The sequence below is a fragment of the Ziziphus jujuba genome, chromosome 8 (genome assembly GCF_031755915.1).
Source record: "Ziziphus jujuba cultivar Dongzao chromosome 8, ASM3175591v1".
NCBI classification, from domain to species: Eukaryota; Viridiplantae; Streptophyta; class Magnoliopsida; order Rosales; family Rhamnaceae; genus Ziziphus; species Ziziphus jujuba.
In genome coordinates, this window is record NC_083386.1 from 10,889,433 (window position 1) to 10,949,655 (window position 60,223).

General features: G+C 32.0%; 8 protein-coding genes, 1 long non-coding RNA gene, 1 other non-coding gene and 1 pseudogene across 10 annotated transcripts in view; 7 read left to right on the forward strand and 4 right to left on the reverse strand.

Annotated features, from left to right (window-relative positions):
• Positions 1-4,536: 4,536 nt before the first annotated feature.
• LOC107413362 (probable cysteine protease RD19D) lies at positions 4,537-7,293 on the forward strand. Its single transcript, XM_016021294.4, has 4 exons — positions 4,537-5,045; positions 6,044-6,163; positions 6,421-6,664; positions 6,815-7,293. Exons 1-4 carry the CDS (start codon positions 4,563-4,565, stop codon positions 7,081-7,083), a joined length of 1,116 nt encoding a protein of 371 aa, XP_015876780.3. The 5' UTR covers positions 4,537-4,562; the 3' UTR covers positions 7,084-7,293.
• Positions 7,294-12,613: 5,320 nt separating this feature from the next.
• On the forward strand, positions 12,614-15,211 carry LOC107413364 (stemmadenine O-acetyltransferase). Its single transcript, XM_025071895.3, has one exon. It carries the CDS (start codon positions 12,680-12,682, stop codon positions 14,036-14,038), a length of 1,359 nt encoding a protein of 452 aa, XP_024927663.3. The 5' UTR covers positions 12,614-12,679; the 3' UTR covers positions 14,039-15,211.
• Positions 15,212-22,011: 6,800 nt separating this feature from the next.
• On the forward strand, positions 22,012-24,654 carry LOC107413356 (stemmadenine O-acetyltransferase). Its single transcript, XM_048470736.2, has one exon. The coding sequence runs from the start codon at positions 23,042-23,044 to the stop codon at positions 24,401-24,403; it is 1,362 nt and encodes a 453-aa protein (XP_048326693.1). The 5' UTR covers positions 22,012-23,041; the 3' UTR covers positions 24,404-24,654.
• A 744-nt stretch (positions 24,655-25,398) lies between these two features.
• On the forward strand, positions 25,399-31,809 carry LOC107413370 (uncharacterized). The gene is made up of 4 exons (XM_048469440.2): positions 25,399-25,729; positions 25,955-26,057; positions 27,169-27,350; positions 31,517-31,809. The coding sequence occupies exons 1-4, from the start codon at positions 25,646-25,648 to the stop codon at positions 31,568-31,570; spliced, it is 423 nt and encodes a 140-aa protein (XP_048325397.2). The 5' UTR covers positions 25,399-25,645; the 3' UTR covers positions 31,571-31,809.
• On the reverse strand, positions 28,962-31,067 carry LOC107413365 (stemmadenine O-acetyltransferase-like; annotated as a pseudogene).
• Positions 31,810-37,453: 5,644 nt separating the features above from the next.
• On the reverse strand, positions 37,454-38,541 carry LOC132805129 (uncharacterized). The gene is made up of 2 exons (XR_009640493.1): positions 38,448-38,541; positions 37,454-37,888 (listed from the first exon to the last, which is right to left on the reverse strand). It is a non-coding gene; the product is annotated as an uncharacterized LOC132805129 (long non-coding RNA).
• Positions 38,542-39,223: 682 nt separating this feature from the next.
• On the reverse strand, positions 39,224-40,531 carry LOC107413378 (uncharacterized). Its single transcript, XM_016021321.3, has 2 exons — positions 40,178-40,531; positions 39,224-40,027 (listed from the first exon to the last, which is right to left on the reverse strand). The coding sequence occupies exons 1-2, from the start codon at positions 40,529-40,531 to the stop codon at positions 39,461-39,463; spliced, it is 921 nt and encodes a 306-aa protein (XP_015876807.1). The 3' UTR covers positions 39,224-39,460.
• Positions 40,532-45,233: 4,702 nt separating this feature from the next.
• On the reverse strand, positions 45,234-45,326 carry TRNAY-GUA (transfer RNA tyrosine (anticodon GUA)). The gene is made up of 2 exons: positions 45,290-45,326; positions 45,234-45,269 (listed from the first exon to the last, which is right to left on the reverse strand). It is a non-coding gene; the product is annotated as a tRNA-Tyr (tRNA).
• Positions 45,327-46,764: 1,438 nt separating this feature from the next.
• On the forward strand, positions 46,765-51,681 carry LOC107413369 (uncharacterized). Its single transcript, XM_016021302.4, has 5 exons — positions 46,765-46,994; positions 48,972-49,208; positions 49,602-49,689; positions 50,693-50,759; positions 51,316-51,681. Exons 2-5 carry the CDS (start codon positions 49,073-49,075, stop codon positions 51,367-51,369), a joined length of 345 nt encoding a protein of 114 aa, XP_015876788.1. The 5' UTR covers positions 46,765-46,994; positions 48,972-49,072; the 3' UTR covers positions 51,370-51,681.
• Positions 51,682-53,166: 1,485 nt separating this feature from the next.
• LOC107413201 (vacuolar protein sorting-associated protein 24 homolog 1) lies at positions 53,167-56,595 on the forward strand. Its single transcript, XM_016021090.4, has 6 exons — positions 53,167-53,539; positions 53,743-53,819; positions 54,257-54,359; positions 55,421-55,542; positions 56,036-56,230; positions 56,315-56,595. Exons 1-6 carry the CDS (start codon positions 53,428-53,430, stop codon positions 56,393-56,395), a joined length of 690 nt encoding a protein of 229 aa, XP_015876576.1. The 5' UTR covers positions 53,167-53,427; the 3' UTR covers positions 56,396-56,595.
• A 2,659-nt stretch (positions 56,596-59,254) lies between these two features.
• The window catches only part of LOC107413373 (serine carboxypeptidase-like), a 4,179-nt gene continuing 3,210 nt past the window's right edge, over positions 59,255-60,223 (forward strand). Inside the window, exon 1 of the mRNA XM_016021305.4 lies at positions 59,255-59,745. Coding sequence (XP_015876791.2) covers positions 59,354-59,745 — 392 coding nt within the window. The 5' untranslated portion in view covers positions 59,255-59,353. The remainder of the gene's footprint in view (positions 59,746-60,223) is intronic.

Below are 60,223 nucleotides of genomic sequence, written 5' to 3' on the forward strand. Positions count from 1 at the left end.
TTAATTGGAAATAGGTGATAAAACAAATTAAATTCATTTAATTTAAATGCTGTTTTAAAACTTTAAGATTTGAAATTTATATCTGAAAAATAATACTTGATGCATCACACTATATACCAGTGATGCCTTACGATATCCAGCGTCCCGAGCACCGTCCGACGGGAGGTTAAAGAGAGAAACTTGCATACGATCGCTTCGACATCCGACAGCATCGCTGCTTAAACCGTTAACCCGGCCATGGAGGGGGGCGGCTTATGTGCACTATATAAAACTTGCCTGCCCTCGGTCCGATGGCAACTCACAGGAGACATTATAACTTGCGCGTTCATCCACATATACAGTATGGAACACCAGTACTGTATGAATGCGTCTAAAACAAATAATCAAATTTATTATTAAAATACGCAATTTTTTTTTCCCAAAATTCACCGTGGGAATTATACTATTTTTCAAACTCACATTCCCACATTTTTCTTTAATCTCCATCATAAATCCATCACTTTAAAATCCATCAAGTTCAAATCCATCAATTTGAATATACAAATTTTTCATTGGCATAAAGTCAAGCCATTAATATTTCAATGCATAAATATTTTTAAACATAATAATTTAAATCCATATTTTTCTCAAATTCTCAAAAATCAATTTAAATCAATAATATAAAAACCATATATAATTAATTCATATAATTGTGCACAATAATTGAATAATAACCATAGCAATAATTAAAATAAATCAAAATCACAATTTTTTTAAATTCCCAAATATATTCTTTTGGCACCAAAACATATATTAAAAACATTATAAATTGGCAATACAATTCTAGATAGAAATTCTCATAATATTGAACACATAAACATATTTTTGAAATATTCCATTATGAAATATTCCAACAATGAAATTTGATAATAATTACCAAAATCTCAAATTCCTTAAAACCAAAATATTTTATAATGTACAAATATTTAATTCCATTCAATTTTGGTATCAAAATTTCAAATATAAATTTACTAAATATTCAACACATCAAACATATTTTTCAAATAACCAATTAACACAATATATATATATTTTAACATCCCAAAATAATTTTGAAGGTGGGTCACTCACCTTGAGTACGTAATCCAACCAAGATCTTCCATAGGATCAATTCTACGGCTCATACGTGCTCCTAAAACAACAATATTACACAGGATCAAATAAATTAATATTTTATTCGGATAAATAATATCCGGTACCCGGGGGCTAACACAAATGACAACCAAAATTTACGAGTAATATACTGAATCGAAGCTTGTGAAACGAGGATTACGAATCTGGTCTTACTTCCCAGAGATCGGACCCGAGGTGGCCGGAATCTCGCCGAAAAGCTCTCGGATTTCAAGTCCTTAATTCTCTCAATCTGTCGCGAATTGGAGGAAAACGACCTTGGATTTGGGTTTAGGGAGGTCAAATTAGTGGGGAAGGATAGGTGGGGTGATCGGAAACTCACCGGAATTGGATTTTCCGGTGAGCCGCCATGATCACCGAAATCCGCCACCGTCGGCAGTGCGTCTGGTGGCCACTAGTCGTGATTTTTGGTGGGAAGGTAGATCGGGGAATGAGTGACTCAACGGGACCGACGGTAAGGCAAACGGAGGTCGAAATAGAGATAAATCTGGATTTGAAGTAATCGGCGCCGTCGCCGGAAAAAGTCTCGATCCAAGTGCATCGGTAGTCATTTGGCTGTGATTTTTGCCTGACCGGCTTGTTTTCAGGTGGGTGTCAAGGTGGGGTGGCCCGTGTACTGTTATGGTGGCCGGAAATGGGTGAACGGCGGTTGGCCGGTTGGGTTTCTCTCTCTAGCTCTCTCTCTTTCCTCCCCCAGCTCACGTGTTTTGGCCAAAATAAAAGCCACCCGTGGGTGACACTGTTCACTCACGGGATTGGCTGAAAATACGACATGTGGCATACAGTGTTCACTTAAGTCAAAATATATTAAAATAATACTGTATTTGAAAAATTTTACAGGTCCATAACTTTCAAACCACATGTCCAAATCGGACGTGTCGCTAGTCTATAAACTCGTATCGATGAGTACTTTACAAATATGCATGAGTCAAAGCTCAACTTTGCATAAACAAAAAGTGAACTCCGGTATCCCTTGGACAGTTTGGACCTTAACTTGCTTTGCTCATAACTTTCAAACCGTAGCTTCGTTTTTGACGTGCTACTAGTCTATGAACTCGTGCCAATGTGGACTTTTTAACGGTACCTTGGTCAATATGAAATTCCATCAGGATCAAAAAGTCAACATTTGACCCCTTATCGGTCAATGACGGTCAAATCCGGCCAACCTTGATCAGATTTTAGAAATTTTCAATGTATTTCGAGACGGGGTGTTACAGGTTTGGACACACTCTAACCACTAGTATAAATGATAATAATAATAATAATAAAAATGATCAATTGCACAACATTGCATGTCCAACCAAAAACACTATATTGACTTGACGAATCGTCTCAAAAACATTTCATGGTGGTTTTTTAGTTGGTGGATACATTTCATGCTGGTTATTTTACACGATTTGGTACTCTTTTATTTATTTTATTTTATATTAAAAATATGTGGATTTGAATTTGGAATCATTATTCCAAAAATATTAATTTTTTCCCCAAAAAAAAAAAAAGGAAATTGAGTACTTTTTTTTTATCATTTGTAATAATTTTCTCTCTATCATCCCTGTGTTTCGAACTCACTTCTCCGTCATAAATTTTATTGACTTATAAACTAAATCAACCTTATTTGATAAAAAAATTGAATATGTTAAAGGTGCAAATACTGCTTGCACCAAAAAAATAAAAAAAAATAAAGTAGGTTTTTTTTTTTTGGGGGAGGGAGGGTGAAATCAATTAGTTTAGTATTTTTAAAACAAAAAAATAAATTTAATATTTTTTTTATAATTAATTTATGACCTTTTAACCGTAAATATAAATAATTTATAAATTAAATCAACCTCAATTAATAAAACAAATTAAGCATTGATTTTGTACATCAACAATGATATTGCTGACGCTGAAAAAGCAGAAAAAGAATAAAGTAGGTTTGGTTTTTTGGCTGGAATCGGTTAGTTTAGTATCAATAAGTCAAATGAGTGTACCTGGATCATCATTATTTTTGAAGTGATACAAGAATGTAGGATTACTTTTTTTTTTTGGTTTTGCTTAGTGGTAACAATGGGGGAAAGTCAAAGCCCAAAAAAGTATGAATGTTGGTTTGATTAGTGAAGATTTATATGACTTCATGATTATTAATTGTGAAGGTGAAATAATTGACAAATGCAAAATAATAAAATATACTACAAACAATCAATTTAAGCTATTAATATATGATTATAATATTTATAAATAAACAAAAAAATTTGTTTTTTTGATTCACTTTGGCAGAATGTTAAAAGGAAAAAAAGTCAATTAGGATTAGTAAATTATTAACACTATAACTTACCCTTGTGATAATTCATATGTAACTTACCCTTGTCACAATTCATGCATGTATAAATGAAATGATTTGAAATATTTCTTTAGTAGGGCTTGGCAGGTCTCCCATAGACCCTTCCAACAAAAATATATGCATTCGAATCTTACATAAGAAAATTTGTTCCCTATACTTTAAAGCATGCTTTTCTAAACTTTTTACCGACAACATATATATTTGGACAAAGTTTGGACTCTATATCCAACCCAGCCCAACCCAATTAGATTCTTAAATTTCGGATCCAAATTTTAATTTCAAACTAGCATAAAAAGAGGTTAAATGAGATTTGTTTAATAATAAGTTTCTTACATCCATATCATGATATTGTAGATTGAAACATTCATCTTTTCTTTTACAGTAGAATTATTGTAACTTGATTTAAAAATAATCATAATAAGCACAAAAGAGATAGGGAAGCTAGACTACGCCTAAGATCAATTATGCTCAATAACAATTTGAATCATACTGAATTGTTCGAAATTCTCGACTAATCAATTTCATTATTAGACATTCCGTTCAAGTTAATAAGACACATATTATTTTGAAAACAATTGTATAAATTAAAAACATTTATTTGGTCTTCAAAAAGGTGTTTGGAGTTCTCTTGCCTAATTTGTTCAGCTTGATGATATATTTTGACATCATTGTTCAAATTTTATTGCGTTTTATTACCCAAAAAAATAATTATTGCACTTATAAAAAAAAGAAAATAATTGTAATGAAGAAAACAAAAAACTGAAAAAAAAAAAAAGAAAAAAAGAAAAAAAAGAAATTGGGATTGTGCAAACCAATAAATGCTGGTACACGAATACACAAGATCAGTTCCACAGCTCGACATATAACATCCACGTGTCCAACACTAGGCGCACAAATCTCTGCATGCATGCAACAACCGTTTCTCCTTCACTCCAATTTACAATCATACCCCTTTGTCAGTTGGGATAAATTTTCTCATGGAGGGTAAAACCGTAATTCCATAACAAACATCCTGTATAAAGAGATGCCGGAGAACTAGGGGGAAAAATCAACACCACCTGAAGAGGAGAAGATGGGCAGACCATTTGTTGTATCAACTCTATCTTGTGCGGTGAGTGTGGCAGTGTTAACCTGCGCACTAACTCTCTCTGTAACGGCTATCCATGGTTCCTACCCGGAAGACCCGATAATCCACCAAGTCACCGACTCGGGAAATGAGCTCGTGGGAACCGAGAGAAGGTTCAGGAGCTTCATGGAGAAGTACGGTAAAACGTACGGTAGCAGAGAGGAGTACGTCCACCGCCTCGGGATTTTCGCCAAGAACATGATCAGGGCGGCCGAGCACCAGTTGCTGGATCCGACGGCCGTCCACGGTGTTACCCCGTTCTCCGATCTATCAGAGGAGGAGTTCGAAAGTATGTATACCGGGTTTCATGGTGGTGGTTTGGGGTTTGGCAATGGGGTTTCGGAGACTGCACCGCCTTTGGAGGTTGGTGATTTGCCGGAGAATTTTGATTGGAGAGAAAAAGGAGCTGTAACTGAGGTCAAGATGCAGGTGATCGCTACCCCTCCCTCACTTTCTCATTTTCCTTTTACTTATTTGTTTTTTCATAATTAGTAGTTTTTTAAATAATTTAAAAAAATTTGATGCAGTCTAAAAACAGTATATACTACATATTTTATACATAGTTGAGTTAAATAATAGTTATGATGTAATATTTCATTATGACATGGATAAAGTGTTGAAGTTAATTAAAAATATAATCAATTATTAGAGTAAATGTAAGACCCAGGTATCAAATTAAGGTCTCTGTACAATTTTTTTTTTTTTTTTTGGGGATATTCTTGTTTATCTACTTGTTATGTTATATGGTTTATGATTAATAACACATATACTTCTATAATTAGAACCAGAGAGCATTGTAAGCAAGCAAGCCTATATAACATAAGCTTCCCAAATAAAATATGGCATATCTAATAGATCCACAGACTCTCCAAGTTTTAGTGATGGTCATAATTTTAGTGATATGTAATTCCAGCGAGTCTAGACTGGAAAGAAGTAGATCAGGGAAACAATTCTTGGAAGGTAATTTGATTCGGACCGGACCAAAACAAATACGAAATTGGGTTGTACGAGCAACAAATATTTGTTTTTGGAGTGTATGTCGGGGAATTAAAATGATATATATATATATATATATATATTTTTTTTTTTTTGTGAATAAATAAATAAATAAAGGATTTATGCAGTATAACTTTTATGCTTGTATATACATAATTTCAAACTTACTATAGGAATCCCGTAATTAAAGTCTCTAAATATTGGGTTCCGATTTCCATGTATTGGGTATTGATTCATAGTGATCTGTTTTGAAACTTTACAGTAAAGGAAAACTTAATGAACTACATAAGAAAGATACAAGGATGTGTTTTAATTTGTCGGAACATCATATTTTTATATTTTTGAAGTAACTTTAATATAATCCTACAAATCCTGCTTAAATTATTTGTGCAGCTTAAATAGATGGTTGATTCTTCTTAATATTTATGCAGGGTATATGTGGAGCATGCTGGGCCTTTAGCACAACAGGAGCTCTTGAAGGAGCTAACTTTATAGCGACAGGGAAGCTTCTCAGTCTCAGTGAACAACAGCTTGTAGATTGTGATAACATGGTTAATTATTAGATCCTCCATCCTTTTGTTTATGGAAACAAATTAATCTTCTCTTTTTCCTATTAATACTAAACTACTCTTGGAGAAGGATTAAATATTTAATACAAGCAAACCCCTTAAATCTTAATGAAATTAGATTCACATATTCAAGTACTTCTCAGTGAGAGTACTTTCTTCAAAATTTGAGCGCATATTTTAAAATTGTGTAAATTTTTTTATTTTTATTTATATATATATTTTTTAATCTTTTTGCACAGTGCGATGCACACGAGAAAGATGCATGCGACAATGGCTGCAAAGGCGGCCTCATGACAAATGCCTACAAGTATTTGATTCAATCAGGAGGGCTGCAGGAGGAAAGTTCATATCCTTATACCGGGAAAAAAGGTGAATGCAAATTCCAACCGGAGAAAGTGGCCGTAAGAATTGCCAATTTTACCAACGTTCCGCTCGATGAGAACCAAATAGCTGCAAATCTAGTCCACCGGGGTCCTCTTGCAGGTAACTACGTTATGATATTATAACATGATCCCGCTACAAGATTTTAGTGAGGCTAAATTGTGATTTTTGTAGTTAATCAATAATGCCCTATACTAATGAGAGTCTGATGTACATATATATATATGTATATATCTGAAATGATCAATGCAGTGGGGTTGAATGCTGTGTTCATGCAAACTTACATTGGTGGAGTGTCATGTCCATTAATTTGTTTCAAGAAAATGCTGAACCACGGTGTGTTACTGGTGGGTTATGGTGCAAAGGGATTTTCTATTCTTAGACTCAGCGACAAGCCGTACTGGATAATCAAAAATTCTTGGGGCAAGCATTGGGGAGAACATGGATACTACCGTCTTTGCCGAGGCCATGGGATATGCGGTATCAACACAATGGTCTCTGCAGTTGTAACTCAAAATTAAATCTCAGTGCCTCACCCTCAATTACTATTAGAAATATGTTTTCTTACCTGGTTTTTCTTCTCCTCCAACGGTGGCATTAGTATTATATATGGTTATTATGCATGTGTTTCTTTCTTGTTCTTTACTTGAGACACTTGTGTTATGCATATGTACTATTCAGATATATGTGATACACATGTACCTTCAACAATGAGACAGCTGTTTTTTTTTTTTTTGGGTTCTTAGGGAAAGATATATACCTAATAAACTTACATTCCAACAGTTTCAATTTTAGCTTAAGCGGTTGATATTAATGGTTATTTAATATGGTATTGGAATTCAAAATCTTAGAAATTTATGTTTAAATTCTGCTCTCATTGCATTATCATTCATTTACATTCATTTAAAAAAATTAACATTTGTAAGGATCAAATAGTGAAGGGATTGTACATATCCTAGCAGTTTAAACTTTAGCTTAGTATTAGTTGGAATTCCGATATTTGCTTCTTGGTAATGTTCCCCAACTGCATTGAATGGAATCGTTACTAGAAATTGACTAGAAATTGAAGAGCGGGCTTTTCTTTTTAAATTAAATCAATAAACGCAACCGCGGCAATTATGATTAATCAATAATCACTTAATACTGATTGAGACCGCTGCAATAATGATTAATGAATAATCACATGATACTGACTCTGACCCTGCTTGCCATTTCTTGAAAAGTGGTGAGGGTAAATTGCACTCTGGTATTTAAACTTTAGAATGCGTAATTTTGTTAGGGAGAATTAAACTTTAAAATTTTACTGTAAATTGATTTAATTTCTAAAAAGTAATATTGGCAATTTTATTTCGGTAATTTAACATTAAAATTTTAAAGTCGTTGCAAGCTAATTCAATTTTCAAAAGTGGTGTTAAAATTGATGGTGTTAATACAAACAAGATGTTTTACTGATGTCATAATTAATTTTCAAAAATAAAAAATATAATTTAAAATTTTTTGAAGAAAATAAATTTGTAATTTTTTTTTCATTTTATATTTATATTTATATAAATTGTATCTATTTTTTATTGAAATTAAATATCTATAATCATAATTAAATATTTTTGGATCTAATTAGATAAAAAAAATTAAAAAGGAATTCTTGTTCTAATAAAAATAATTTTATTAGATAAAAAATTAATTAAAAAAATTTTTATGCCCAAAAAAAGACCAAAATTTTAAAAATAAATTAAAAATGTTTTTTTGGTCTAGCTAATTTTTACAATAGTTCAATTTTGAAAAATAAAAAATAATTTTAAAAAAATGGAGAAAAAAATATTTTTTATTTTTTCATTTTATCAAAAAAGAAAAAGACCAAAATTGCCTAATTTTTCCATTTTTGAAAAAATTTTCCAATTGACCTAATGAATAAGAAACCAAAATACCAATATGAAAATAAATTATAATCTATTTTTCCATTTTAAAATTTCTTTTTTCCATTTGAACCAAAAAATAAATCATGCAAAATGGGAAAAAGAAATTAGACAAAAAAAAATGGAGTCTATTTTTCCCTTCTTTTCTTTTCTCTCTCTCTTTTTTTTTTTTTTTCATTTTTGACCTCCATTTTGGTTTATAAAATGATCTAATTTTTTTTTCAAATTTTCTTTAAAAAAATTATTTTTGTAAAAAAAAATATTTTTATTTTTAAATTTTTGATCTAATTTTTATTTTGGTATTTTGGTTTAATTATGTTTAATCTTTGCTCTAATAAAATTAATTCTATTAGACCAAAAAAATCCAATTTAATTTTAATTTTAATTTTCAATCTAATTTTAGGTCAAACAATTTTTAACTATAATTGTGGGTAATTTAATTTAAATAAAAAGGAAAAGGATATAATTTTTCAGACAAAAAACCATAAATATAAAATAGAAAAGTGACTAATGTATTTTTTTCAATTTTTTAAATAGCTTTATTAATTTTTAAAAAAATTAGTTTTAGTTTTCAATTTTCATCTAATTTTTATTTTGGCGTTTTGGTCTTCTTCTTCTTCTTCCTTTTTTTTTTTTTTTTTTAATGGTTTGGGGATAAAAATTATTTTTAATTTTTGGTATAATAAAATTATTTTATAGACCAAAAATACTAATTTTACTTTTCTTTTGTCTAATTTTAGGTCCAAAAATATTTAATTATGATGTGGGCATTTTAATTTAAATAAAGGAAGGAATGAATACAATTTTTCAAATATAAAGCTATAAATTTAAAATAAAAAATAACAACTGTATTTTTTTAATTATTAAATATATATATATATATATATTTATTTTTGAAAAATAATTATGATGTTAGTATGATGTCATACTAATATCAGTACCATCAATTTGAACATTAACATTAGAAATTTGACCAATTTGTAATAATTTTAAAATCTTAAAATTTAATTCGTCCAAATTAAAAATTCAAAGCTGAAATTCCATAACCTAAAACTTTATGATACCAAAATAGAATTTACCCTATTAGAGTACAAATTTTGCTTTTGGTAGCAACAACTTTGAGTGTTAAAGCCATTGTTTGTGCATTTCTCAAACACTGCTCCTTATTTGAATTTCCAATCTCGATAAAAAATTATATAAAAAACATTACATATATACAAGCACAACCAAATTTCATATATACATACATACATATATAGATATATAGGGCGTTATTATGGTGCGATCCGTTCGCATGCGATATTTTTTTTTTTTAAAGTCAATGTTTTTTTTTTGTAAAACATCGACTTTGGTGCGGATTCGCATGAAGACAAACTGCACCGTAGATATGCCTTTTATATATATATATATATATATATATATATATAAACCTATAGGAAAGGAGCTTAGAAAGACATCTCCTTATCCATATCGACAAGGCCAGAAAGCCTAGGTTTCATAGCTAAAATTACCTTCTTTATTATTATTCTATATTTCTTAGCCTTGTTCTATGCAGAGTTAACTGTTATTTCATGCAGGGAAAGAATGTTTATGCTGATTCTAAGACCAACAATTGCATCATATACTATAAGAAGGGCCAATGGTCACACTGAAGCGTTATATTCACTGAAAAAGGGTGTTGGAGACATTTGCAAACATTATATGTATATTTAATTACTAATAATGGATAGGATACATTAAAGATACTAGTTAGGGAATATAGTAGCAGATTCTTTCAATCCATATGAAAATATCTTGTAGATATATAGTTTGCCGACTTGATAGAATGTAAGCTTCACTCCAGGCCAGCCACAAACCTTCTCCAAATCTAGGAACCATTCATAAAAACAGCATCATCTCCGTTAGATTTCCATAAAACTTCTTCAGCTCTCCCTCAACTAGACATGTTTCTTACCTGCTTGTGCCACTTGTGTTATATCTATGTAGTTTTGAGTTTTGAGATATATGTAATATATAATATCTTCTATGATGAGACTTCTCAGTCTTTTTTAATTTTTGGGAAAAATACATTGTATTATTGATGTTTTTCAGTTAAGAAGTGTTTATTATATTAGTAAATGTTTTAGTATTAGTTGGGAATTCTGATATTGCTTGTTTTTTGATAACAAGGAAATATTATTAAAAGAAAACACGAAAAACCTCCAGAGAGGAAGGTTACAAGTCTAGACAAGAACTAAGCATATCTGAAGCTAAACATCTAAAATTTCCTTAGGAAGGGAAGCAAAACAATGGTCCTCCAGATCAACAAAAACCTTTCCACTTAAAGCTAACTTAGCTGTTCGGTCTGCTAACATATTAGAATCCCTTCAGTTCCGGTTCAAAACCCGGTTATAGTTTGAGAACAAAGATCCAAGAAGGATGAAATCATATCTAAAATCCCTTCCAGAGGGATCTTCTGAGCTTGTAATATTCTCCACCACTACGGCAGAATCAGAAGACCATTCAAGCCTGTCCCATTTTCGGTTTGCTGCTTCTCTTGTAATATTCTCTTGCTGCAATAATGATATTGCTTGTTGGTAAGAATAAGATTCTCTAATTGCATTAACTGGAATCATGATGGGTAATTTGAAGAAATTGAAGTAGCAGCTTGCCTTCTTCAAAATCAATGAAACTGCAATAATGAATGGCCATGATGCTGATTGTCACCCTGCTTGCCATTTCTTGACAATTCATGGTTCATAATAAGTAATACATTTTAGGATCATATGGTTCCTGCACAAATAGTAGCTTCTGTTTTATAAAAAGAATGATCTATTACTGTTGTCAGTATTCTAAAATAAAATAATGATCTGTCACTGTTTTTCCGAACAATAATCTAACAATGTTCATCTTTACAAACTTATTTTCCAAACAATGATCTAACAATGTTCATCTTTACAGACTTATCAAAGGTCTAAAGGATCATCATCAGATTATTATATGCATCTCCATGTATTTGTCAAGAACAGCAAAAATATATGGTTTTAAAATTTTCAAGCAAAACGAAAAAAAATATATTAATTTTATTTCTGAGATTGGATGTTTGTTTTTGAATGATTGAGGTTGAGTTAAAAGTACCTAGAGATCCACGTGAAAAAGATGCAAAAGATTCAAATATTTCGTCTGAAATCACCAATAGATTGATCAGTTTGTACGCAAATAGAATGCACTTCTGTTCGCTTGATTGCGCTCTTTCATCAATCACTTTGACTACATTCCATTTAAGGCAAGTATGGGTGGCCGTGACTGGCCAAGAGATCAGTCTCTTTACGCTTCAACTACCTTTTCAAATATGTTTAATTTACCTTCTCATATTGTCTTCATCACAGATTTAATGTAAAAAGAAGATTAATTTTTAAATATAAAGACTATGAAATGAAGTACGAAGATATTAATTGATAAATATAACAATTTTGTTAATATAAATATGAAACTCATAATATTTTAGAAGAGGGAAAGACAAAAAATGTATATATAAATATATATATATATATATATATATATATATATATATATATATATATATATATATATATATATATATATATATATATATATATATATATATATATATATATATATCTATATATATATTTTTTTAATTAGAATAGGCCTACATTTCCCAGCTTCACATTTTGATGTAACAAAGGTACCTCCTAGTCTTTATCATATCTTAAAATCACTCTCTTAGAGGACTTTTTTTTTCTTTTTTTTTGTTTTGTTTTGTTTTGTTTTTGTTTATGGGACATATGATAAATTAAGGAATGAGATTCATTTATTTATTTATTTTAAACCTCTAAACCTCATTGAATTTGAATTCAAAACACGTTAAAACTAACATTAGTGATCATTGTTATGCGAATTTTTTCTTAAGAAATTCCTCGTTTGAGATTGAGCGGAAGGAAATTAGGAGAGATGTCAAAGTCCTATCATCTGTCTACTACCTACTCATATCTATTTTTATCTATATATAGTGGTCAATTTATTGTTATTGGGAGAACCAATTTTACCACTTTACTGATATGAACCCTAAGAGAGGTGTGGCTTTGCTTGCTCAATAAACTACTAATTATTTTTCTTCCACAAAAACTTGTATATAAAAGCTCTACCCTCTTCTACATCATTCTAACTCAAAAAGACCAAAAACCTGTTCGTCTAAGCTAAAATGGTGAACATGGAGGTCACTATCATCTCAAAGCAATTTATAAAACCATCTTCACCATCTCTTAACCATCACAAACCTTACAAACTCTGCCTCTTCGACCAGCTCACTCCTGTCACTTATCCTTCATTGGTTTTCTTCTATCCCATTACTGATCCAAACTTCAACCTCCCCAAAACCTTAACCCATCTCAAAAACTCACTTTCTGAGACCCTCACACTGTTCTATCCATTCTCTGGGAGGACCAAAAACAATGTTCTCGTCGATGATTTCCATGTGGGTGTTCTATTTTTGGAAGCCAAAGTTAACTGCAAAATGTCAGAGTATTTCAAGCTCAAAGACACAGAGTCTCTCCACAATTTCGTTCCTCTGCATCCCTTTTGCAAGGAAAATGAAACCACCTTGGTTAATCTTCCCCAGATTGCATTCCAAGTGAGCATCTTTGCTTGTGGTGGAATAGCGCTTGGAGTTTCCTTGTGCCACAAGATAGCTGATGGAACCACTGTCAGTTCTCTTCTCAAATCCTGGGCTGCGATATTTTCAGGGTACCCGAACAAAGTGATACATCCCGATCTTTCTCGATCATCATCATTGTTTCCACCAAGAGATTTGCCTCAGAACTACATAGATTTGATGGATCATTTGTGGTTCAAAGAAAGCAATTACATCACAAGACGGTTCGTGTTTGATGCGAAATCCATAACTAATTTGAAGTCCAAGGCAAAAAGCGAAAGTGTCCCAAAACCATCAAGGATTGAGACATTGACTTGTTTCATTTGGAAGCACGCAATGGCTGCTTCTTGGTCGATGTCAGGATCGCCAAGGACTTCAGTTTTGGCACACGCGGTGAACCTGAGGCCCAGGGTGAAGCCGCCACAGTCGTTGGATGCTTCCACAGGGAATCTGTTCTGGTGGGGAACAGTGGCTGCTAACCCTTCTTCAGAAACAGACTTGGAGCTGAACAAGTTGGTGGGGCTTTTCAAAGAAGCACTGGGTTTGTTCGACGACGAGTTCTTGGAGAGTTTACAGGGTGAAGATGGGTTTTCAATCATGTCGGAGTTCTTGAACCAGCTAGAAGCAATGCTTTCTTTAGAATCTGAAAAGCCAGACATTTTTGCGTTCACTAGCTGGAGTAATAGTTTCTTTAACGAGCTTGATTTCGGATGGGGAAAGCCATTTTGGCTTGGTGTTATGGGGAAAGTGGGAGCTGCTTTTAGGAACCTGGTTATATTTGTTGACACACAGTGGGGCAATGGGATTGAAGCTTGGGTGACCTTGGAGGAGAAATTGATGGTTGTGTTGGAGAATGATCCTAATTTTCTTGCATTTGCTTCCCCAAATCCAGGCATTTCAAGTCTCTGAATCAATAGTGATCAATATGTTTATATAGGATTCCGTTTTTCTTTAAGTAGTACTAGATATTTGTCAGTTTGTCTATGTTTGGGAACAAAGAGTTTTAGTTAGTTTAGTATGCATGAGCAAAACAAGAGGATCACTATAGTGCTCAATCACTTGTCGTTTAAGAAAAAGAAAAAAAGAAAAAAAGAAAAAAATCTAGTGTTCATTTTTATTGTTGTGTTTAATGCATGCTTTATGTGGTATATACATATATTGTCAAATATGATGGAGAGGTTGTTGAGGTTATCGTGCATTACTCTCTGGGATTGTTTGGTATTAGGTCTGAAATTTCAGTATAAATCATCTATGTTTCTATGTTTATATATTTTATGGAAAAGAAAAAAAAAAAAAGAAGAAGAAGAAGAAGAAGAAGAAGAAGAAGAAGAAGAAGAAGAAGAAGAAGAAGAAGAAGAAGAAGAAGAAGAAGAAGAAGAAGAAGAAGAAATGATGACAAAGATACAAATACAAGTGTTGAGCAAGTTTCTCTCCATGAAATAATTTTTTAATCACTTTATTATTATTCTTCGATTGAACGTATTACTTTTCTTTTTGACTTGAATATAGCTGTTTTTAACGGAATATATATATATATATATATATATCACAGGCATATGCTCCTCTGGTTACCATTTCGCGGCAATATGCGCATATCTTTATATGTCATTAACTTTGTTTCCTTATACTACATGCTGATTGATTCAAGAGAAAAAGGAGGGACTCTATGTATTAGGACAGCAAATCAAGAAAAAACTGAGGCAGCTCAGGAAGCTGAGGTTTGACCATTATGCTCTGCACTATTTTTTATCCTCAACTGGTTGATGCATGCAGGAAACACTCTCATGGTATAAAATCTTTTGGCTGAGGTAATCAGAAAAATACCAGGTCAAGATTCCGGGAAAGAAGAAAAGGGAAGAAAAAATTAAAGAAGCAGAGAGGGATGAAATTTTTCAGGTTCATTAAAAAGTTAAATAAGTAGTTTCTTTATTATTCTCTTTGCCAGATTTCTTGGCATTGTTTTGATGCAGAGTTAAAACCGTTATTTCATGCAAGGAAAGAATGCTAATTCTAATGTCTGTTTAACACTTACATCAAATACTAATTTCTTTCATTTTTTTTATTTTTTATTTTTGCCAGATTATTTCTAAAAGAAGTTGTTTGTAGAACAAACTGTCTATGTGTCTGGTAAATAAAAGATTAGTTTGTTGGCCTAACTGATGCTTACCATGTTGAAAATTATGCATACCTGGATCTAGCCAAATTGAATAGCTTACTGATATGACTTACTACCACTAAATTTTATTATTATATTATTATTAATTTTTTTTTTGGTGAATTACTACCACTAAATTGTTAAGGATACGAAAGGCATCGTGATTTAGTCAGATTCGATGGTGCTTACTGTTTGTTTATTTTTTGTTCTTATTATTATAATTTTGTACCATATTCATTGAATGTTTTATTATGACCTTGAATGATGATAGATTTACTTGTTTCATTGAAACCAATATTTGCCAAATTATGCATATATATATATATATATTATTAATTGCTAACAATATTGGATACATTAATTAAATATTCCAATTCATCCCAATCCTCTCTCTTTGGTGGTAGTGGGTTTCCATTCTGGAGCCTGTAAGGCGCTGGATTGAGTTACAGGGGATTACTTGCATAGACGTATATTCATGAATCTGAAATATTTGATATTTTTATTAGCATAAAAAATGTTAAGCAATAATTTGTTCATGGGGAAGACACGTTAAGCAGAAATAGTTCCTCATCAATTAGCTTTTCTGGAGTTTGGGAGTTCCAAATTTGGCTGAAAGAAAAGAAAACCATAAACTTCTTAGCAAATCACAAACAAATGAACTAGGCCAAGTTGCTAATCCACAACATGCAAGGAACATAAAACCCCAAGCCCCTCATTGTAAATTGCCATTCAAATATATTCTCCTTGAAATAAAAAAAAAAAATGAGCAAAGAGAACCAAACAAAGAAATGCAATGTAAAATAGGATCAGGGATAACAAATAAATCAATAAAGGCGCATCATTATAAACTCTTTTCGGTTTTGATAGTTTTTCAACCAATTTGGCACCAATCACAGGCAGATCTGTTTCACCCACCCAAAAAAAAAAAAAAAAAAAAGAAGGCAGAAAATATCATTATAGAAATAAATTAAATATCTGCTATTAAGCTTTTTAATTTTAATTTTTAAAATAACTATCTGCCATCAACTTGAAAAAAGCGTTTTTGTGCTCTTAATTTTTTGGTTCAATCAAATATGAATTTCATTCTTAAAAGAAAATTCCTGTGCTATCTATGGACCCAAAAATCTAAAGGTTTTGAGAAATTGAAAAGATAAAATTTAAATATTACGTTGCCCAAACGATAAATTTGCAATAACTAAATTAGCTTGCCCGAAAGATAAAATTTAAACATTTTTTTAATTAAGAAAGGAAAAAAAATGAAACTCGATTGAAATCGTGAATCCCCTTTGGGCAGTCGGAAATATTAGGCTATGCTTATGGTGTGGAATTAGAATGTGATAGGACAATATGGACCCTGTTTCATTTCCTTTCTTGACAACTTCTTTCTTTTTTGTTTTTTCTAAATTATATGTAATTTGATTAATCCAGTGATTTGTTAACGTTAGCCGATGATAGCTAGATATCTTCATTTCTAAACACAAAATAAAATACAATTTAAAATTGTATTGTTTTTATTTTTTTTTAAATATTTATAGTTAATTGATATATATAATAAATTTTAATTATTATCAACTATATCAGTAATAAACTATTAAAGTACATAAACTATAAACAATTTAAAAATAAAAAAATAAAAAATGAAATTGTTATTGAGCGAAGTCTAATTGAATAGAAAAATAATCAATTTTTTTTCAATTTTTAAATTTTTTAAAGCAATTTAGTAATTGGATTAGTTTAAACAAATTGCAAATTAAAAGTTTAATTTACCATTTAAATTTGAAGGTGCAGTGTGCAATTCGGCAAAAATTCAAGATATTAAACTTCAATTAATCTAATTTCTTTTTTTTTTTTAATTTAGTAGTGGTCATAATCTTAGTGATATTTAAGTGGATCAGGAAAAGCATGGAAGGTAATTAGATTCAGACAGGAACAAAACAATTATGAAATTTGGTTGTATACGTAACGAATATTGGTTTTCGAGTGTATGTCAGGGAATAAAAATGATTTTTACAGTAATTATGCTAGTGTATCTATAATTTCAAACTTAATTACTACAGTAGTTCCATAATTAAATTCTTTAAATTTTGGGTTCTGGTTTCCCATGAATTGGGTATTGATTCTTAGTCTGTTTTGAAAAACCTAACAGTAAAAACTTAAAAAATACATAAGAAAGATAGAGGCTATGTTTTAATTTGTTGGAACACCATTTTGATGTTTTTTAAAGTAACCTAAATACAATCCTAGAACTCCTGCTTATATTGCCAGTGCAGTCTAAATAGATGGTTGATTTTTTAATAATTGATGCAGGGTAAATGTGGAGCATGCTGGGCCTTTAGCACTGATTATCGACTAGTTTGAATATCCAATTCCTTTATATATATTAAATATATATACACAACCTTCTGCCACTCCCCAACCACAGCAAAATATCAGCAAATACTTCCAAATATTTTTCATAACCGAGAACTCTGCTATTATAACCATAACTGAGAACTCAAACCATGTGTTTCTGACATGATTCAATAAATGCTTTCCAAATAAATAATAAATAATGTCTCCGAGTATCGGCAAATTCCGAATATTTTGCAGTAAGCGAGAATTCCACCATTATGTCTATGCGTTTTCTGAAATATGACCCGAATAAGTACTTAGCAAAAAAAGCAAACAAATTAATATTTACAAACAAATAATATTAGATTCTCTTTCAAGCTTAATGTCCCTTTCAACCTTTGTCACTAGCGCTCTGTCTCTCTCTCTCTCTCTGTTTCTCTCTCTCTCTCTCTCTATCCGTAAGGTTTTACCAATATCTGCTTTTCTTACTCATTGATATATGCCATATGTAATCTAGAAATTATTGCATTTTAATTTATTTTTTTTTCATAATTTTGTGGTTTAGATCTTTGAATTTTAAAAGTTGCCATTTAACCCTCCAATTTACAATTTTTTATAATTTAGATTATGTTTGACTTTAAGTATTAATGACTATCTCACGTGAATGCATATGAACACAAAGTGCAATTTTTTCAAAAAATGTAAGATATTAAAGTGTAATTTTAAAGAGTACTAAAATGCATTTGGTTATGTTAACTTTTAGCTAACAAGAGTCTTAACGACTATCTTATATGAATTATATGTGGGGTATCAAAATGCAATTTTTTTGAAAATAAAGAGCATTAAAAGTGCAACGATTTTAAAACCAGGTATTAAAATACATTTGGTTTTAATTTGAAATTTAATTTAGTTTAATGTCAGTCACTTACCTGCATGTGATGCAACTGTTAAACTCCATTAATTAAGAGTCAAATATAATCCAAAATACAATAAATAATAAATCAAGAATTTTAAAGTTGAAAGTTTAAATCACAAAATTACAAAATTTAAAAATATAAAAAAAAATAAACATTTTAATATAATAATATTCATATTTACAAACATATCAAAGGTCCAAATGATCACTCAGTTCAAGGTCCAAAGGATTATGATTATATGTATGTCGATGGCTGGTGTCTATATGAGAAATAAATATAATTGCTAAGAACAGTTAAAATTAATTTGAATCCCTTCATGCAAAAAAAGAAAAAATTTAATTTTAATTCTGGGATTAGAGTTTTGTGTTGGATGTTTGTGTATGAATGTTGAGTTGATTTAAGAGTACCCAGTAATGGATTTGATTGAGATCCACTTGAAAAATCTTCAAAAGATCATTCGAACTTCTTGTCTGAAAGAACAAATAGAATATAGATAGCTCAATGTGCATGCGCAAAATAGAATGCAATCTGTTCGCTTTATTTGCATTCCTTCATCGATCACTTTGATTACATTTAGGTGATTGTCCAATTTAATGATTTTACATTTTACTATTGTAATACCAAAATATAGTAAAAATATATTTTTTGTGCTTTTCAGTGGTGCATTGCATAAAATACCAATAGTATTTTTGGTATAAAATTTGATTGGCATTAAAAATGCAATTAACATTTTTTGATACTAAACTCTATTATAATAATATTTATGGAATTCACACTATTAAATAATATAATTTTAATTTTTAATTATTTAAATTTAAAGAAACTAAGACCCAACCCAACATTGTTTCACTTGGCAGTCCATTCCACCATTTTTTTTTTCCTATTTCATACGCTTTCCGCGGTTTTTTTTTTTCTTTAAAAAAAAAAAAACTGAAAAGCCACTTAAGTCAAACTGTAAAAAGAAGAAATAGTATAGATTATGATAGTACGGAGAAAATAATATAATAGTAAATAAAATTTTGGTAGAATAAAAAAAAAGGTGGTAGATGAAAAAATAATAATAATAATGTTGGTAGATGAAATAAAATATGGTAGTAAATAATAAAATTTCATATATAAAGAAAAGTAAATAAGCTTTAATAGATGGGGAAAAAAAAGTGATAGACAAAAGATATGATGTATAATTGTGATAAACGTTTAAAATAATAATGTGATTAAATAAATATTTATTTGCTAATGCTATTTTTTGATATATGTCATTAGAGAGGTGATGCCAAAAAATTTGATATTGGCATTTACCATTGGAGAGGGGATGCCAATACTAAAATTTTAAAAAATCAACATTATAGCATTTATCGTTGAAGGTATTCTGAAATATTAGTCTTGATCACATATTATCTTTTATCACCAAATTCAAGTTAAAAAAAAAAAAGATTAATTTCAAAATTAAGACTATGAAGTATGAAGATATAATTAACAAATACAGCAATTTTGTTAATTTAAATATGAAACTCATAAATTTTAGAAGAGGAAACACAAATACCAATTCTTTTAGTAGAAAACGATGACAAAATTTAATACCAAAAAGGAATGTGCCTACAATTTCCCAGCTTCACAATATGATTCAATAAAAACTTATTTGGTATACTAGATTGTATTTAGATTGTAATAGCCTGTATTGTATAATCTGTGTTATATTAACTTATATTGCATAAATATTGTACAGTATTTAGTGCACAATTATATTACATTATAATTTTTGGTAAGAAAATTATTTTTATTAAAATAAAATGATTTTATTATTCGTATAATTTGGTATAAATAATTACATTATCCAAAATAGACAAAATAAATTTCTTATTATTAGTCATATAAATTTTTTTATAAATTTAAAATAGATAAATTGATTTTTTTATTATTACTCATATAGTTTTAAAAAATTAATTAAACTAGTCATATTATATTTAATAGAGTTTGGATTATTATTCATCATAATAGTCACAATATCAAAAACTATATATATTAAAAGAATTAAGCAAATGATTTAACATTAAAAAATAATTAAAATTAATAATATGAATTTTCTATTATAATTAATAAAAATTAAATTGTTATTATTCTTTTAATAACATAATCAATTTTCTTTAATAATTATATTATCTTTAATATTATTATTATTATCATCATCATCATCATCATCATCATCTAAAATTAAAAAAATCATGAATGATTTTTTTTTTTTTAATAATAAAAAGCAAGAGTTGCGTTAAAAAAGTAAATAAATAAAAAAAAGGTCGAAAAGTCCAAATTTCCAATACACCAATAACCCAACTCCCTTATGGTTTTATATCCTCAAAAAAAAAAAAAAAAAAAAAAAGCCTCTAGTATTCGGGAGTACTAAATGGGTAGCTACTCCTGCATATAGTTTGATGCCATGTGGAGAATTTTTTCCACATCAGAAAATGCAAAATGACAACATGGAAACTCTTCTTCCTGGACTGCACGGCTCTTTCTTCCTTCCATTTTCACCTTCTCTTGTTAGCAAAACTTGATCTAATCAAACAAAGACACTCTTTTTCGTTATTACAAAATATACAAAATAGAATTAATTTACAATATTTAAATTTGACTAGCTAAACAAATGTCCAAATCTTTATAAATACAAAGATTTTTCAAGCACCTGCATTTCAGCAATTTAATTTGAGTCGATTTCATGCTTTGAACCTTCAACCTTGCAAAGAATCTAAGAATCTCTTTTTTAAAGAGAAAATGATTTCTTTATCAGAAAGAGAATCATCAAATTTTTCTTTTTATAATTTTGCAATATAATATTTATCGACGGTGGCATGAATCTACACGCAGGAGTAGTAGCCACTCACTCACTACTCCGGGAGTATTAGAGACTTAAGAGTTTCTTCTGGTTTGTATCACACGGGGCAGCCAGCCAGTATTAAATGATGGTGTCCACTCGTTTTGATAATCCTATGTAAACACGCCATTACTTTCATTTGTTACCAAACACACTACCGTCTAGTCTCTATCATCTCGAAAACAAAACAAAACAAAAGTCAGAGAATCCCTCATATGAGATTGATGATTGAAAGGAAAAATCAGGAGACATACACCCAAGGGGTGGGGCAAGTTGTAGGAGCTGGCTCTCCATCATACCTGCGTGTTGGATTTGAGTCCCAGCAGCTCCAGTAAGCATTTTGGTGTGGATCCCATATGCCATCTTACACTGTAGGGAGGGAGATTGGGGCAACCATATGATGGTGGGTTGGATAATATATGGACTCTTTCTGGGGTTGTTTAAGCTATGGCTACCCATGATCTATAGTTCTCAAACTTTTGCTCGATGATACCCACTAGAAAACTCATTTTTTTATTCATAAAAAAAAATAAAAAAAAAAATAGGAGACATGTGAAAGTCTTAAATATCTCTGTATCTCATATCAGTCTGTCTATGTAGAATGGTCAATTTATTGTCAGACGGAGCACCAATCCATTTCCTTACTACATTAACGATATAAACTCTAAGAGATAGGAGAAAACCCTCTATGACACCCTGGTACCACTCTATTTAATTTATTGTCATCTGTTGAAATATTTGGGATGTATCTTTGTCACATTAAATTATCCAGCTCACCATTTTTTTTGAAAAAAATTTTGAGAAAGAAAAACTTTAAAAAATTTACTTGCACAAACTTTCCTTCTTCGTCTTTGACGTTCTCGCTTCCAAATCCTTCTCTTCCATGTCTTCTTCCATTGTTACTTAGATCTAGAGAAAAAAAGTATCTCTTCTTCCATAGTCATCTCGCAAAGGTGGTCTTAGAACTTAGGCCTGTATTCTCTTATTCTTCCACAGACCCACCACAAACAACTTTTCTCTTCCTCCAGTTGTCTCCATATGAGGTCGATTAGCTTGATATTGTATCAACCCACAAGCAAAACTCTTCTTTGCTTTTGGTTTTGGTATCCCTAATTAAAAATCTTCCATGTCTATTTTCATTAATTCTTATTATTTTGATAAATAGTCTTCCATGTTTGTTATTGTTTGAAAATTAAAATTGTTTGTTAAAAAAATAATAATAATAAATAAGGATAATAGAATAAAAATGATAAGTCCGCTACCAGTAAGGTTTTCATTGCAGCGCGGAAGAAAATTTCTTCTTCATAAAGAACATTGGTGAGGTGGATAATGTAAAATGACATGGCAATTATTTTAAAATATGAAATAAATTTTAACAAATGGTGATAAACTAGTTGGAATGGTACCATTACCACAATGTCATAGAAGATTTTCTCCTACGAGAGGTGTCTGCAATGGTGGTACTCAAGAAATAAATTTGTTTCATATTTGTTTCCTAAAATAACTACTAGGTCTTCTTCTCAAAAAAGAAAAAAAAAAAAAAAAAAAAAAAAAACCCTCGTATATAAAACCTCTACTCTCTTCTCTTCTTGATCATTCTAGCCCAAAAAGACCAAAACCCACTTCGTTTAAGGCAAAAAATGGTGAACAACATGGAGGTCACCATCATTTCCAAGCAAACTGTAAAACCATCTTCCCAATCTCTTCACCATCTCAAACCTTACAATCTCTGCCTCTTCGACCAGCTCACTCCTGTCACTTATCCTTCAATGGTCTTCTTCTACCCCATTACTGATCCAAACTTCAACCTCCCCAAAACCTTAACCCATCTCAGAAACTCACTCTCTGAGACCCTCACTCTGTTCTACCCATTCTCCGGGAGGACCAAAAACAATGTTGTCATCGATGATTTCCATGTGGGTGTTCTATTTTTGGAAGCCAAAGTTAACTGCAAAATGTCCGAGTATTTCAAGCTCAAAGACACAGAGTCTCTCAACAATTTCGTTCCTCTGCATCCCTTTTGCAAGGAAAATGAAACCACCTTGGTTAATCTTCCCCAGATTGCATTTCAAGTGAGCATCTTTGCTTGTGGTGGAATAGCGCTTGGAGTTTCCTTGTGCCACAAGATGGCTGATGGAACCACTATCAGTTCTCTTCTCAAATCCTGGGCTGCTATATTTTCAGGGTACCCAAACAAAGTGATACATCCCGATCTTTCACGATCATCATCGTTGTTTCCACCAAGAGATTTGCCTAAGAACTACATAGATTTGATGGATCATTTGTGGTTCAAAGAAAGCAATTACATCACAAGAAGGTTCGTGTTTGATGCGAAATCCATAACTAATTTGAAGTCCAAGGCAAAAAGCGAAAGTGTCCCAAAACCATCAAGGATTGAGACATTGACTTGTTTCATTTGGAAGCACGCAATGGCTGCTTCTTGGTCGATATCAGGATCGCCAAGGACTTCAGTTTTGGCACACGCGGTGAACCTGAGGCCGAGAGTGAAGCCGCCGCAGTCGTTGGATGCTTCCACAGGGAATCTGTTCTGGTGGGGAACAGTGGCTGCTAACCCTTCTTCAGAAACAGAGTTGGAGCTAAACAAGTTGGTGGGGCTTTTCAAAGAAGCACTGGGTTTGTTCGACGACGAGTTCTTGGAGAGTTTACAGGGTGAAGATGGGTTTTCAATCATGTTGGAGTTCTTGAACCAGCTAGAAGCAATGCTTTCTTTAGAATCTGAAAAGCCAGACATTTTTGCGTTTACTAGCTGGAGTAAAAGTTTCTTTAACGAGCTCGATTTCGGATGGGGAAAGCCATTTTGGCTTGGTGTTATGGGGAAAGTTGGAGCTGCTTTTAGGAACCTGGTTATATTTGTTGACACACAGTGGGGCAATGGGATTGAAGCTTGGGTGACCTTGGAAGAGAAATTAATGGTTGTGTTGGAGAATGATCCTAATTTTCTTGCATTTGCTGCCCCAAATCCAGGCATTTCAAGTCTCTGAATCATAGTGATCAATATATTTACATGGGGTTCTGTTCTTCAAGTGGTACTAGATATTAGTCAGTTTATCCATGTTTAGGGAACAGAAGAGTTTTAGTTAGTCTATAGTAGTGTGCGTGAGCAAATTAGCAAAACCCTATGACTATTTCAGTAAGAGGATCACTACAGTGCTCAACCATTATCCTTAAAAGAAAATAATAATAATTATAATAATAATAATAAAAGAATAAAACTTTAGCATTTATTTATTTATTTATTTATTTTTATGAATAACATTTTGTGTTTATGTTTAATTTATAGTTTTGAATGAATGCTTTTATGTGGTATACCTATAATCAATTATGATTTGAGGTTGTAGAGGTTATGGTGCATTACTCATTTACTTTGGCTTTTATTGAGGTTGTTGACGTTATGCTTTCTCATGATGGGTGAAGATTATCCATGGAACTTTTATATTATGACAATTTGAATAGGTAATATTAAATGGTTCATTTTTAAAAATTTAACATAAAAAATAATAAAATTAAAATTTTTAATTAAAATTTGTTATTTGATGATTGTTATGAGCCATGACAAATAACAAAACTCTATTTGTTATAAGTTTAAAATTTCTTTATAATTTTTTAATAGCTCTCCTTTTATATATATATTTTTTTTATAAAAAAACAAAAAAGAAAAAGGAAAAAGAAATAAATGAAGCGAGCGTTGAGCAAGTTTGTTTTTAAAAAACTACCCATTAAATAATTTTCACTTTTATTACTTTGATTGTTGTTTTTGATTCAAATACATATATATATATATATATATATATATATATATATATATATATATATATTTATATATATATTTTACTCAAAGCATGTATATATATTTGCATTTGGTTTCTATAAAATTATCATTATTAACATTTTCTAAATTACAAACAAAAAAAAAAATTTTAAAAACTCGATGTTAAATTATAGATCGAAGCCCAATGAATCCAAACTTGACTGGGTTGTCAAAATTAGCCCAATAATTTCAAAACCCAACACACAAAAACCCTTTTCCCTCTTCTCTCTCACATGGATATATGGTCGCTACCCGCCTTCCGTCACAAGTCGCAGCTCCATTAACCGCCGCAAGGTCGAACTGTGCCAAATTCTTGAAGGGTTTCACTCTTGGCGTTAATGCATTCGTAACCCAGTTGCGTATTTTCTGTAAATTTGGTAAAAACTTTACGAAAATTTCCTAGTGTTTCTTCTAAATGGATGAGGAGGTAGAAGCGATTTTGGGAAATAACAGGCTTGAAGACCTGAGTTGGTTATGTTCCCTTTCTGAGTCCGAGCTTGTAAGCATTCAACTTTGCTCCTTCCTTTTGCTTATTGATTTCTTGATTTATAGAATATAAACTATGATAATTTGTGGGTTTGCTTAATTAATCCGGAATTAAGCTAATTGAAAAACTGGTTTTGGTTTTTGTTGTGGTTGTGGTTAGCTTCCTATATAGGTGTGTGTGTGTGTGTGTGTGGTCGTCGAAATTCAATGAACTGACTTCAGAACAACATTGTGACAGGATATGTTGATTAGCTTGAAACTGCTAGTCCTTCAACGTGCAAAGATTATTGGGAATGAAGAATTAGCCCAAAAATTTGACTTGAAGATGCTTCGAGCTCTTGGTATATCTATTTTCTCATAGTTTAACTTCTTTATTTGCCTTTAGTTTCCTTTAATTACATGTCTACTAACTTTGAGAAATTAATTTTATTCTTGAATTGTAGCATTATATGTTATGATATATGGGTTCATTTTGTTTGTGCATTCTTGTTTGGATGCTGTTATATATTTCAAATATATGCTTTGGTTGCACAAGTTTTAAGATCATTGTAATGTCTAATCTATCGTTGCTCTGGCATATGCGAACAAGCAGAGTGATGGTATGAATAATAATTCTACTCTAAGCTTCTTTCTTATCACCTTTTTTTATTATTGACCTTAATGGCATGATATGATTTGGATCTTGCGGCTGTAATCAGCGAATGCTATTTTATTTTTTCCCTAGCTTCTTGATTAATGTTATTGCTGGTCAACATATGAGACTTAAGTTGAATTTTTTTAAAAGAATTTTTTTGTCAAAGACATTAACTGAAAAACATCACACATGAATCAAGTCTACCATGTGGTACGTAGGTTATGCTGTAGCATTATGTACAACCTTACACAATTAGAAAGATGAGACAGAAGTCGAAAAACTTTAATGATAAACCCATAAAATTTGAGAAGGAGAAAATGTGAAAATGAGTTAACTTTCTGGAGTGTTTATTCTATACTGACAACTTTTAGTATTGTGCTTGAACTCATTAACAATATCATAAAGCAAAAGTTTCACCTTTTCCTTGCATTGCAATCTATTGAATGCTTACGAGGATGAATTTATGTAAAATATGTTTTCAGAAAGCTTGCAAAGTAAATAAAAAGCAGTCTATAGGCTAAGTATAAGAAAAGTATAGGGAAGCCTAGCCTCTGTAAACAAACATAAAAAGTGATAAATAACAAAAACAAAAGGCTCTCTGCTCTGGCGAACAGAGAAAAATGAATCCTGTGTTAACATCCCCTTCCATGTCTCAGAAGAGGATGGTAACCAGTGAGGACCACATGCATATCTTCAGGCCATTCTCCAATTTAAAATTGCTTAAATTATTTTTAACCTCTTGGGGAATGCATATTCAATTTTCTATGTTATTGTAGCTTAGATTTTTCTGACTTGTAGTCTCTTGATGGGTTGTGCAGTGCTCGTTTTGATGGAATATGCCAAAGAGAAGGTTGAGTCACTTTGTCCAGGCTTGGCCAATTCTACTGCATTTATGGATTGTTGTAATTTGTTAAAGGTTGATGTTGAAGATATTTTGAGTATTGAAGAGTTAAAGGCATGTATGGGCTATGATTTGAAGAAGAGACATGGCAAAAGGAAGGTTAGGCCAGCTTAATATTATTTTCTTTATTTGAGGCTTACTGATTCTGAAAGAGATGCTGTCTGTGTCCATGCAATGTCTCAAACACAACAGATAGAGAAACTGAGTGATACAGCATTATTTTTTGAAATCCATGTGTGGTATATGTATGGTACATTGTTTCTAGGTAGAAGTGGTTTTAAATTTTAACAATACATTTAGAGTCCATTTGAGAATGATTCCTTAGGAATTACTTCTTTTGTAGTAAGTGATTTCTGCAGTTTAGGTTGTGATATTTGAGGAGTACTGATTCTAAAGGAGATTCTATCATTGTGTACATGTTTTTCCAAACAGAATGAATAGAAAAGTGGATGAGAAAGCATTATTTCTAGTCTCTATTTGTGGTTTGTTTACATGGTATACCATTTCTAAGGTAGAAGTGGTTTTTACATTTCATTTAATGAATGGTTAGTAGCTCAGCATCGTATGTTTGTCAAAGCGTTTATCATACTCTAAGGCGGAAATGCGGGCTGTAGGATTTGATGTTCTTTCAATAATCAATTGATATTCTTCTAGCTGCATGAAGAAATTGAATGCCAAATTAGTTGCTCGTATTGGTAACCTTTATGTTTTCGGTTTGTGTTGAAAAATAAAATTAATTTATCTTTAAAGCATAATAAAATAATAACAACTTATTATTATTATTATTATTATTATTAGTCTTTATGATATGGATGGAGACAAAAAAAACGTATTTTATGTAATGGATACATGGTCATGTGGTGTCTATCCTTCCATTTAGTTCGCGATATGTGGGACAAATTCACTTTTTCTTATAGGTTTTTACTATTAATAGACCACATCTTAATAGATAATTTTCTTTTGGTGAATCATGTAAGTAAACTAATTGGAGTATGAGGAGTGTGAGACACCACATGACAATGTATTGTTTGATGGAGATGATATAGGAGATAAAAAGATAGGGAAAAGAGAAACGAAAACAATCAGTGGCAATATAGAAACTAAAGAGTTACCTAATGTGGTCCAAATTTTGTTTTCCAACTTATTTGGCAGCTTGAGGTAAAATTGGCATCTCATTGCTGCGTCAGTTAGTTGATTAATTATTTAAAAAAAAAAAAAGTCATATTTTAAAATTCATGATTTTATTTTATTATTTAGTTGAAATCTCAAAAGCTGTACAAGAGCATCACTTCCATACTACTTGCACAGCCATGCTAATTGGAAAGGGATAAATCTAAGCATTTGTCACATAACCTTGACTTTCAACATAAGCTGAAAAATAAAATTTCTAAGATCATAAGCTAGAAGATACAAGGTGGGAAACCCCCTATACTGGTGTGACGTATTCTTGAAAGTTAATGGATTAGAAAATTTTCATATATATATATATATATATATAGATATATACACATATATATATATATATATTTCTATATCGGCATTATAAAATTTATTCTATATATATATATATATATATATATATATATATATAGAGAGAGAGAGAGAGAGAGAGAGAGAGAGAGAGTTTTGATGAGTGATGCTACTAGCACGACAGTTGGCAAGCAGCAGCCTGGCCTACCTTCAACATCAGCCATATCCACAATCAAAACCTTTATAGCACCAAAGATGTTTAATAATATATACCAAATGTAAACTATATAAGCATTCAATACTGAAGTAAGTATTATAATTGCTTCTCGTTATCCATATGCTGAAATGTTAATTGCTTTTCAAGGAATTCTGGTGATATAAACAATTTTAAACTAACCAAATCTTACTCTTTTATTAAGCAGAGACAAACTGACAAAGAGTACATAATTATTAAACAAGGAAGAAAAACTCATACATCTCCTACTAATTTTACTTATATTGAATTCACTAACGATTCACAGGCTGGAAATTCCTGGATCTGGGGAAGCAAGTGCTAGAAACTTAGGATCATGTTCCAATACACCCATTAGTTTCTCTTCCAAAGTCACCCAAGCTTCAATCCCATTACCATATTGTGTCTCAACAAAAATAACCAGGTTCCTAAACGCAGGTCCAAATTTTGCCACCATTCCAAGCCAAAATGGCCTTCCCTATCCAAAATCAATATCATTAAAGAAACCATTACTCCAGCTTGTGAATGTGAAAATGTCTGATCTGAGTCTAATGAAAGCATTGCTTCTAGCTGGTTCATGAACTCGGACACGGATGAAAAACCAGCTTCTCCTTTCAAATTTTCCAAGAAATCCTCGTCATCATTCATAGCCAATGCTTCATCCAAAAGCTCAACCAGTCCCTGCAACTCTATCCCTTGCACAGCAGGATCAACAGCCACAGCTCCCTACCAGAACAAATTCCCTGTGCAATTATCCAACGATTTGCGTGCTTCATTCTTTGCCTTAGGGTTCACTGCATGAGCCAAAACAGAAGTTCTTCGGGTTCCCGATATAGCCAAAGAAGCAGCCATGGCATGCTTCCATATGAAACACGTTAATGGCTCAATTTGTGAAGGCTTTGGAACCCCTTGGCTCTTTGCTTTCTCCCTCAGGTTTGCTATGGATTTGCTACTGAATAAGAATCTCCTTGTGATGTAATTGCTTTCTTTGAACCATTGCTCATCCATTAGATCTACATAGTTCTGAGGCAAATGATCTCTTGGTGAAAACAACAACGATGATCGAGATAGATCGGGGTGTATCACTTTGTTTGGACAGCCAGAAAACAGAGCAGCCAAGGATTTGAAGAAAGAGCTTACTGTGGTTGCATCCATTAACTTGTGACACAGGAAACTTCAAGTGCTATTCCTCCACAAGCAAAGAGATTGACTTGGAATGCAATCTGAGGAGCCAAGCTGGTTTCTTTTGCTTTGTGAAAGGGTTCAATGGGAACAAAGTGGTTGAGTAACTTGGTGTTTTTGAGCTTGAAATATTCAGACGTTCAAGAGTTAACTTTGGCTTCCAAAAATGGAACACCGGCATGGAAATCATTGTTGAGGTTGTTTTTGGACATTCCAGAGAATGGATAGAACAAAGTGAGTGTCTTGGAGAGGGAATTCTTGAGGTGGATTAAGGTTGTGGGAAGATTGAAGTTGGGATCAGAAATGGGGTAGAAGAAGACCAATGAGTGATAAGTCATCGGAGTGAGAGCCGGTCAAAGAGGGAGAGTTTGTAGGATTTGAGATTATGAAGAGATTGGGAAGATGGTTTCACTGTTTGTTTTGAAATAATGGTGACCTCCACGTTAACCATTTTTGCCAAATATTCTTGCTTGGCTAGGATTTATGTGCTGCTTTACTAGCCTTCTTTGAGGACCAAAAAGAGAGCGCACATACATATAGCTTATATAAGGTTTTGTGGAGAAAAAGAATAAGTATGCTAGTTAATTGAATGGATAAAATAATAAAATAATAAAATAATAATAATATTACACATATATCATTTCTCTTTTTGGTAGGGGGATCTGAATTCAGACATTTTTATGGGTACCAACTCTTAGATATAAATCTCCTAACATTATTTTATTATCTAGCTAGGTTGTATTGAGTTACATAATAAATACAATATTGCTCTCTTAATGAATTATATGTCCTTAAACCATCTTCCACATAATCGAAAATTACCTGTTGGTTCCGATTTATTGTAAGATAGTAATAGAAGACTCAATTGGTGTATTTAATTCAAAACTACAAAGAATCAATAGTTCTATACTGCTTAAAACCCCTTCTTTTTTTTTTTTCTTTTTTTTTTCTTTTTTTTTTTTTTAAATACAAAATGGTGGGGGCCATGGGGCAAAATCCCGATTTTAACCCCAGTAGAATCTGAACCTCATAAATATCTTTCTCTTGAATATAACTTAGCTGGAAGTTCTGTTAGCCAAATTCGGTGGTCCCAAAAAAATGTTATAAAGGATCATAAATGATACACCATTCATTTGAGTAAATCTAAAAATTATTTCTTTCATTTTAGCACTTTCTATTGAGTTGATATAATACTTTGTATAGACCATAACTTAGACGTTAACATCTTGATTTGTGATGTGTTTGGTCAATATGTCTGAAATCTGCAGAAAGAGGGATCGCATAACACAATTGAACACAAAAATTTTAAATAACTAAGCATAAACTATTTTTTGTATAATCTCAAGTTTCAATCTTACATTATCTGTTTTTTGTTGGACAGGTTAGACGTCTAAACCATTTTGTTTGTGGAAGCCAAACGCCAAAAAATCATTAAGCAGTTTTATGTGAATTGTATTCCCGACTAGTAACCACTGACTGTATTATTAAATTGGGATGGTTTTTTATCATCTTTGTGGACATAATATTTGTGGGTTTGTTGACATTACCTGTGATTTGTGAACTAGGGTGGTGGCAGTTAGAAACTATACAAGATTCTGTGGACTACAATCCAAATGTAGTTTAATTACACATCTGCTATATGAATTATATAGAAACACACCAAATTTTGCTTTTCATGTGGCTACCATCCCTTTGCCTCTCTTACAAGCTTCTTTTTTGTTTTTATTCTTTTGTTTAATTTTTTTCCACAAAATTTATAGTTTTAATGGTTGAGCATTTCTATACACTCATACTTATAAAAGCATAGATTCAAATCATAGAGGATATAAGGGTTTGGGTAAATTTGTAATATTCAAAAAAACCAAAAAAAAATGGTATTCCAACAAAATTACAAATTATACCTTTACACAATCGACCAAAACTATATGACAGTCTCATCAATATGTTCAAATTAATACGGAATAAGATTTCTATTTTTATAAAAAAAAACCTTGTCTATTGTGCCAAATATTAATCCATTCATAAAACTCTCTTCAAATAAAGATAAAAATTAATGTAACTACATCAAAATAGTCTTGTACGTTCAACCAACCATAGATAAACAGATCAAATTAACGGAAGAAGTTTAAACCAATTGACGTTTATATAAATAGTTTTTGGGGCCTACATACTCAAGATACAATAGGTGTCCAATCGCTGTTAGGTAATATTAGCACCACACTATGAAATTCTAAATCTTATAAATAATAATAATAATAATGTGACTAGAAATTTTGATCGTGTAAAAGAAGCTCACTAGCCTCAACTTTAAAGATAAAAATGTAAAATGCAATTTGGTGAAGATATGGCTTAAAAATGAGTTCAAGATATGATTTGTGAAACTAGATCAAACATCGGCAATGGCCGCAAGGCTACAATCAAAAGAATTTCACTAGCTATTTTTAAGTTTTGAAAAATAAATCAAAAAATTTTAATCTTTATGCTAGATGGTTAGACAAGACTGATAAAGAAAATTAGACAGAACAATTTATCTGTCAATAATTTATTTATTTATTTCGCATATATCCGTAATTTAATTAACTTGGTAAGCAATTTAGCTTTAAAAAGAAAATTTCTAGTTCAGATATATAATGTCTATACATTTGTAAGCTAATTAACTGAATACAAGGTTATGATCAATTAATTATTAATTGATGATAAAAATAAAAATAAAAAGTTTGATTTTATAGTTTCTAATTAATGTTCCTTAACTGTAATAATTAATTTAATTAATATAGAGAGGCTAGTATTTTTCTTACAAGTAAACTGGTAAATATAAGAATACCAGATAAAGTATTTTAATTTATAGTCCATCGTGAGTTAAATCCGGCCCTGTAAATATTTGTGTATATGGTAAATTAAACTCATCTCTTTACAGCAAAATAAAAACTGTGATAGGTTGACGATCGACACTTGATTATGCATCAAAGCGATAATTCAACTTACCAAATAAGCATTAAAAAATTAAACCAAATCAGAGATCCTCATGGTAAGAGACTACTCTCTCTCTCTCTCTCTCTCTCTCTATATATATATATATATATATATATATATGTATATATAGACACGAGTGTTACAGTAGAGAAGTCGCCATTGATTAGTGGGCGAAACACATCTCGCAATATGTTGTGAAATGTGCAACAAACAATTATATATCTCACAATATACACGATGTGTTTTATCCACCATTCAGTGGAGGATTTCTTCCGCAATAACACTTTTATATATGTATACATATTTATCATGTATTTACGTATCTACCAAAAATCAACTAATAAGTTTTATAGATTTAATGATATAATTACATATATGTATCATGTTTATTTCATTCATATATAATAATCGATAGCTAAATTTTTTATATCAATTTAAAATATATAATTAAACTGGATTAGACTGGACTATTTTAAATACGACTAGCCACCACTATGAAAAGCTTGAAATGACTGGATCTGTAGAAGCAAATGCCAGAAATTGAATATCATTTTCCAAGATAAACATTAGTTTTCTCATCAAAAGTTAATCCATGCCTCAATCTCATCACCCCATTGTGTATCACAACCAATGTAACAACGTTCCTAGATGCAGGACCTCCTCCATCACTTCAACCCAAAATGGCTTTCCAAATCCAAAATCAATTTGGTTGAAAAAACAACAACTGCATCTTGTAAAAGCAAAAGTCTCTGCTTTTTGATCTGATGATTCCAAGGCTATCATCATTAATGTTAATATCTTGCTTCTCCATTTCTCTACTAAACCATTCCTTTCCTTGCAAATTCTCCAAAGAAAATCCTCGTTTGTCGAATAACGAAACTGCTTCTCTGAATAGTCCAACCATTTCATGCAATTTATGATCATCAGGATTATCTACTTCTTCTGCTGTGTTCAGCGTCTTCATTCTCGGCCTCAAGTTCACTGCTTGACACAGAACTGAAGACTTTTATGAAGAAGATTCTGTTCTTGCCATCACTGCATGAGTGCTTCCAAATGAAAACATGTGATTGCCTCCACACGACACGCGTGGGGTTTGGAACTCGTTCAGTAGATTGGCTATTGGATTTCACATCGAACACGAATCTCCTCGTGGCGTGATTAGTTTCTTTGCACCATACTTTATCCATGAAATGTGTATTACTTGTGAGGCTAGTCATGTCTTTGGTGGAAGCAAAAGACGACGTAATAGAGATCATCAGCTGACATAATGTATATATGCTACCTATACACGTGTCGAGTATATTTTCTTATCCATTAATTATGTTTCGGTCTTGTGCTTTCCCTCTACATTTCTCCATCAAATTTTCTTTTAGCTTCTTTCTTCATTTTAAAACTCCTTGGAAGAGTTGCTAGCTAGTGGTGAAAATTGAGAAGAAGAGCTAATGCAACGGATGGGAAGTCAAAAGGTAGCCGTCGTATTAGATCATTTTCTGTTGTATATATCCTTGTCCATACCATATATTCCAAAGAGAAGGGAGAAGGACTCTCCAGAATCTCTGATTCTGCGATGCAATTTCTTAGTTTTTTGGTCTTCCATTCATATTTGACCATGGTGCTAGACGCTATGAACGAAGATTCAAATATAATTGGAAAAAATAAAGAACAAAAAATCATAATTCATGCATGGTGGAAGATTGAGCTACTGTTAATATCATCTATTAGCAACAAGTCTATACAAAAAAGTTGATTCTGTTTTTTTGTTGCTAATAGATGATATTAACAGTAGCTCAATATGAAAACTATTTTGCTAATATGATTGTTGCTAATAGATGATATTAACAGTAGCTCAATCTTCCACCATGCATGAATTATGATTTTTTGTTCTTTATTTTTTCCAATTATATTTGAATCTTCGTTCATAGCGTCTAGCACCATGGTCAAATATGAATGGAAGACCAAAAAACTAAGAAATTGCATCGCAGAATCAGAGATTCTGGAGAGTCCTTCTCCCTTCTCTTTGGAATATATGGAATGGAGGGATGACAATGATGCGGCCTCCATTGTATGTTGAGGTGATTTCAAAAGTTGAACATGTATGTAGAAATGTTCATCAAACAGCATTTGCTTCGGATAGTGGGAGTAATCTTCATTCTTTTTCTTGTCCTCCAATTGGCGGTCGTCTACCACAAGCTTCCGGTACTGAACCAATTCAGGCTACATCTCAGGAAATTATGGTTCAAGAAACTCAGTTTAGAGATCAAGTTGATGTTCGTGGGGGGGCCTGGACATCATTTAACATTCACGAAGGAGTTGATGTTGGAGGTGACTATGCTGAACGGTTTCCTAACGACGAGGAGTATGAGCAGTTGCATCATATTGATCATGATGAGAATTACAATGCAGCAGGGGATGATGTTGGTCATAATGATGTAGATTTTGATCATGAGTTGCCGGATAATGATAATGATATGCATCCTGAAATGAACAATGAAGGAGTTGATGATGTTAGGGTTCATCGTGCTACAAGTGACCACATATCATCGAGCAACAGAAGTGGTTCTATGGCCATATTTTCGTCAAAGTTCACTGGCTGTGAGAGCATAGTAGTTGGACAATTATTTCGCAACAAACGTGACCTACAGAATATATCCTTTGGCTTTCGGCATTGGAGATGGAGAGAACGAGCAAGCATATACATGGTTTTTCCAAAACCTGAAGGATGCCATCGGAGATTTTCCAGATTTGGTGTTTGTGAGTGATAGACACCCCGCTATTGAAAGGGCATTACGCAAAGTTTTTCCCAATGCATACCATGCGTTGTGCACGTACCATATAAGCAGAAATATTAAAGCAAATGGACATGCGAAAGATGAATCAATAATACAATGTTTCATGCTCGCAGCTAGTGCATATTTGGTTGAAGATTTTGAGTTTTATATGGGGCAAATTGAGGCAAAAAACAGTAGAGCTGCCCAGTACATTCGATCATGTGACCCTACAAGGTGGGCACGTTCTCTTTGTCCATGTAAAAGGTACACTATCATGACCACCAATATTGCAGAAAGCTTGAATGGCATTCTGCTAGATGCTAGAGAGATGCCAATAGTAGCATTAATAGAGCACATACGGGATTTACTGCAAAGGTGGTTTTATGAGCGACGTACTGCAGGTGCAAAATTGACAAAGCCTGTGACTGACCATATGGAAGAGCAACTCAAACTACGAAATTTGGAGTCCATCGGACTACGTGTGAAAGCCATTAATATGCATGAATTTCTTGTGGAAGGTGGGAGTTTGAGGGGTACAGTTAATCTCCAATCAAAAACATGCTCATGCAAAGTCTTCGATCTTGATCAATATCCTTGTGATCATTGTATTGCCGCTTGCAGAGATCGAAAAATTGCTCCTTATGGCATGTGTTCTCATTATTACACCACGGATGCATATCGTGCAGCTTATGCTGAGTCCATTTATCCTTTGTTAGATGAAAAACAGTGGCATGTCCCGGATGACGTGGCAAGTCGCATTGTTCTTCCACCAAGATGGACACGTAGGCGAGCCGGTAGACCAAGGATGCAACGCATACCATCCGAAGGTGAAGATGTTATTGGACGTAGATGTAGCCGATGCGGTGGTGTTGGACATTATAGGCAGAGATGTACGAATCCATTGTCTTATGCTTCGAATTAGAAAGTTTTAATTTAGTGTTATGGTTTAATATGTTTTGATAATTATTTCATATCTTTTTTTTTTTTTTTGAATTTAATCCTAAATGAAAAGATGCTTTCTGGAATTGATTTTCAATCTTTAGTTTACATATCATTTTATGAAATGTCCAAATGATTTTGAAAATAAAAACAAACATATATCAATTTTATTTTTATTTAAAATGGTTATTGATTTTAAATGTCACTACATTTTTTGTTAATTCCATCTTCATCTTATATAATATTTGTCTCCACTCCCAATTTTTTTTACCCTACTATTAACTTATATAATCTATTAGAAATTGATTTTCCAAGTGGAGGAAATTAGTTTCTAATAGGAGTAAAAATTATTCAACGATTTCCGCTTGGAGGAAATGTTTTCCAACAGGAGGAAAACTATTTCCGCTTGGAGGAAAATTTTTCCACCTGGCGGAAATTTATCAAGACGCTTCAATTTTTCTTCATATGGGATTTCCGACTGGAGGAACGTTTTTCCTCCATTTTTCCTCCAGTAGGAAAATTTTTCGGCCTATAGGAAATATTTCCGACAAGCGGAAAATTTTTTAAAATTTGCAATTGAGCTCTTAAGGCGTTTGTGCATAACGGAATTCTAATAAATAAACATGGCACATTCCCTATAAGGTCAATTACTTATCATTACATCAATACCACATTGTTATCTTTGTTAAATGAACATTATAAGCCACCATTATATTTACAATTAAAAGTCAAATATAATAAATAATATGCATCTATAAACATGAAAAAAGGAAAGAAAAAAGCATCACCACGCAGCTCATATGCTAAGTTCTTTGTTGTAAACCTCATATGCATACTTCTTCCTAAAGAACTCCATGTTATCTTGTGTGAATGTCAATGGTAATCTAGCATGTAAGAATTCGATGGTCTTGAGTGTAAATATGCCACAGTCCTCTAACTCTGATTTTGTGCATCTCTTGCCGACGGAAACCATTACATTTTTACCATTTCGATATTCCCAATCACCACTATCATTTTGTACCAATGTTCCATTGTATAAAACCGCAATTACAATGTCATCATCTTCCATTTGACTACAAAATTAAATGAATAACGTTAAACTAAATCAATAAATATATAAAATTTTGAATAATATTAAACAAACATATTAACTGTATTAAAAAAGTTGATTCTGTTTTTTTTTTCGGGCCAAATATAGCTTTTTCCTACTGGCGGAAAACTGGCGGAAAATTGGCGGAAAAGTGGCGGAAAACTGATGGAAAACTGGCGAAAAATTGGTGGAAAACTGGCGGAAAATTGGCGGAAAATTGGCGGAAATTTGCGAAAACTGACAAACTGGAGGAAATTGGCGGAAATTCATCTTTTTCGCCAAATTTCCTCCGTTTTTACTGTTTTTCGCGATTTTTCAGTTTTACACAAAATTTCTCCCATTTTCAAACCATATGCCACCTAAAGTATCTTTAAAATCACATAGAACATCTCATAAATCAATTTCTTGCATACCCATATCAAATAAAAAGCTTAAAAAACCCTAAACTAATAAAACTTACAAGAAAAAATAGAAAGAGAAAAAACAAAAAAAATACATATTTCCTTACTTTCATCTAATAAGAAAAAAGATAAAATTTTTACCTGATTTTAGTTTGAGATCTGAGAAAATACAAAAAAATGAGAGTGAGAGGCGACGAGATGCAAAGAGTTTAGAGAAACCCCACGAACAGTTTTGTATAAACCCCACCCCCACGAACGAACGGCTGTGTAGAAGAAAGGAAAGCTTTTATAGATAAGGGTACTTTAGTCCAAACGGGTAAAATATTGGTTAGTTTTTAAAAAAATAAAAAAATTTGCTATTTTTCTAAAATACAATTGTAAAATGGCTAGTTATCGAAAAAACCCCAAAATAAATTTTGTCATAGTTTGTAGTGTTCTTACAATATGAAAACTACGAATAGCCTTTAATTTTTATTTGCTTACTTTGTCTTACAAGGTGGGAAAGAGAAAAAAAATAAAAAATAAATAAAATAAAATAAAATAAAATAAATCAACAAACCAATGGAGTATTTCGCCCAACCAACATTCAACAATTTCATTCAGCCAATAATAATACTAATAATAATAACATTCAACTATTTTTGCTGGGAGACAGCCCTCTTCCCTCTGAATATTTATTTGGTTTTGGTACCTTCTTTTTCCAGCGGGAAAGCATAGTCTTGGGCTACCATAGCCCACAGACAAAAACTGTCCAAAATTAATAAACAAATGAACGTCCTAGGAATCACTTCCAAGTAATGTGTAAAACCAACTACAACACTGCGAATTCACAGGAGGTAAGAATTATACCAGCTACTTTCTAGTTTAGAAAACAAACAAGGTCAAAAAAGATTAAGAAAAAGAAAACGAAAAAAGACAATACAAACTGCTAGCTTAGCTTCATTTTTAACAAGGCAGCAAAGAGGCTGGAAAAATGTCTCCAGAGTAATGGATGCTAGCATTTATACTGATCCTGAGAACATCCGAAACGTATACATACACCCTTCCAAACATCAGCCAAAGATTGTATATAATGTGTTAAAACATCCTCCAAACAAAGATTCCCATAATTTCAAAACATATTTACGAAAGAGTCCCAAAATTGGGTGTGACAGTCACTTCCACCACCAGAACTGTCGAAACAAATATGTCCTCCTCATTCGAGTATTGTATGTCAAGAATGCTCGGGCCTTGACTGGGTCGGCATTTAAATACTCAAATGCATACATCTGTTTAGCCTCTTCCAAGCCATCAATCTCCATTACAGCCCTTAAGAGTTCAGAGGCATCAACAGAGCATTTGCTTCGCTCCATTGCATCAGCCAATCGCCTTATGCTTGATGCAACTGCTAACATTGCATCCTGAAGAGCCTCTGAACTACGTAGGCGTTTTGGAAGCTGCCTAAGTGGATGGACCAGAGGAGGTTCTTGACTACCATCTGGCATCTGGGGATACTCTGGTGGTCCAGTATATGACTCTGTTCCATCTGTCTCACTTAGGTCTTCCGAACTTGGAGAAACAAATGATGCAGAATCATCTTCATAATTCTTCATCTCATTTGCAATGTTTCCGTCTTTCAACTTGGCCCAACGACTAGGAGCTTGGTAATTTCCACAGACAATTTTTAGTTCATCGTACATCTCAATTTGTTTTCCTCGAAATCCTCTTGCATCAGGGTGTGCCTAATGAAATAAAATGAGAATCACATATTATTTCAGCAAACAGATCCATAAAATAATAAAGGAGAAAAAGAGAAAAAGAAGGAAGTAAAAAAAATTTTTAAAAAAAAAACAAAAAAAAGGAAAAAATAACAAAGAATAACTTCAACTCACCGCAATGTATCTCTTCCAAAGATCTTCATTATCACACTCAATCATCTTTGTATTTGGATTCCACCAGAAACCATCTTGACTTAGCATATCCTTCATGATCTTATACCTCTTCTTTATAGTCTTAAGACGATTAACAACTTTTTGATTATTCAAGTTCAGGTTAAAACGAGAGTTCACAGCGATACAGGCAGCAGTATATGCATTTTCATTAAAGCATTTGTCAATTTTATTTCCATTTTTAGCTTGAACAGCAAGGGCTTCAATTAAACACTTGTCCATTGCAATTGACCACACAACATTCCTTCCTTTGTGCTTCATATCCCTCCTCTGTCCATGCAGGTCATAATGATCCATTCCTAAATCTGTAAAGGATAATTATGTTAAGTGAAATAAAATCGGCAGGATGCCAAAAAATATATATACATATATATTTTTTTGTTATCTGATTTATTGTAGAACGTCAGAATTGTGCATTCAACAAACTAGACGATAGATGACTACAGAATTATCCAAGTGGACAGTACATATTCTCTAGTCTGGAAGGGGTTTAACATCATTCACATAAGTCATGGATGCCATGGAACATAAGCAACCCAGCATAATCATCTTTTCAAGTTTTGGTGATCATGCCAACTTTAGGGCTTAGATAGGTTGGGGTTGAGAGCATCTCTACAAAAAATTAACATTTTGTTTTAGTCGGTTCCAAATTTGGTGTACCCATTTCCAACCCACAAATTGTTATTTCAAATAAACAAGGTGACAAAAATGAACATTTTGAACCTTTTTTTCTTTTCTGGTCACAACCCTCGTAAATGTTCGCTTCGACTTGATTGATAAAAAAGAATGCTAGCAGGCTTCTAAAGTGAAAAGTCACACATGGCCATTATACCTATAATAAGAATATAAATAAAATTTCTTATACAATCATGTACTTCAAACGCTATGAAAATAGTGCGTCTACTTACAAAACTATCTCTGTCAGATTTAAATGGGAATAGTTTATACATAAACAGGTACAAATTAAGAATGCAGCCAGCTTTACCGCCAAATCCAGTATCAAGTACTAGTCTACTTTCACCTTAACAATGAGAGCATGAGAGCAATCATTTTTAGGGAAAAACCTACTAGTACTCAATAGATTGCTTTGTGTTAGTTAGTTCAACAGGTTGAGCTCATGTCTAATCTGGCTCTACTGCTTTATGCAGCCTTCTTCCTCTATGCCATTCTGCCTTAGAAGGTTTAACTGTTCTTCTAGTGCTGTTTTATGTTTTCACTTCACTACATCATAATTTTCCATTTTGTTTACTTGATGTGCAAAGCAGGCTGCTTTAAATAGATCCAAGTTCTGGTACATGGCCAGCAAGCTTCAGCTGCCTGTCTAATCCAGCCACCAACAAGTAAATTTCACCAGAAGCTGGGTGAGACTTGTCAGAGGCTGCAAACTGACAGATCGTCCTTTCCATTTCAACCAACTGGCCCAGGACATCTCTTTTCTACTCCAAGTTCCTTTGTAGTAGCCCGCATCCTCACAACCTCTTCTCATTGATTCACTTCAGCATACATGTTAACTAAAAGGTTGTATACCCACTGTTGTCCATGAAATTATATCCCAGGTAGGCATCTGAGGGAACAACAGCTCCACAGACTCCAGATTCCCTAGTCACACATACCCATCAATCATAGTGTTCCAAGAGCTAAAAATAATATCCTTGCACAACTCATATGACCAGCTCAGACATAAGCTGAAATCGTCATGGCCATAGCAAATGCATCTCTTTCAGGCATTTCATCGAATAACCTTCTGGATTCACTGATTCTACATAAATTTGAATAAGATTGAATCAGAGCAGTCTGTACAAACACATGAGAATCAAGCCCATACTTCCAAATGTGGCCATGTACAGCTTCTTCAAACCCAATTGAAGATGGTGATCTGCCGCCATTAATTACAGCCGAAAAGGTATACCTCGTAGGCTAAACCTTAACGCTCAAAATATTTACATAGTATTCTAGAGCTTGAATGGGGTAACCAAAACGAACAAGGCCACCAGTCATTGCATCATACACAAAAACATTAGGATTTTCCATTTGGATAAAGGCTAAAACTGCATAATCGATTCAGGAACAGGTGGAACAAGCCAAGATAAATTGGTCCACCAAGTAAGAGTTTGTGGTCTGCATTGGTCTTGGTCAAGGAGACACATACATATTCCAATTCCGTCAAACTCAAAGCATTTCAGAAACTTGCTTTGTCGAAGAATGTTTGTTCTTGCAAGATATCTGCAGCACTATCTCCACCCTTGCGCATATAAAGCAACTTTCGGGTAATTAAGTGAGGTGAGATTGTATCTCAGACTCCTGATCACCAGTAAAAGTCCAACAAACCACCGACCTAAATGTCCGACAACTTTAAAAAAACAACCACTGTCCGCATAAAATGTTAAGGCGAAAAACCAAATTCATTCTGCACTTCTCCTTCAAGTGTTTGCTCTCACGCTCTCATTGTTAAGTTAGAAGTGGACTAGAACTTCAATAGTGGATATAGCCAGTAAAGCTGGCTGCATTCTTAATTTGTAACTGTTAATCCATAAACTATTCCCATTTAAATCTAACAGAGACAGAGTTGTAAGTAGATGTGCTATCTTCATAGTGTTTAAACTACACGATTGTATATGTAAGGAATCTTTTTTAAATGTATAACAGCCATGACCAAGTTTTCATTTCAGAAGCCCGCTTAGCATTCTGGTTACAACAAGAAAAAGCAAAAAAGGTTGAAGATGTTCATTTTCGATTTTCAGTTTACTCAGGTTTGATAGTCTAAATACATTAAATCACCAAGCAAGGAGGTTAAAGAAACAGAGGGAAAAACAAAAACTAAAACAGAAAATAACTCATGCAGAACAATCTGAAAGCACCATCCACAGATCTTGAAAACAAATATAAAAATAAGTATATATAATAATTTGATAACAATTTACAGTACATTGTGCATGAACATGTAATCGATTTTGGTAAGCACAAACAAAAGGGCAACTAATCATAACAACCAAACAAATTACAGACTATCCTAATACCAAATCAAAACCCATAACCCAAACAAAATAATAATAGAAATCAAAATCAAAACTACGTCGAATTACCAGATTTTTTTTTTTTTTTTCTCAGCAAACCAAGCTTTCTCTTTTCTTTACTTGAAGTTCCCCTTTTCTATTCCCAACCACTACTCTTTTTGGAGCTTCATTCTTCAATCCCAATATCGAATTTGAAAGAGATTTAGGGAAAAATAGTACCCCTTGTGAAATTTGAAAAAGAAAAACAGAATTAGGTCAAAAGAAGATGGGGAGAAAAGGAAAGCAGCTAGAGAGTTGGGGTTGAAATGGTACGGAATATAGGTAGAAGAAATTTTGTGTGAGGGTGGGAGCTTAGGAAATCGGCCATGGAGGAGGATATAGAGAGAGAAAAAGTGAGAGAAGAGAGAAAGCAATGGCTCGGCAGTGACGGAATAAAAAAAAAAAAAAAAAAAAGGCGGTGGGGTCACTGAGGCCGGCGGTTAGTCGCTGAAGTGTGTAAAAAGGAGAGAGAGAGAGAGAGAGAGAGAGGCCAACAGGGGATTTCTGGAGAAAGATGCTTGAGAGAGGTTTTGGTTCTATTTGGTCGTTTTCCTATGTGTGCTGGCTTACCATTGTTGACCTTTTTTGGCCAATAAACTAATACCACGTGTGCACATCTTTTTAATTACATTTTTTTTAAAACTTTTTCGGAAGGGTAATTCACACTTGAACTCATTAAACTATTAACCATTTGATGCTAAGGGGTTTTTAATTAAAAACTGTTTTTTTTTTTTTTCTATTAACTTATTAAAGATAGGAAATTCTAAGACATGAACGTTTTTATGTTTGATGAATAAATAAAAAAAATATTAGAAAGTTATAAATTTTTATATCCTACAATCTAAGTAGTATGTGAATGTGCATCAAATGAAAAATAATATTTTAATATAATTGAGTTTCCGATCTAAATGATGATAAAATTTAAACGATACTCTTTTTATTGGAATTCAAATTCTTTAACAATCTGAATGTTAGTATATAAATCCAAGCCACATGTGGTTAAACATATATATGCAGATCTAGTTGAATTTGAAACCAAAAAAATAAATGAGTTAATATCCAATCAATAATAAAATGGCAACGCCATTAATAAATTCTAGTATTAATATGAGCTCTCCATATAAATTTTAACCTCGCATTTCAAAATGGATGTTAAAATGTTAATGTCAAATTTTCACATGTTTATTATATTGTTATTGAACTTTAATGGATACAATTGTTAAATTTTAACAGTATCATTTTTCTGATGTTTTATTTAATACAAAAAATGAAAATACCAGACTATAGTATCATTTATTAAATATGAAAAAGGTTGCTTCAATATTGCATTGCATACGGTTGTAAATAAATTTTAGGAAGAGATTAATAAAATCTTTTTAAATTATGTATTTTGGAAGAATAACAGTTAGCAGACTTTCTTGAGCAAACTATAGTTTAGATTGTAGTTTTGGAGTTCATGGTTTTTCATTTTTTTTTTTTTTTTTTTAAAAGGTTCATGTTAAATGTTAAAATCTTTATGTTTGTCGGTTGGTATAAAGGTTTGTTTCCCTTTAAAAGGTTAATGAGCAAATGCTATTTTACTTTGGGCCATGACCACCGTTTAAAAATATTTATATATAAAAAATATAAAAATAAAATAAAAAAAAAAATAAAATTTTTAAAAAAAAAAAAAAAACAACACGTTACACTCTAATAGGAGGATGTTTAGTAAAGATGCAAAAGGTAATGCAAAATATAGTATCATTTACAAAAATGTTAATCTTTACAAAACTAATAGGAGGTAAACCTAAAATTCCAATCTTTAAAAAACCAATAGAAGGATGTTTCATTTATTTGACAAGCGCACACTAACTTTTAAGTATTCTCTAAGTTATCTAATTTCATTTTAACCTAAAAAATTGACCTTTTAGGAAGATTGCAAAAGAAAGGCACAAATAAAAAAATGATCCGACCTGCCGGATTCGAACCAGCGACCTAAGGATACCCGTCAGGTTTTAACCCACTACAGTCCTCCGCTCTACCAACTGAGCTAAGGTCGGTTTGTGGTTTGTGTTTGGGAAAATATTTTCTGAATAATTTCTAAACCTTCTCTTTTAGAAATTATATATTCTTTGCCATTGTTAATTGATGATATAGATATTTGCATGCTCTTTTATTTGAAATTGCATTTTTACGAAATGATATTTGAAGTTTGTGCTTCTTGAAGGCTTACATGAAAACAATTTTGTTACCATTTTGGTACATAAATGTCAAGTTAGATACTCAATAGCGAATGACTAATAAATAATTTTACCGTGATTGGTAAATGGCTACTTCTATTTGAAATTACATTTTTACGAAATGAAATTTGAAGTTCGTGCTTCTTGAAACCTTACACGAAAACAATTTTCTTAACATTTTGGTACATAAAAGTCAAGTTAAATATTTAACAGCAAATGATTAGTAGATAATTTTATCACGATTAGTAAATGACCAACAATTTTAAGAATATGTTTTTCCTTTTAATAGTGGGATACATAGGATTTGTTTTTATTATCAAAATAGTGGGATAGAATGGAGACCAAAAAAAAAAAAAAGAAAAAAAGAAAAAAAAAGTGGGATAGAATTGCACTCCCATATAGATTGTTTTTTCTCTTTGGTGAATACTCCCATATTGATTCATTGAACAACACAGATACATTCAATCAAATTAATTAATATACTCTTAGTCCATTATGTGCCTCAAACAAAAAATATGTTAGCTAACAATGATATACATTTAAATAAAAATAAAAATTTTATGAATGGATGACAAAACTTAAGTACATGTTTCTCTTTTCCGAATTTTAATCTAATAAATTATTTCATTAAGTAATTAAAAAAAATCATTAAGAACATATCTTTAAGTAAATTAAAGTTTTTAAAATAAGGCAAACTTTTAATTTTAATCAATTTATTAAAAGTAAGGATATCTTAGGAATTTAAGAAAATTAATAGATTGCTCTGAAGGAAATTTATTTTTATAATGAACTTCACAATTTTATTTTATTTATTTACTTTATAAGTCATATAATTATAAAACTTTAAAGAAGTTCCATGTAAAACTTGTTTTAAGAAAATTTGCAAGGAAGAATCAAACCCAACTTTATATCTTTTATTTCAGAAAGCTAATATTAGGCATTTCACCAAAAAGAAAAGAAATGAAACCTAATTAGGCAGAATTACCTTTTATGAAGAGAGAGAGGAGAATAAAAATGGTGATCCAAGTTGTTTTTTTTATTTTTATTTTATTTGGGTAATAAATGGTGATCCAAGTTGCAAGCTCTAACTCTGAAGCATACCCAGCTGAATCATGGAAGTTTTATAACAATAAAATGACCAAAAAACCCAAGTCTATCAAATTTAATATGCATTCTATTGGGTAGGTGGATGGTATTATCGTCATTTAGGACATCTAAAACTGTGGTCTATCTATCCTATCTGAATCACATCCACGTCAGGAAAGACAGAAACAGAGAAAGTGACTCCCGGAAAAGTGTGGAAACATAGAAAAAAAAAAAAAAAAACTGGATGCAAAAACAGCTAGAAAATCATATCAAAAAGATAAGGAAAAGATAAAAAATGACATTTTGGATTGCATTGTTGCTCCCCATTTTCAACCCAAACTCGCATATTGGAACTTGAAGTTTTGTAAACCCATATGCTTCCAGAGTTTTAAGCGCAACAAGGTACGGACTTATCTTCTATGTATTTATGTTGGTTTCTATTTTTTTTTTTTTTAAAATTTTTTTTGGGAACTTTGCTTGAGAATGTCAAATGGGTTTGTTTTCTTTTTGGATTTAGGTTGAAATGCATTGCAAAAAATTGGAATTTAATTAGGAGTTTTGTCGGCTTTGATTTCTTATGGTGGATCTGTTCTATTTTATAGACGATATGCTGCTTTTATTTGATTTTATTAGGAAGCAAGAGCAATGAAATATTAATTCTCAAGGAGATTAGCAAGCTTTATTGGGTATTAAATGAAGATTAATGGATGGTTCATGTTTAATTTGGAAGCAATAGATGGATTATTGAATCATGATGTGCTGCTTAATTTCAAAATTGTTTGGTTAGAAATGATTGATATGGGTTTAGGTTGGAGTTTGATTGTGAAGATTTTAGCGAAGCTTTTGTTTGAATTAGGGAGATGAAATATAGACTTTGTAATTTTTGGGTCAGCTTCCTTGTTGATATCTTGGCTCATATGTCAAAGTAGGAGATGCTGTTTTACATTTGTTATTTTGGTTCTGTGTGTAAATAGTTGATACTTCTGCTCGGTTGTCAAAGTGGGAACTCTTTTCAGACACTTAAGGAGAGTTATGTAGAAGATGACCATGAAATGGGTGTTTGCTTTGGAGGTCAGACAAAAATTCAATTGTATATGACTACTTTTGGAGGTTGGAGAATTCTGTTCTTCACAAACAAATGATACTGAATGAAGTACAACATAGTGTGCTCATGTAGAAAATGGAAATGCTATAGACATTTCTGTGGGGGAATATAATTTCCCATCCTCAGTTTTATATGTCAAAGAATATGGATTGAATGCAAAGCAGCTAGAGAATTTTTTATTTTTATTTTTTTTTTGGAAAAAAAAGAAGAGGAAAAGAGACTTAGATTAGTTTAGAGACTATGAAATTCAAACAAGAGCAGTTATACTTCCATATGAAACTTGTTTTTGTTTTTTGTTTTGGAAAAATTCCATAAAACTTGAGAAAGTATATATTGGGTAAAATTATAACCTATGGAAGTTGAGAAAATAAAGATTTAGTATAATTCATGTTTGACTTAATTATTATTGAAATATAGATGTATTCAGATGGAGCAGAATGTTAATACATTTCCCAAGAAGAGAATTTTGAGATGTCTCATATTTTGGTAGGCAATCATACTCATTTTTTCCGGTTTTGCATGTGTCCATTTTTTGAAGCCTAAGATTCTAGTTTCATTTGGAATTTGGATGGAAATTTGGTTAAATGCAATTATGGTATGGTGGAAGTTTAAGTGTATTGCTAAACAACTATAGATATAAATTAGTAAAGTACATGAAGACAAGGAAGTTAAAAAGGAAATATTGTAATTATCTTATACATATGTTTTCAATGTTCATCTATTTTTCAAAAATAATTAGACCAAGAAAAGTATTTCTGCTTTCAGAAAAAGCTGTCAGAGATGGTGGAGGCACCACTTTCCTTGTTCTTTTCCTTTTCTTATGCAAGTAGTGGAGTCATTTTTTTCTGATGAATTCTAAATAAATTTAAGTCTCAGAAGGTGCTATTAGTTTTCCTTTTTGGACATAAGACAAATTGAAGATGCTATCAGTTTGAACATTGCAATTGCTTGCCCATAGTTGCTGTTAAACCTGCTCTCAATTCAGGTATCCTGCAAAAACTTATAAAAGTTGGGAAATTTTAAATAAGCCAAAACTAATACATGCCGAATAGAGCAGTTGATATTTTAAGCTGGATCTAAGGATGTCAATTGCATTTTCCTATCTTGGACATTATATGAAAAATTTGAGAAGATGTGGTTTTTTTCCTATCTATGTATTGTATGAATGCTGAAATTACTGATGCTTTTTCTTCCTGGTTTCTGTCTTTTCTATCTGTTTGTGGAACAGAGCTATTTATGCTAACACTGTTCTTTGGGACCTTGCTGTATTCCAGGGGCTATATCTGTTACTGTTAGTCAAAGTTTTGGGAGGTATATCGGAAAGGAAACACTAGTTGACAATTATTATGTGATTGTGGAAGGAGAATGATCATCCATGCTGGAGATAATGGAGGTGAATACTAGAAATTCCCATTCCAAGGAAAAGCGACCTTTGGATCAATCTAAATCAAACAATCAAGGAAAAAAGACTGCAGGAAAAGAAGTAAATACTTCTGTATTTGTCAATTATGGTATGTTTATACAACACTGATGTTAGAGATGTAATACTAATGGGGTGGAGATAATTCAATAACTGTATAAGCTTACGATCAATTAGTTAAAACCTAAACCTGTTAACTATTGCAACTCTAGTTTTACAAATTTTTGGCTGCATTATGACTTTTTTCACTGGTTTTGATGTGTGTTTTATACATATAAGCAATCTTTTCTTGTTACTATTGGAAGGCTGCTGAGATATTTACGAGCCTATCGGCCAAGCACTATCTTTTTAATCATTTTGGCCTACTAGCAGCATTGTGTGACCCAAAAGAAAGTCCTTTGTTTTTGTTCTTTTGTCAACATGTAATGAATGGGTAATCCAAATTTAGTTCTTTAAAGCATAATCTAGATTTTTTGTCATGTAGCTGCTATTGATTGGCATGAGCGTAGAAGGAAGTGGGTTGGCGATCAATCTCAACGAGGTCAAAGAATGGCAAAGGATCCAATCATAAGGTATATCCTCTGCATAAAATTCTTTATCTTTGAAAGAGATTACTCGTTATAGTCATGGTTGAAGATTTTATACCATTTATGTGTGCTTTGAAATGATGGATTCATATTATTTAATGCAAATGGCACCCCATGAAAATGCTCTAATTACTGGTGAAGCTAGAAGATTTTAGGTTACATTAAAATAAACATTTGTTAATCTGTATATCTAAATTTTGCCAACAATGTTATTTTATATAAATGACATATTTTTATAATATTATTGGAGAAAATAGTGCTGTAGTTGGAGTTCCAAGTCCTTTTTGTTTATGCATTTTGATTCAAAGGCTAAAAGGAAACATAGCACCAATGTTTTCAATGTCTGGTAACTTGCTTAGAAGATAGGTTTGTTGTTGGCTGCTGATGAATTGATGAATGGTGTGCTATGCATCTGTTCTGTGAATAAAGATTAATATGTTACATTGAGGTTCCACCCAACAAGGGGTTGTGCAATCAATCAATAAATATGCATCCATTTTAAGTTAAAAGTATTTGCTTGCTCTTCTTCTTAAAGCCTAAGTAAATGGTTATCCAGTAGCATGCAATGAGGCAATTTTCACAATGATAAAATGGGTTACTTGCAACATTTTGTCTTCTAATTCCTAAAACTATAGCACAGTTTTCACTTTGCCCCTTAAACTACAAATACCTTCCCATTACGCTCTAAACAATGTTAACTGCCTAATTATTCTAAGCATATACTTTCATTCAACAATTTTATGAAAGTTACGAAGGCGCACCTCAATAGAGGAACTTTCACATTTCGTTCTTAGGTGATCTCATGGCTAATTTATCATTGAAAAGTTCAGATCGTTTATTGAGTTAATAATATCGCTAACATAAGTTTGTATACCTTCAATTATCTTTTGCACTAAAATGTCCAATAAAATTAGAGTCTCTATCCATTTATTTCTGTTTACTTACTCATATAAGATTTGGAAGATAATGCAAAATTTATGTTTTGCAGCTGGACAACTGCATACGAAGATTTGCTCTCGACTAATGAGCCTTTTTCCGAGCCAATCCCTTTACCTGTAAGCTTCTCATATTAGAATTGTTTCTCTTTCAGACTATTATTGATTAAAAAAGCTTTGTAGTTTATGAAAAGAGAATTCAACTGCAGTCTAATTATATGTCTGGAGGTCCAGATATTGTTATGATCAAAATGAAAATTGGAGTTTGATGAATCTATAGGTTAATACTGAAAGACTTGATGTATGAAAATGAAATGATTTATTGTAGTCTTTAAAACCCGTAAAGTTAAAAATTATAATTTTTCCCACTTGGGCAATACTGATTATAACAATTTCAAATTTTAAGAAAAGTTTTTGCTATCGAATCTTTTGTTTGGATTGTAACAATGTCACTAAATGCTTTATTGAGATCAATTTCAACAAGTAGAGAGAAAGAGAGGGAGAAAAATGTAATTGTCACTTCTGTTATGTGCATTTCAATACAATTTTTTCTTTTTAGGGTAATAATTTCAATAGAATCCTTTGTAGTTTCATACAGGATCAACATTTGATGATTTCTTTGTTTCAAACATTTTCTCAGTTTTACAAGTTGAATTGATTGGTGTTTTATGTGCAGGAAATGGTGGATTTTTTAGTTGATATTTGGCACGATGAGGGACTTTTTGATTAGATAGCTGGTCTTAGTGGTCAATTGGTAGAGAGATGACTAATCAAAGGTGGAGAATTCTTAAAAACCTTTTAGGATCCATAATCATTGGCTGATTCTTCAATTAACTTATCACATGAGATAGAAAAATTCAGCACTCGAAAATTTACTACAAAAAAACCAACCTTTATCATTGTTATTATTATTACTATTTCTATTACTATTATTATTATTAAAGAATTCCTTGGATCTTTTTCAGTTGTAGAAACTTTCATGTCAAAACAACAAAACTTTAATTTGTAGAATATATTTATATATTATATTTATATTAATGCATCCCATGATGTGTCAAATTATCATTGTAGTATTCTAATTATAGTATCTTTTTTTTTTTTGTGTGTGTGTGTGTGTTTGTATTTATTTATTCATGGTTCTATGGAAGAACATGCAGATTTACAATGGAAAAAAAATGTCTCGAGTGTTTTATGTCATTTTTACTGGTTGTCTTTAACTTTATTCAACATCATACCTAGTTACAGAAGGTAAACTTGGGTGCTAAATGGTATATTTGGAACATATAACTGGATAAGAAAATGAGGAGGAATAAGTAGAGGAGGTTTCATTTTTCATTGTTTCTTAGATATGGACCATTTTCATTTTCCTCTTTATTTTCTTTTGGACAACTAGAAGATATTAGATGTATGATAGCATTAGAGTTTCTTTCGGCTGTGACAATGAAAATAAAAAAAAAAAAAGGGTAAAAACAGGAATATCGTATGGCAATTCACCTGCTATAGAATAAAATTGATTTAAAAAATGAACAAAATATTGTTTTGCTTTTTATCAAATTTTATTCCCGAGGAATATTAAAGTGCAAGTTTATCTTGAGCCTTCGCCTTGCCAAATGGGGTCTAGGCATCACACATTTTTATGTCTTTTTTACGCTTAATAAAGGAAAGAAAAATGCATTGTCTCATTTTATATCATCATATAACTATTGTCAATTGACGATTAAAGAAGTTTTCTTTAGACATATATTAAATTTGGAGAGGATGAATTTTTTTTATTTTTTATTTTTTAAAATAAAACTAGCTATAAGATTAAACAAAAGACCAAAAAATGTAAAAATAAAAAAGCTATAAAATTAAAGAATGGAAATACAAAAAAAAAAAGTTCAAAATGTTGATAAACGTTTTTCTTTTTTCTTTTTTCCATTATAGATGCTATCACAGTACTCATTTATATTATACATGTGTACATTATATTTGAAAAAATAAAAAATCAGAAAACATAAACAATAATGGATTGAACCTAGATTTAAAATGGAAAAAAAAGGATTAAAGTACAAATTTGCTGGAAAAAAGTTTCAATTTAAAAAAAAATAAAGATAAATTTTATTTACATCTTTTTTCAGTTTTATTATTATCTTATTTAAATTGCACATTTTTTTAAAAAATCATTATTAATTTCACTTTAGTTTTCTATGCATGTCAAAACAGACTTTTGTTATTTTTTATCAATTTTGGTTAAAAGACTCCCAAAAAAAAAAATCTATATTTTATAATTAAATAACATTATAAAAATATCATTTTAATTTTTAATTATTAAGATTAATTGAACTAATAAAAATCAACACAAACAGTCAGATTATCTTTTTTAATAGTTTTATAAAATTAAAAAGAAGTAAGTGATGATTTTTACAAATAATTGTATAAATAAAATAATGACTGAATTCAAAAAATAAAAATGAAAATTTTCTAAAAATAAAAATAATCATAATAATAATAAAGGAATAATTTGAAGTTAAAAATTGAACTAAAAATTGACATAGAAATGTCACCGTTGACTGATAGCCACCACCCGCGGATTGCCGCTTTCCCTTTTTCCCTCTCCTCCGGTTGAAACAATAAGAAAAGTTGGTCTCTGCAAAACAATTACGCGCTTACATCCTAAGCACTTGGTTTTCCTTTTCCATATTCTCTCACCCTTTCTTTTCTTTTTTACTCATTTATCTTCTTCTTTTTTGTTTGTTTGTTTCTTGGGAATTTTTTCCATTGGAAATTGAAAGAGGAGGGGGGGGAAATGGACAAATTTAAGAGCATGTTAAAACCCAAGCCCGCTCCACAGGAGCAATTGAGGGATTGGCAAAGACGGCTACGCCAAGAGTGCCGCAACATCGAACGCCAAATCAGAGGCAATGCTCTTTTTCTTCTTATTCTTCTCATTCTTCATTTTTCCATGATAATTTTTTTTTTTTTTGGTGTAAATTTTTTGCTTCTGGGTTTCTTTCAGTTGGTTGAAAATTGTAAATTTTTTCATTTATTTATTTATTTATTTTTTGGGTGACATGGGTTTTGTCTGATTATACTTAACAAAGATCTGGTTTTTGTTTCTTAGATGTTCAGAGAGAGGAAAAGGGTGTACAGAAGGCCATTAGGGAAGCTGCCAAGAGAAATGACATGGGCTCAGCAAAGGTATCACAGAATTCTCTATCTAAAACTATGCAATTAGTTCTGGATTGCTAGAATGTCATTGTTTTCTTTTTTAAAATAGTGGTTATAGAAGTTCATTGATGCAAAAAAGGGACTTAAAGATTACTTATGGATTTTTAGGGAATGAGTTTTTTTTTTTTTTTTTTTAGACTTCTCTTCGTAGGATTAATTTTTAGGAAATGAGTTTTTTTTAGACTTCTCTTTGTAGGATTAATAACTATGTCTATATAGTTTTCTTTTCCTTTTTATCTACTTTATGGTTGTGACCTTGTGGCTTTTAGTAAATTAAAGATGTACATCTTACTTTGCAACTTGTTGGATAGAAAACTTATAGCCTTCTTGCGGGAGTAAGTTAAATGTAATCTTACTTTTAGTGGTTTGGCTATTTGATTTAGCCTGTTTTTGTGAATTAAATTCAGGCACTTGCCAAGGAAATTGTGATGTCAAGAAAAGCTGTAAATCGTCTTCATGAAAATAAGGCCCAACTTAATTCAATATCCATGCACCTTGGAGAAAGTGTTGGTATGGCACTTCACACATCTGATATCTAAATTTTATGCAAACATATATATGATTACATTTCTGACATTGTTAAACCAATGTAATAATTTCTGTATTTTGTAGTTACTAGTTTCTCCTAAAATAGATAGATTTTAGTATTTTCGGATCTTAAAGGAAATGGTAACATAGGAAAAGTAGAGATATTAATTAGCATGTCACAGCAATTCATGTTATTCATGCAAGAGAAATATAGGCCTTTCCAGGTTTAATTTTGTTTTAATTTGGTACTTTAAGAATGTGTACTGTCTCTTTGGTTAGACTTACTGATATTCTTTTGTTAGACTTACTGATATTATTCAAATTAGTTTAGGATCATATGCATTGTTTCTACTACTGGCAAGTTGATGCAGGGAACTTTTCATTTTAGTTCTTAGCAATTGGCAAGAATGTAGATTTCAACCAAAAAGTGTGGGGCACTGAAGTTACAAATAAGATTAATTTTCTATAGAAATTATTTACTTTAGTGATTTGCAAAAGTTGATTATATTTTCTTTGTTTCCCTCCAATTCAGAAGAGAATTTAGAAACAAATGATGAAGTAAAAAGGAGGAAAGAAAAAAGGAAAATTGTTTTTATCAGAAAACTTGATAATCATATCAGACAAAAAATTAGACAGTAAACTACCAGAGGGGGTAAGGGAAGGCAATTATGGATTAACTATGAGAAAAGAGAACCCAGTTTGCATGTTTTCATGTATTTCTTTGGGTTGGTTGTGGATAAATTGATGGGAAATTGGAGATCACGTAATTAATGATGCTTTAAAGTTTTATTGTATCCCAGAAAAAGTCTTGAGGAGTGAAGACCTTTGAGTGTTTACTTAAGCAATTTCAGAAACTACAAATAAAGTATAAACTTTGTTTGGATCTATTATTAACAAGGTGCTGGAAAGGAAAATTCATGGCCATTTTGTGCATTATGATTTATGGGCATGGTCTTTTCCGTTGTTGGTATTAAAAAAAAAGCTATTAACTTCTCCTTCCATAAGGTGGTGCTTAATATTGTAATGTTGGCATGGGAGTGCAGCTATTGCCCGTACTGTTGGTCATCTCTCAAAGAGTGCAGAGGTCATGAAACTTGTCAATAACCTTATGAAAGCTCCAGAAATGGCTGTCACAATGCAAGAGTTTAGCAAAGAAATGACCAAGGTAATATTATTTCTTGGTGATTCCCATTTCATCTATAATTTTCCCCTATTCTTTTCTTCCCAATCCTCTCCCACCTTTATTGTGGATTCTGTGACTGAACATGACATCTATGGAGTTGATGTTTGGAAATAGTAGATCCTTACCGGTAGAAGCTCAGCTGTGTTTGTACTGCAAAATGTTGATTGTTTTCAACTTCTTTAAGCAATCACAACTTCTTTATGCATCGAATATTGTTCATATTCTTTCAAATATGTAGCCAAAATGAATCTCCCTATTTTTAGACCATTCTTGATTTTCTTTTAGTTGAAGACAAAATACCGCTGTTAAAGATCCTTAGCTTCAGGTTATTCATTATGCTGCGTCTTAGATTCTTTACCAATACATAGCATTTTATATTCTTTGTGATCTTTTGATTTGTGTCTTAGATTCTTTACTAATACATAGCTTTTTAATATTCTTTGTGATCTTTTGATTTGATACTTTTCTTTTACAGGCAGGAGTGATTGAAGAAGTTGTAAATGATGCTGTTGATACAGCATTGGATGCAGAAGATATTGAAGAGGAAACTGAAGAAGAAGTTGATAAGGTCCTGACTGAAATAGCTGGTGAGACAGCTGCACAACTTCCAGAAGCTGTCAGGAAAGAGAGGACAAAGTTACCTGCTCAGACAGCTAGTACTTCAAGAGAAGTGCGTAACATGACTTCTTTTCGAACTTCTTGGCATGAATTTTGAAAGAAGCAAGGAACTAAGTTTAGTTATTTGTTTTTACAGGAAGAAGCTATAGCGGAGGGTGTAGACGATGAGGAAGAAATGGAAGAGTTAAGGGCAAGACTTGCTAACGTAAGATCGTAGATTTTTCCCTATATGTATGTTGCTTATTTCCTTGGTATGGAGTAGAATGAGTTTGTTTATGATGATTATAACCAATAGATCTGTTAGAGATTGCAGACACAAAAAGAAGGAAAATAAGTCAAATGTATCGAATGCCATATTTATATTCTTATAATATCCTTACCATGCAATTGGCAACTCTCCAATTGAATATTCTATTATTTAGCAAACGAGAATATTGTTACAGGGTTTGGAGGAGAATAAAGAAATCATTTAGAACATAGGGGTAAAATGGGAGTATGGTAGGAGGGGGGGTGACTATGGCAGGGGTTGTCTTCTTATGTATGGAAACTTGTGATTTCTTTCTAAAGCATCAAATTGTGCCATAATGATGACACATATTAAAGTGTGAATTAGGAGAAAAACTTACATAGAACAATTATACTATAGTGATTTGTACAATGGTCCAGGTCAGTAATCATGGGTAACGTAAATCCCATTATCTATGGTTACGTACAATATCAAAATGAAGCATGTAGGTGTTAGTGTTCGATTATAATGGTATGTTGCACCAGATATAATAGTTGTATATAAAATTTTTATTTTTCTAGCGTTAAGCATTGCATTCTAAAGAATCGCGACAAATATCAGAGTTAGAACTTGTTTGGAGGTAGAGTGTGCATAATTTCATTTGATAACTTTGGTGGTTGAACTTAGAAAGCCTGTCTTTGGTCAAGGTAATGAAGATAGTGAAGATATATGCTTAATTTAGTGTAATTATTTGGTGCAATAGGAGGCAAAAGAGCATCTCCAATTCATTGTCCATATGTCATATATCCTCTCTACTTTAGGAGTTCGAATTTTTTTGGGTCCTTTTTTTTACTATCAATCCCTCCATAAAGTGCAAATTGTTTTTACTGTTTTTTTGGTGAATGCAAGTTCTTTCTTCCTGTTTGGTAAATGGAGAGAAAATATATATTTTCAGTTTCCATTTCAATACTTGTAATAAGTTTCTACGCATCAACAGCAATGTCGGTTTGGATAATTTGGATTTGAAGCTGCTAGAGATGTTGAGGTGCCATTGAGTATTTTATTTGGAATTGGATTTGTTTGTCAAAGGCCAAATGATTGATGTTTTTAGGGGGGAAAAAGGAATATGATTGGAAAAAATATGACACCATTTCTTTCTTAAATATTTCAATACGGCAAGGTTCCAATGGACATATTAATTATCACAAGTTTAAGAAAATTAGTGTGTGGTACAATATATATATATATATGTGTGTGTGTGTGTGTGACTAAAATTAAAGATCTTTTTATTATTATTTTGTGTGTGTGTGTGTGTGTGTGACTAAAATTAAAGATCTTTTTATTATTATTTTTTGTAAGGAAAAGAAATAGATATGTATATTTGTTCTCCCTTGCAAGGAGGGTGGGAAGCTACAATGTTTGCACGTGTTGTTTTGCTATCAACTTGTTATTGTTTCGTTTTCTGCTCAACCAATATTTATCTTCTTTCACTTAAATGCACATATATATATATATATATATATATATATATTTTTTTTTTTTTCCTGTAAAAAAAAAAAAAAAAAAAACAACTTTTATCTGAAGGGAAAATAAAGGCACCTTAACAAAAATCTCAATGGTAATCACGTTCACAACGCATCGCCTTCATCATTAATAATAGGAGAAGTGTCCATACTACCCAAAAAAAAAAAAAAAAAAATTGGAAAAGTGTCTATGCTTAGATTTTCTCTAGCAAAGAATCCAGTATACTTATTTTTGATATATATATATAAGAGATATATTTTGGATACCGGTTATAATTTTATTTGTAACAGCATATATCACTTACTATTCCTAATTTTTTCATTTTTCACATTGGAGATGGTGATTAGAATTCTGATAGTAATGGTTTTATAAACATATATAACTTATTTTAACAACAATTTAAGTAATAAAAAAAAAAGAAAAATAATAGTTTACAGATTTTCTTTACTTATTGGTATACTCGACACATTATTATCCTTTTTTTTTTTTTTGGGGTACATAAAAATGTTGAAAAACGCTTTCATACATCATACATGAAAGAAAAACATAGAAAAAAAAGAATATAAGCAACATTTTCTTTTCAATGACACATTACAAAGAACTATTGGCTTTATTACGAATGAATTCTTTCTAATTGATTATATGTTGGGGACTTTGTCACCTTTTTTAATTGGAAAGAGATTTGAACCCCAATGAGAAGCTTAGCTCATAAGATTTTTCACCTCCAAGCTTTTTCTTCTTTATGGTTGAGTTTTTCTAGCCGTTGGATCAGAATGAGGATTTAGTCATCTTGGAGGTTGAATTTAGTTAAACAATCTATTCTTTTTGTCTTCCACTCACAGGGATCCCACCAAAGAATTAAGTCGGTGTCATATGGGGCCCACTCATTGACTTGCGTGCACTGTTTGAACGGTGAGCTGCTTTACACGCAATACCAAAAACACTATCATCATCACCAAACCCCCTTTCAGTGTCGTTTTTTCTTAATTAGTCAGGTCCTTTTTAAAGGCCACTTTTCCAAGGTTCGGTACTCTCCGTTTCAATTCCCGCTTTGCTAAGCGAAACCGAAACGGCACGTCGCACGCAACTCACCAACCTCGAGAAAAAAAAAAAATCATTATTAATCAAACCTACAAAGAGGATCACGGTAACTAGTAATTTCAAACCACACCGATTCCACTATGCCAACGGTCAAGATCTCTGGGCCATAATCCGACGGGCGAGATAACGTGGTAATTGTTGAATTAATTTTTTTTTTTTACTGGAGAAACTCCGTTAACTAGGCGTCTATCTGTCTCACAAATGGCCACAACTAACAGTCTTTCCACTTAAATCGTTCGCGGACCGTTAGTTTCTCTCTCAGTTTTCTTTTTTTTTTTTTTGTCTAAAATATCCTCTTCCTCTTCATTTTCGCAAACACGTTATATGCATTTCTTTCTGGTTTTTTTCTCTCCAAGAAACCACGCCAGAGAAAATAATTGGACAATGGAGTCCTCGAAATCTCTCTCTTTCTTACTCCTTCTTTTGATTCTCTCTCCTTTCTCTTCCGCGACGTTCATGGATGGCATGGGACTTGCCAGGTCCAGCTTCCCTTCCATACAAGCAAAGAGGCTTATCAAGGACCTCAATTTGTTCCCCGAACACGATGTCAATGTTATTGATTCCGCTGATTCAATCGCTTCGTCGGCTAACGAGTCGAAGAAGATCGTGGAGAAGCGGTTCAAGATGCCCAACCTTGTTGAGTCTGGAGGAGTGTCTGTGGAAGACCTCGGTCACCACGCCGGTTACTACAAGATTGAGCATTCTAACGCGGCCAGGTCTGTGCCTCCAAATGCTAGGGCTTTTGGTTTCTTAATTTCGACGCTTTTTGTTTCACGGTTAACATAGTGTGACTTTTTTTTTTTCCCCCCCTTTTATGTTTCTGCTTTAGTTCAAAGAAACTGACCGAATTTTGCATGTACTTTGGGGTTTTTTTGGTGACTTTGAATGTGTTTTGATTTGAGTTTTCAAGGTTTTGAGTTTTTTTTTTTTTTTTTTACTGGTTAATTTACTGTTACAATGCCAGTTTGAAGCTCCTTTCTGTGTTTTATTTTGTTGGCGAGGGGAGGGATGAGGAAGTGTGGTTTAGATTGATATCAGAGTTGCTTAGTATAGTATAATACTGGCTCGGTTTGGATATTAACAATCACTTACTTGGGTAGCTTAAATTCAATCATATTTACGTTGATTTTTTTTTTTCCCCAGTCTATATAAGTAGGCTTTGATGGATTTTTTTCTTTTTTTTTGTTTTTTGTT

Coding starts and splice junctions, on each gene's coding strand:
- LOC107413369 (XM_016021302.4), top strand. CDS start 49,073: ATGCTGGAGATAATGGAGGTGAATACTAGAAATTCCCATTCCAAGGAA. Junction 49,209..49,601: donor TTCTGTATTTGTCAATTATG/GTATGTTTATAC, acceptor TTTGTCATGTAG/CTGCTATTGATTGGCATGAG. Junction 49,690..50,692: donor GCAAAGGATCCAATCATAAG/GTATATCCTCTG, acceptor TATGTTTTGCAG/CTGGACAACTGCATACGAAG.
- LOC107413378 (XM_016021321.3), bottom strand. CDS start 40,531: ATGGATCATTATGACCTGCATGGACAGAGGAGGGATATGAAGCACAAA. Junction 40,028..40,177: donor TTTGGAAGAGATACATTGCG/GTGAGTTGAAGT, acceptor TTATTTCATTAG/GCACACCCTGATGCAAGAGG.
- LOC107413370 (XM_048469440.2), top strand. CDS start 25,646: ATGGATGAGGAGGTAGAAGCGATTTTGGGAAATAACAGGCTTGAAGAC. Junction 26,058..27,168: donor GAAGATGCTTCGAGCTCTTG/GTATATCTATTT, acceptor TGGGTTGTGCAG/TGCTCGTTTTGATGGAATAT. Junction 27,351..31,516: donor AGAGACATGGCAAAAGGAAG/GTTAGGCCAGCT, acceptor TTTGTTGGACAG/GTTAGACGTCTAAACCATTT.
- LOC107413364 (XM_025071895.3), top strand. CDS start 12,680: ATGGTGAACATGGAGGTCACTATCATCTCAAAGCAATTTATAAAACCA.
- LOC107413362 (XM_016021294.4), top strand. CDS start 4,563: ATGGGCAGACCATTTGTTGTATCAACTCTATCTTGTGCGGTGAGTGTG. Junction 5,046..6,043: donor TAACTGAGGTCAAGATGCAG/GTGATCGCTACC, acceptor ATATTTATGCAG/GGTATATGTGGAGCATGCTG. Junction 6,665..6,814: donor CCACCGGGGTCCTCTTGCAG/GTAACTACGTTA, acceptor TGATCAATGCAG/TGGGGTTGAATGCTGTGTTC.
- LOC107413201 (XM_016021090.4), top strand. CDS start 53,428: ATGGACAAATTTAAGAGCATGTTAAAACCCAAGCCCGCTCCACAGGAG. Junction 54,360..55,420: donor GCACCTTGGAGAAAGTGTTG/GTATGGCACTTC, acceptor ATGGGAGTGCAG/CTATTGCCCGTACTGTTGGT. Junction 55,543..56,035: donor TTAGCAAAGAAATGACCAAG/GTAATATTATTT, acceptor TTTCTTTTACAG/GCAGGAGTGATTGAAGAAGT.
- LOC107413356 (XM_048470736.2), top strand. CDS start 23,042: ATGGTGAACAACATGGAGGTCACCATCATTTCCAAGCAAACTGTAAAA.